The 72,089-nt window shown below is 38.2% G+C and overlaps 5 protein-coding genes across 7 annotated transcripts in view; all 5 read left to right on the forward strand.

The window, feature by feature from the left end:
• Positions 1–1,029: 1,029 nt before the first annotated feature.
• On the forward strand, positions 1,030–24,134 carry tnfrsf21 (tumor necrosis factor receptor superfamily, member 21). 2 transcript variants are annotated; one of them, XM_083563054.1, is made up of 8 exons: positions 1,030–1,061; positions 1,345–1,912; positions 6,316–6,955; positions 9,926–10,387; positions 11,100–11,120; positions 14,569–14,834; positions 19,246–19,459; positions 21,280–24,134. In XM_083563054.1, the coding sequence occupies exons 2-8, from the start codon at positions 1,844–1,846 to the stop codon at positions 21,507–21,509; spliced, it is 1,902 nt and encodes a 633-aa protein (XP_083419180.1). In that variant the 5' UTR covers positions 1,030–1,061; positions 1,345–1,843; the 3' UTR covers positions 21,510–24,134. The 2 variants fall into 2 exon arrangements, with proteins under 2 accessions (XP_083419180.1, XP_083419181.1); XM_083563055.1 differs by lacking the exons at positions 1,030–1,061; positions 11,100–11,120 and having other exon boundaries at positions 1,147–1,912.
• A 9,382-nt stretch (positions 24,135–33,516) lies between these two features.
• On the forward strand, positions 33,517–45,237 carry LOC310738137 (uncharacterized protein). The gene is made up of 13 exons (XM_083563129.1): positions 33,517–33,575; positions 33,931–33,979; positions 36,023–36,160; positions 36,322–36,495; positions 37,610–37,645; positions 40,028–40,134; positions 40,359–40,423; positions 40,590–40,726; positions 40,866–41,066; positions 41,656–41,859; positions 42,006–42,160; positions 44,755–44,933; positions 45,037–45,237. The coding sequence occupies exons 6-11, from the start codon at positions 40,042–40,044 to the stop codon at positions 42,143–42,145; spliced, it is 840 nt and encodes a 279-aa protein (XP_083419255.1). The 5' UTR covers positions 33,517–33,575; positions 33,931–33,979; positions 36,023–36,160; positions 36,322–36,495; positions 37,610–37,645; positions 40,028–40,041; the 3' UTR covers positions 42,146–42,160; positions 44,755–44,933; positions 45,037–45,237.
• Positions 45,238–45,812: 575 nt separating this feature from the next.
• On the forward strand, positions 45,813–47,056 carry adgrf7 (adhesion G protein-coupled receptor F7). The gene has a single exon (XM_083563117.1). The coding sequence runs from the start codon at positions 45,901–45,903 to the stop codon at positions 46,909–46,911; it is 1,011 nt and encodes a 336-aa protein (XP_083419243.1). The 5' UTR covers positions 45,813–45,900; the 3' UTR covers positions 46,912–47,056.
• Positions 47,057–56,349: 9,293 nt separating this feature from the next.
• On the forward strand, positions 56,350–65,538 carry adgrf3b (adhesion G protein-coupled receptor F3b). Of its 2 annotated transcripts, XM_083562990.1 has the most exons (18): positions 56,350–56,504; positions 59,608–59,668; positions 59,777–59,789; positions 59,978–60,109; positions 60,284–60,439; positions 60,542–60,594; positions 60,738–60,799; positions 60,915–61,033; positions 61,118–61,333; positions 61,587–61,805; positions 61,901–62,041; positions 62,131–62,318; positions 62,408–62,581; positions 63,380–64,693; positions 64,775–64,816; positions 64,914–64,949; positions 65,044–65,093; positions 65,169–65,538. In XM_083562990.1, exons 1-17 carry the CDS (start codon positions 56,491–56,493, stop codon positions 65,089–65,091), a joined length of 2,988 nt encoding a protein of 995 aa, XP_083419116.1. In that variant the 5' UTR covers positions 56,350–56,490; the 3' UTR covers positions 65,092–65,093; positions 65,169–65,538. The 2 variants fall into 2 exon arrangements, with proteins under 2 accessions (XP_083419116.1, XP_083419115.1); XM_083562989.1 differs by lacking the exon at positions 59,777–59,789 and having other exon boundaries at positions 59,608–59,684.
• A 3,864-nt stretch (positions 65,539–69,402) lies between these two features.
• The window catches only part of pla2g7 (phospholipase A2, group VII (platelet-activating factor acetylhydrolase, plasma)), a 23,262-nt gene continuing 20,575 nt past the window's right edge, over positions 69,403–72,089 (forward strand). The window contains exon 1 of the mRNA XM_083563082.1: positions 69,403–69,915. Coding sequence (XP_083419208.1) covers positions 69,759–69,915 — 157 coding nt within the window. The 5' untranslated portion in view covers positions 69,403–69,758. The remainder of the gene's footprint in view (positions 69,916–72,089) is intronic.

Consider the following 72,089-nt stretch of genomic DNA (forward strand, 5'->3'; position numbering starts at 1 on the left):
TGTGACTCGACTTAAACTTGAGGCTGGTATTATAAATCCACTCGAATCATGCGGCTGGTATTAAAAATCTACTTGAATTGTGAGACTAGTATTATAAATCCACTCGAATCGTGAAACTGGTATTAAAATCTCCACTCTGATCGTGAAACTGGTATTATAACTCCACTCTGATCATGAAACTGGTATTATAAATCCACTCGAATCATGAGGCAGGTATTATAAACCGACTTGAATTTTGAAACTAGTACTAAAAATTTTACTCTAATCGTGAGGCTAATATTATGAATTAACTCAAATCGAGAGCCAGGTATTATAAATTGACTTGAATTGTGAACCAGGTATTATAAATCGATTTGAATCATGACCTGATATTATAAATCCACTCGAATCGCGAGACCAGTATTATAAATCCACTCGAATCGTGAAGCCGCTATTATAAATCCACTCGAATCGTGAAACTGGTATTATAAATCCACTCGAATCGTGAGACCGGTATTATAAATCCACTCAAATCGTGATGCTGGTATTATAAATCCACTCGAATTGTGAAACTGGTATTATAACTCCACTCTGATCGTGAAACTGGTATTATAACTCCACTCTAGACGTGAAACTGGTATTATAAATCCACTCGAATCATGAGGCAGGTATTATAACCCGACTTGAATTGTGAAACTAGTACTATAAATTTGACTCTAATCGTGAGGCTAATATTATGAATTTACTCATGCCAGGTATTATAAATCGATTTGAATCATGACCTGATATTATAAATCCACTCGAATCGTGAGACCAGTATTATAAATCCACTCGAACCGACTTGAATTGTGAGCCAGGTATTATAAGTCGATTTAAAACACGAGGCTGATATTATAAATCAACTCGGATCTGAGGCAGTTTTTAAAAATAGACTCAAATTATGAGAGAGGTATTTTAAATCGACTCGAATCGTGAGCCAGGTATTATAAATAAACTCGAATCACGATGCAGGTGATCGAGGTATTATATATCGATTTGAATGGCGAGGCAGGTATTATAAATCGACTCGAATCATGAAGTTGGTTTTATTAATTGACTCGAATCGTGAGGCAGGTATTCGTGGTATTAAACAGGGTTATTCAAAAAGAATAAGCCGATATCATGACGCATTTCTTCACTTCATAAGCATCGTCATGCAATGACTCAGTGACCATTTGAAAGAGGAGTTATCTAAGTTTTGAATGGCTGCCACAGGGGCGATGTAGTCGCGTCGTTCTTCCGGAAACGTTCAGTTGTTATATTGCGTAATAAAATCGGTTCATTCTGTTTGAATAACCCTGTATATCGATTTGAATAGTGATGCAGGTATTATAAATATGCTTGAATCGTAAGTCTGATATCGTGACTCGATTTGACTCCTGTAAGGGATCAGGGCTTCTCTGGTGTGTGCGTGTGTGTATCAGAGTATCAGTGAAGCGCTCGCGCTGCTGAGGTTCGCCGGTGACGTGAGTCTCGAGCGCCCACCCGCTTTGCGACACAACGCTGCACAGCAACAACAACAAGCAGCAGCAGCAGCAGAAGAAGAAGAAAAAGAAGAGGAAGAAGGAGAAGGAGAAGGCGCAGCCGGGGAGCGGCCAAACCCGGGACACAAATCCATCATCGCAATGGGAATTACAGCACTAACGCAGAGCAGAAGGCTTTCCCCATCTAACCAAAAGCTCGGCAGGAGCATGATAGGAGTTGAAGGCACCTGCCACGACGGCTCCGGGCATGAACGTGTGTATAATGCAAAGCTCGCCTTGATCCCGAGCTCTTCCACCTTCTGGAGATAAAATTCACCTCTCTGTGGACCTGCCATTTCTCTATGAGAATTTTTTTGGATTCATCGAAGCTCAATACAATAACAACAATGTCCATCGCTTGGACACTAACGGTAAGGAACGAATTTACATGAACATCCTTCTGCACTACACATGGATAGCATGATGATGAAGAGTAAGATGATGATTATTATTATAAATACTGTTTATAGACTGAAGCAGGAGCATTGCTGATTTGTAGTGACATTGCAGTAGTGTTTGCCTGGACCACAAGCCTCTGTGATGCCTGTGCTCGAGCTTCATCATCATCATCATCATCATCATCATCATCATCATCATCATCACCACCAACTTCTTTTGTTTAAATTCTACTGATCCACTACACTACATTTCTACATGTAACACTAGGCCTAAAGGTGGACTACAGGGTATGATCATATGTGAATGTAAACACTGATCTCTCCTAAACTTAATGTTTAGACATGTCAATCTCCAATACACCAATTTGTTTTATTATAAATGTCCACGTGTCCGTCATCTCAAACCTCACACGTGTCCTGGAAAGATCATTAATTCGTATTACGTGCCTCAAAGTTATGGCACAGGGTACGAATCGTTAAACTGGGATTATAAATTTTGAAATTGTAATTATAATCCATATCAATCTCTGTCTTGAAGTGATGGCCTTTGTGAAATTCCTCTAACGTTTCGTATTGAAAAGGTCGAATGTGGATGGTTAAAAACGCAGAATGTTTTTTTTTTTTAGATAATAAACTAATTAAAATCCTATAAAGAAGTGCCGTGTTTGTTGTTGAAGAGACATGAAATTGGAGACAAATGGCTGCGGGCAGAGATTGCGGTTTGCTTGCACTGGTGCTCCGACCTGCTTATGACACGCCGTAACAGGTGTATTGCTCCTGATTTCCTGCTTCCATTGTGCCTGATTGAAATTCTGCAGTAACGATGACGAGATTCTGAGGACATTCATTATCTCCAGATGAAACTTTTGTCAATGTATGTAATGTATCTTAAGACCTTATGAAAATTATATCTGGCATATGTATCAAAGTCTTGGTTCTCAATACGAATGCAGTGTGAGAAGATATTATTGGGTAATAATGTGAAGCTGAGTGACTCTGATGGTGCCAAGGGATGTAGATACATGACTAGCTACTAGGGATGTGCATCTTCATCACTGAGGCCAGTGCGATTCGCATCTCGATGCAAAGCCAATGATATGATACGTTAAAAAAGATAAACATGAAGCAGCTCCCGATGCGATATGATACGATTTACCCCTGTTAGGATGCAGTGTGATCTGATTTCGATTTGATTCAACACAATGCAATATGATAAGATGGAAAGAATATGATGCTATTTAGTTTAATAAGGCATATATAACGCATTGCTATTTCAGAAACACGCCTTTGTAGGGCAACAAAAAAAAGAAACAAAATGAAATAAAAGCAGACGTTCTTTTCCTGTTGTGTCTCCAGGAAGACGCAGCTCTACCTCTGCCATGTTAATGCCACCCCTCGGTCTTCGTAGTGTTGTGATGTGTCATATTCACGTAGCAGGATCAGTGCTGAGGGAACGCACTCGAGAAACGATTTAGTGAGGAGAAATTTATCTACATATCAAATATTGGTCACTTTCTAATTAAAAATATAGTGTAGTATAGTGCATTCTAATGCCAACTTGTATCGGATGCACACTTTTTTTAATCGATGCATCATATTGTTAACTTTAATGCCAACGCACTGATACAAATCAGTGAATCTTACCATCCCTAATATATATCCTCCTGGCCTTGTGTTTCCTTGTGTTTGATTCCTGGCAAGACTTTGTCATTCGTATAGTATGATATGGAGTTTAGAAGAAGTTAAACTTTAATTTCTAAAGTGACACAGCAAATTATACACCGCTGCCAGGTCTGTATTGTGAAGATCAACAAGTCGAAGATTGAGGCATGGCGGAGACTATAACAGGGGAAAAATATCAGTAAGATGGCAGGAGATGCTGTGCGCCTTTGGCAACTTGACGTTCAGCACTGCAGCAGCACAATATAATAATATAATGCATCAATCTCTGGGCCAGCCTCACCTGCAGGTCAGCCTGAGAATGTGATGAGTCATTTAGTTCAGCACATATGCCATACTTTGAAGCATATGTAGTAAGAGAGATTCATCACCTCATCGTCATCAGTTTATATGCTTCTGATGTCTAGGTTTCGATTTCGGTGATCTCAGCACTACACTGTGCATTTTGGTGAAAGATGAACATACATGTACTGTATGTGATTGGACATTGTAGTATTTTCTCTTTTTTAATTCATACGTCTTATGGAATAGGTGACAGTGCGATTGATTAATGATTAATGACGGCCAATCACGTGTCAGCAGTGCAGTGCAATGCTTCCCACAGGCCATAAAGTTCAATATCTTCAGTTAATGTTCACATCAAAGTGTGATCTCTGTGAATTTGTGACTCTGTGGCATTGTTGTTTATACCAAATTAGTTATTTTCAGTTTTTTTCAGAAACTGCTCGGATTTTCACACAGAACAGAGAATGACCAGACTGGTCTGATGAAATCTATAATAACTTGTATAATCACTTTTACACCCGTGATGAGCAGAAGAGCATCTTAAAAACCCACAACACAAACTTTTTGTAGTAGAACCATAAAGTCGGGGATCTACAACTGCAGAAAACCACACCAGGTTCCTCTTCAGTCAGCCAGCTGTTCAGAGATACATGTTTTGTGCCTGCTGAGATACTTTTCTGATCACCGCAGATGTAAAGACTGATTTTTAATTTTACTGAGAGACTGTAAGACTGATTTACTACAAATCCTCAGCCCTTGGTTCTATCTCTATTAGAAGCTTTTTTGCTTTGAGTTTTTTGAGATATGTAATACATCGCAATACATCCAAATTAGACCCATATTTGACCAAAAGTTTATACATGGACTTACAGTCGATTTATAAGTCGATGGGAAGGTCATCTGCAACAATCCATTCTTTCTTTCTTTCTTTCTTTCTTTCTTTCTTTCTTTCTTTCTTTCTTTCTTTCTTTCTTTCTTTCTTTCTTTCTTTCTTTCTTTCTTTCTTTCTTAGCATCTTTTAGCATTCTCTTATTGTGTGTTCTGTTGCTTTGGTTGGTACTGAGGTGTTTAAAGTAGGAATGTAGATTACACACTTCACTTGTGCATAACAATGCAATAAATAACTAATCCACACTGTATGAACAAATGTTAGTGGACACCTGAGCATAAAATGTATGTGCTTTTTGAACATTTCATTCCTTATTCAGCAGCAATGGGCAACAATTTTCCCAAATTTGTTGCAAATATTCTTTTCGAGTCAGGATTGTTCCACAATCAGGTCCCACAGTAATAATCTATAAAGCTTTTTCTTTAATATTATTTAACCAGACACTGATTGGACAGTGAAGATATCAGGGCTGGAACCACGCCCCTGAGTATAGTGTATGATTTAATGGACAGTGGTTGCATTAAGCTTCTTGGAGGAGATCCAGCCTATTGAAGTTTTTTTCATCAGTAAGGAACATTGTTGTTGGTTTTTTTTTGCCGTAATGTAAATGTAGGCATGGACAATATAAAGATCACACAGATTTATACATAAACAGCAGAAAATGAAACAACATTGCTGCCTTTGCATCGTTGCCAAAGCACTGTGTCGATGAAGGGAAAAAAGTGTAGGCAACAAGAGAAAGACATGGAAGCAAGAATAAGCAGAACACTGTTATGAATGGTTTTGGCAGCTCTTGAGCCTAATTAATCTTTAATCATTTCAGAATGGTGCTGCATTCAACAGTGGTTAGAAGTTCGATGGGATGGTTGTCTGTCGCAGTGTAATCTTTTTTCTTCCTTTTGTCTCCCCCCCCTTTTTCCCCCGCCTGTGATTTTCATAATTTGAGTGCTAGCAGCTTCTTTAAGTCTTTTATCGTGTCTCTTGGTTAGTAGGGAAGCCCATTTGCTGTCATCATAACCTCATACAATTTTTCCAGGAAGATGTTCCACTAGGTTTTTGTGATGATTTGTGCAGTCAGCATTCACATTTATTCCAGAGGTTTTCAGCAGGTTTGGAGCTTTATAGCAGGAGATCTTAAACTGCAATACATGGAAAGCATATCCTCACAGAGCTGGCTTTGTGTAGAGAGGCATTGTCATGCTGAAACAGTTTTGGTTCTCCTAGTTCAAGTGAAGGGAGAATGTAATTCTACCACCTCCAGTTTTGTGTTAATAAGAACCACATTCTGTATAGCCAGAAAAAGCAGGTGTCCTGATACTTTTGCCCATATTGTGTCAAAAAAGTAATTCTGTTCTTTTGGATTTGTAATTTCTCTGGATTGTTTTTTTTTTATCATCAAAGGCATTAAACCGGTTCTTCTTCTGATCGATGATGACAATATCATCATATGTCTGGTTTTGATCATGTATCAGTATGTCTGTTTTTGATAATGAAAATACTTATAAATGTTTTCTTTCTGTAGATACTCTATACCCTGGTTTGCGGTTTGCTGGTCCAGGCTTTGACCCCCAGCCCGGGCAGAGAGGGGTCTCTTTTGCCCCGTCAATACCGCCACATGGACCCGGACACAGGCGTCCAATATTTGTGTGACAAATGTCCAGCAGGCACGTTCGTGTCATCCCACTGTTCCAACAGTAGCGTGCGAGAATGCACAGAGTGCCCGGCAGGAACGTTCACGCGGGGCGAGAACGGTGTTCCGCAGTGCCACCGCTGCCGAAATCCCTGCCAACCTCCTTTTGTTGAAAAGTCTTCTTGCACAGCTACGACGGATCGCACGTGTGTCTGCCCACCTAGTACTTATGCCAAAGACAGTAATTGCCTCCCCCAGCCCGTGTGCCTGCCAGGTTGGGGAGTGCGCAAGTCGGGGGGCAAGTTAGAGGCTGTCCGCTGCCGCAGATGTCCACGGGGAACCTTCTCGAATGTACAGTCACGTGCGATGAAGTGCCAAACGCACACAGACTGCCAAGTGCTAGGAATGCTGCTGCTGCTCAGGGGCACTGACAAGACAGACAATGTGTGTGGAATCTCCTCTTCCTCATCATCATCATCTTCACTGGGCCCTGCCTCATCCTCCTCACACAGCACTGACCCTGCAGTCACAGGTAGGAATGTAAAAGACACTGACAGGAGCATCTACACTGGGTGCAGAAAATTAAGAATTCTTAAGAATCTTGAAATTGTTTTTTCCCCACACACAGATTATTTAACACAACGAATTACCCTAATTCCAAAGAAAGTTGGGACGCTGTACCATTCACAGTACAACCATATCCAACGTTTAACCTGAGAATCTCTACCATTTTCAGAAAACAATAAAATCATTTTGAATTTAATGGCTGCAACAGGTCTTGAATAAAGTTGGGACGGGGCAATTTTCCCCCTGAGTAACTGTCTTCTGTCGGTATACATCTGGGAACTGAGACCAGTTGTTGAAGTTTTGCAAAAGGAAGGTTGTCATGTATGTTTCTGATACAGGATTCTAAGCTGCTAAACAATTCTCTGTGTCCTTTATTGTGTTTTATGTTTCACAGTGCGGCAAACGTTTTTTAATTAGTGAAAGGTCTCCTTTTTTTTTTAGATGTGTTGCAGCCATCAAATACAAAAATTACCTTAATTATTCCTTAAAATGGTATAGATTTTCAGTTTAAACATTTGAAATGGTTTTATCACGAATATGGATTTATGAGATTTGCACATCATTGCGTTCTGTTTTTAATTTACAATTTACCAGTGGCGGGCCGTGCATTTGGTACCTGGGCCTTCAGTGGAGACTCGAATTAATCCACCTCTTAATACCATCATGTTGCAGTTATAGAAACCATCAATACTATACAAAAACGCAATATAACAACAGGTGGCATTACATTCACTGGTCTGGAAGTGGTGAACAAACCCTTTCCTGGGCTGAGACAAGCTAGCTAGCTTCGGGGTTGGCCGACTTCCTCACGATGTCTAGCTTTTCTTCAAAATGGAATTTTAAGAATGTCTGAGTCCAAATCAATTTCTCTCCCTTCGCAGGCGTAAAAAAAGTCAGATGTATTAATGTGTGCAGAGCTACACACGTGTTTTACCAGTCGAACTTGGCTGTAACAGTTTCCCTCTGACCAACCAATCAAAGGACGGAAAAATGCTGACGCTATTCTGGGCCAGCTAGCTGCCCTGTGGGGCGAATATGAAATCTGATTGGTTAAAGAAACAGAGCTTTTTATTAAAGAGACTATAGTAAAAAGGCCAGCAGTACTGACATTGAAGGCCCTGGGCAGATTAGAGTGACATGGCAGCACATAAAGGCTGAAATCTGATTGGACAACAAATCGAACATCCACATACACGTACTGGAAGCGGTGCAGCCGAGAGAAACGCTACAAAATGAAGAGAATAAACTGTTAGGAATAAATTAATACAATTTCATGGAACAAATATCAGAATTTTACACAGTGTCCCAACTTTATTCAGAATTGGGATTGTACATGTAATACAGTAGAAGTGGCATTTGTGTCCTGGAAGATGGGGAGAGGTTTGTGTCAGTGTAACACATTTAAATCACATTTAAACCTCATTTTCTGTTTCTACACCCAGTTTTCAGTATTAATATGATTTTTTTTTTTTTTTTTACATCCATCCCAAAACTAGGCAGAAACAATCAAGCTAGTGGGGAAAAAAGTGTTAGAAATAAAATAGGATATAGCTATAGAAATAGCTACAAATGTTTTATAGTGTACAACCTAAATAAGGGAATAATCTGCAGGGGGCTCTGACATGCGTGCCATTGGCAATGGTGAAAGTATGTGGGAAAAACAGGAGTTTTTGTTATTCTAACCCTAGACAGACACCATCCTACAGATCCGAAAATGTGTTAGAAAATCCCCTCAGGCAGACAAGGATAGTTCACAGGAGATTTTCTTTTTTTTGCAGGTTTTATAGTTAATCCTCCTCAGCTCCTAAACAGAAGATGACAAAGAGAACGTCTTCCAATTGCAATGTCAGATTTCGTACATGAATAGAGCGCTCGCAGACAATAACTGTTTGCTTTAGAAGAAGTAAATAGCTAAGCAAAGGCACCATGAGTTGACTAATTATGTGTGTGCTCCAGCAAATATGGACTGAATGTCGAATGGGAGGTTCATCTATGTTTATTTGTTTAAAAGCGCTTATTAGCTTCCCTGCCCTAAAATCTTGTTCAACACTCATTCAGCCGCCCACTTTCCGCTCCCTTCCAAAGTCAAACACATTTAAATATCTGATTGGTTGTAATGAGATTTTTCCATGTAAGGATCAATCAATTTTATAGGACACACATTTGCAAGCTGGTCCACATGAATGAGTTGATGGTGGTGATGGAGAGCTGGGTGACTTCCTCAGCACAACTAGCTAACAACTAGATACACTCTCTCCAGTCATGCTAACAAGGCTAAACAGAAAAGAAGGACAATGTGACTGGATTTTTGTGTGGTTTTTGCAACGAACAGTTGTGCGAAAAAGACAGTTTTGTTGTTTTTTACGTATCAGGACGCAATAAAAATCATCTGGTCATCAGGTCAGGAATACAACAAAAAGTGAAAATCTAAGTACACCCTTACAGCTTTTGAAGCATCTTCAAATCTTTGAAAAAGCTTAGTAGCAGCCAGGTGCTGCTAATTAAACGCTGTCTTCAGCATTTTTCACATGACTGTAGTTGGGGTGGAGATTTTAGTGAGACCTGGCAGCCCAGCACACCAGTTTTCATTCTGTTCCATTCTAATACATGGCTTTTGCTTTCTTTATTCACTTCTAAACTGTCTGCTTGGATCACAGACAAGGTCATTAAGTTCCACTAATTGTACTTAAATCAAATTTAAAAAGGAATTTGAAGCCACGCATTCAATTTCGAGACACTGATGTATCGCATTGTAGATAAATCTTTACTAAGAGAACTTTAGAACTGTAAATGCTACAAAAACCATCAAACAGCTTGCTGATAGAAGTTTCTTTTGTATATTAAGGCCATTTGTATGTGTGCATTTGATTTAGCTTTTTATCTTTCTCTCCTCTGATACTACAATTCTCTCTTTCTTTCTGTCTTGCTTTTTCAGTCCGGTCATCATCAGTTGTTCTAAAACTAACCAATTCACAAACGACCCTCGGCATGTCGAACTTCCAGACCACTGCAAATCCCTCAGACGAGGCCAGAGTTCTGAACTCCCCAACACCTGACCCCTTGCCATCGTGGAATCCCCTGCCGGCGAATCAGCAGTCTGCTCTGTCAGAAAAGAAGAGCCAGGGTTTGTCCCTCAGGCCCGTCAGGAGAGGCTCGCCTCGGCCAAGCATGCACAAGCACTTTGACATCAACGAACACCTGCCCTGGATGATTGTCCTGCTTCTGCTGCTAGTCCTTGTGGTGATTGTAGTGTGCAGTGTTAAACGCAGCTCGCATGTGCTGAAGAAAGGGCCCCGGCAGGACCCCAGCAGCATCGTGGAGAAAGCCATTCACAAGAAGCCTAGCTCTCCTGCAGGACACAACAAGGAGAGGTGGATCTACTACTCCAACGGCCAGGGTGAGAGTCCAATGCTTTTTCCCAGTCAGTTCTATTAGAGAATCAAAAAGGGTTGAAAAAGAAATCATATGCTTAGGTGTCCACATCCAAAGACATAATATACAATTGTACTAAATCTGTGCTAACAATTTGGGAAAGGACAACATAAGTTTTGAAAAGTCAAGTGTCCCAGTACTTGTTCCATGTGGTGTGTGTTTTATTAAGAAGACATTTGCCAGGTAAGATTTATATCCAGGGTTCAAAACAAGGGCTCGTGACCTAATTCTGAGTCACATTTGCGTATTTTCCTGTTGATTCCCCTCCGCTAAGTGAATCAGCAATGTGTCACACATGCTTTTACTGTTATTGAGTTCTAAGCCTAACCAGTTCCTCATATCACCTTCCAATTCACTCACTTTGCTCTCGGCTTCACATTTGGCTGTTTGACATACCGTTAGTGAAGATTATTTTCTTGCCTGACTGTGTACAAGTGTAAGGACTATTACTGTGGTTTTCAGTCACTCTTATGAATGAGAGGGATATGATAAAGCATGTAATATAAATACTATAGTATCTGGAATGTACAGGAAATTGAGCTGAAGTGGGAATGTTTGGAAAATTCATAAGTTCATAAATTCATAGACAACTCTTTTTGGTTCCATTCCACACTTGCAAGCATACACTTATTTTATGTAGATTTTTTCTATTACACACACATCTCTCTTTTTTTCAGCTTCTCTTCTTGTGCATGCAGGTAAGGCGATACCCGGATCATCTCTTCTGTCTTACCACTCTCCGGTTTCCTCACATACACAGAAACGTTGACTGGGTTTTTTTTGTTGGTTCCGTGGAAGCTTTTATAGAACAAATTCCCACACGTTTCCTCTCTCTCTCTCTCTCTCTCTCTCTCTCTCTCTCTCTCTCTCTCTCTCTCTCTCTCTCTCTCTCTTTTTTTTTTTTTCTCTCCCTCTTTTATTCTGTCCTGTATTTGCTATTTACTCAATGAAAATGAATGCACGTTGTACTGTTTGTCACATACTTGCCCCCCCACCCCCTTTCCGCTCACAGAGCGTCTCTTTTCTGTTCATTTTTTCTTTCTATTCTTTAGTCTTTCACTTAAGTTTCTGTGTGTTTTATTTCTTTACTGTAAACTGTGAGTGTGCAGGGGAATGACAGCATCGCGGGCTGCCAGGTTGCACTAGTGACACTTCACCACTGCAGCTTGTGTGTGTTTGTGGTCGTGTGAATGCACCCCAGATCCAACCACAAGCAGTTGAAACCAGATTATTCCAGTTCCCTGTTTGGTGAGTTGGTTTATAAGTGCAGTGCTGAAGCGTGGTGCGAGGAGACAAGGGGGGGTGTATTACAGGAGGTGCCCGGATTCAGGGTTCCCACCACATCCTCTGTTGAGAAACCTCTTGTACACATGCATACTGTACCTGAAAAGCAATCAGGCATTTCAGACAGTATGTTATTTCATGTTGATGTTCCACACCTTGTAGTGTATCAGAGAGAAAATAGTTTGCACAGCTTCTATAACAACTACAGATTTATTTTTTTTACTTTAGGAAACAAAATACCTAAAACTTGTCAGGTGATGTAGCACGATTATGAAAAAACTAGTTGCAAAAGTGTTTTTGGAACAGCAATTCTAATACTATTGTTTTGGTTATACCATACAAGTCAAAAGGTTTGGACACACCTTCTCCTTCAGTGTTTTTTCTTGACTTTTAATCTTGTACATTAATACTAAAAAAAAGACATCAAAACTATGAAAGAACATGTATGGAATGATGTAGTAAACAAAAACATGTTCAACAACCAAGAATGTTTTTGTATTTTTGATTCTTTAAAGTAGCCACCTCTTACTTTTTTACTACAATTTTGCTCACTCTTGGTATTCTCTCAGTCAGCCTCATGAGGTAGTCACCTGGAATGGTTTTCCAGCAATCTTGGGGAGTTCACAGAGGTGTCAAGTGCTTGTTGGCTGCTTTTCCTTCACTCTCTGTTCCAACTCGTCCTGAACCATCTCAACTGCTTCATAGGCCAGTTCATCTGATGCAGCACTCCAGGTGTGGAGGCATGCTTTCTGCATGATGAAGTTTCTCTAAATGTATATGGACGCATTTCTGTGAAAACTGTAACAGAATGTTTCAGTAGATTTCAAAATTTATTCTTCTACTACCATCATGAGCTCCACCATTAATATAGATTAGTGAGTTTGTTACAGAAGCATCATGCAAGCCCAAGCCATGACACTTCCTCCACCGTGCTTCACTCATTCGCTTCACATGAGCTTGTATGCTTTGGATCGAGTGCAGCTCCTTTCTTTCTCCACGTTAGCCTAACCATTACTTTGGTAGAGGATAATTTCCAGAAGTTCCAGAAGTTTTTTTTTATTGTTACTGATCTTGTGGTATGGCCTCTATATTTCTGCTCTCAGGTTTTTTTTTTTTCTACGAACGATCGATTTTAGTTTAAACTTCACCCATGCTCTGTGGAGGTTATTGGTGATGTCACTGTTTTTGTGATTTTGGGGACTTTCCTTCACAGCTTTCACAATGCCTCTGTTATCTGCTACTGTTTTTTTTTCCTTGGCTGATCTGTTCCATGTCTGGTTGTTAGTATACCAGTAGTTTCTTTTTAAGCTCATTGTTTTGTTTTTTTAAAAAGCCTCACAGATATCTCTTTGGTCTCTGCTGTTTTTTTTGTTTTTTTTAGCAAGTTTTCACAGGTGAAGTCCAGAGATTGACCCATAATGTTTTGTGCTTCTCTCCTGATAAGTACCTTTCACCTGTGAAATCTTGTACATGCTTTGTAAGCTCTTTGAGGACCATGACTTTAGCAGTCAGGTGAAACCCTGATGGACTGAGATGGACTGAAGATATATTGGTTATATATTGGTTTAAAAATGTGAACTATTAACAAGGGTTTTAAAAGACTTCCTACAACAAGAGAACTGTATAAGGTGCAAGACCAGTTACTTTGAACCCAGGCAATAGTTTGATACGCTGAGTGCGTCCCATGAGCTAGTGACTTAATTCATTCAGCATGTTTTTTTCACTAGTCCTGCAGGCGTTGTTTGTCTGTTTACTAGAGTAGTTAAACGTTGCCAATAAAGGGCTTCATAGGAAACTATGAATACTATAAACTATAAATTCAAAAGAGTGATCATAGAAATAATGAATAGTTTCATTGGAGACCAGGCAGTGCCTTAAACTGCATACCAAAGCCCACTTTAGCTCATATCAAAGGGGAGTAAAGCATCTCTGTGTGCCCTACATTATGACGTCCTCGATAAATGCTGTGACTAAAAGCTCATTGCTCAGGAGCATGATTGGCTGCACACTTTTTATACGAGGCTGATCATAAAGTTTATGGGGGAGCTGAAGTCAGGCAGCATGTGCGGTAGAGTCTAGGAAGTCCAAACAGTAGATTCTCCTTCTTCAGGGTAAAATCATTCCCTGTGCTGGTTCCAGAAGTGGTCTTTTGTCACTCTGCGGCTTGAAGTAAATACAGTCGAACTCTTAAAAACTAGTGCTGCATGTTGAAAATCTCTGTGGGACGGCAGGGTCATACTGATGATGCTGCAGTTCTTGTCACGCTGGCACAAGATAAGGTGACTAAGTCTTTTAAATCCATCACAGAGACACAAAAGCATGCAGGGGGAAGTCCCAGCTCATGTTCAGAGTCTCTTTGTTTCAAAGCCAAGTTAGACCTGTTACAGCTGGTTTACCGCCTCGTTTGAATTTGTTAACAATAAACGTATGGCCTCACTTACACTGGCTTGTGGTGCTTTATTCAACAACATACCCCCCTCCCCCAACACACACACAAAACCCCTTTTATTTATTGCTTGTCTATGGATGGTCTGTAATATACTTAATTATACATTATATTATACATTAATATACATACTGTCTACATTAAGCATCATAATTGTCAGTGTCTGAGATTAGCTCTTCCTGAAAAAGAAACCAGTGACAGTAATCCCAACATCTCCTTTCTTTAAAGTATTCTCCAGGATTTTTCCTTGTCAATGGTAGCAATCTTTGTACAGTCCTATAAATTTAGAAAAGAAGTCATGAAACATTTGGTCATTGCAATTTTTTTTTTACATAACTGATTGTACAATTCAAGTTATCAAGACGCAGTAATGAAATGAATAAAACACTATAAAACAGCGTTTTTTTTAATCACAGGTGTTGATATCCTTAAACTGGTGGCAGCTCAGATTGGCAGCCAGTGGATCGAGATTTACCAGACCCTGGCGAATGCTAACGAGCGGGAAGTGGCTGCCTTCTCCAGAGGCTACTCAGCTGACCATGAGCGCACCTACGCTGCCTTACAGCACTGGACCATCTGTGACAGTGACGCCAACCTGGCCAAGTTAATAAACGGCCTGCATCATCACCGCCGTATCGATGTGGTCGAGAAGATCCGTTGCGTCATGGAGGACAACCCTCAGGTAACTCACAACACTGTTGATGTAGCTCTTCCTCTGATTTAGTGGTGAAGGTGAATAAATTGTGTATTCATTGTACATGTAAGAACAGAAGCCTGACCAGAAGCCTGACCTTCAATATGGTGCGCAGCCTGATTCCTAGTGAAGCATGTACCTGAGGACAAACACATTATGACCAAAAGTATTCAGACTTCTCCAGCCATATGTGGTTGTTCCCCAAAATGTTAGCACAAAGTTAGAGGCACACAGATGCGTAGGATCACCTTTGTTATAAATGTGAGTGCTGACTGCACCCCAGGCCTCCTCAACTCACCTACATCAGTCCCTGACTTTACACCCTGGTAGCTGAAAGAATCTCAACAAACACACTCAAACATGATGTGGAACATCTTCCCAGAAAGGTGGTGGAAACTTCTGGTCAGGTGTCCACAAACTTTTGTCTGTATAGAGAATAACATTTTGTTCAGAATGATTTTAAAGGTTATGGGTAACTCTATATGACTCGCTCTGAGCGTAGAAGAAGCAGGAGACTGGTAAAATGTCAGCACTTATTAGCCTGTGATTCTGTTCTCATGCTGTATGTTTGCTAGAATTAGTTTAGTTTGAATGCAGTCACTCTGCCAAAGTACTAGAAAATTGAAAGCTTGAATTCAGTAGAAATCTCTCAAAACAGGTTTTATAATCTCATAATAAAAAACTCTAGTAAAAAAACAGAGCAACATCCTGCGCTTGTTCTGGCTCTATTCCACACCACTACAGCACTTTTTATCCAGTCCTGGTCATGGGATAAAGAATCAATCATCAACTTTCGTTTTAAAGCTTCAGCTAAAGTACCTGGCTCATCATCCTGTTCCTGGTTACGGGGAACACACTTTAAGCTTTGCCCTTGTCTCAAGGTCAGCTGGCAGGGATAAGAATTTCTGAGTCATATCTGATTCCCCATTGTACAGGGATTCGTTTGATTCGTTCATCTCTCAGCACAAGTTAATAACACCTGGATGGTGTTCTATCTATCTATCTATCTATCTATCTATCTATCTATCTATCTATCTATCTATCTATCTATCTATCTATCTATCTATCTATCCATCCATCCATCCATCCATCCATCCATCCATCCATCCATCCATCCATCCATCCATCCATCCATCCATCCATCCATCCATCCATCCATCCATCCATCCATCCATCCATCTATCTATCTATCTATCTATCTATCTATCTATCTATCTATCTATCTATCTATCTATCTATCTATCTATCTATCTATCTAATCTATCTATCTAATCTATCTATCTACTCTATCTATCTACTCTATCTTCCTCAAACTGTTCACTTTAACTAGGAGACCTAAAAACTTCCAGCATGATAATGCCCCTGTGCACAAAGCCAGACTTCAACCCTTTGTGATGAATTCTCACCTTACATCAGTTCACTTTAGTATACTTTAGTTTACTTTTGTTGAAAGACCACAAATCTTTATAAGCACACTTTAAAATCTAGTGGTACATTTTCCCAGAAGAGTGAAGGTTATTACAACAGCAAATAGGCCCATAAACAGCCTCTGAAGGTATTAAGGTATTGAACTGAAAATATTATTCAATATTCATTTAAAATCTACTGTAAATGGAGCCAATAATCTGAATACCATGCGACTTGATAACTCTGATCATCCAGAGACACCGTGATGCCTTTATACCACCTGATAAAAAGAAGCATGTTGGCTGTGTGTGTCTATATGTTCGGCAGTAAGAGTCAATGTCTTTGGGGGAAGACTCTTTTTGAGTGTTTTTCTCACGTCACAAGTGTAAAAATACATTCATGCAGCCAGTTCTTTGCAATGAAATGTTTATGAAACATTCACCAAAGTGCATCAAATGATTTTCCATGACAATGTCATATGAGACAGACTTGATGTTCCCAGTACTGTGGAAACAAATCTTACGTTTCTATGAATGGATGAGGTCATGTGACCCGTGGGCAGTGAAATTCCGAGGCGGTGAGTGCGGACATGAATTTCTTTCATTTGCTTGTTGTGCATCAGGACTGAGACTGGAACACGACCACGCTGCTCGAGTCACGTGTGTTAATTAGCCAAGAGGGCAGATGAAGGGGCAAATGAAGGGGAAGATGAAAGGGCAGGCCCAATGCAATCCTGGCCAGAATACGATGAAGATTAGAAGGAGGATGCAGATGATGCAAACAATGACATTTCTAGCAAGTAAAAAATCAAGTAGTGCATGCACTGTATATGTATAAAGAGCCAAAAAAAGGACTTTTTTTCTCTCTGGTGGTGAACACATTTAGGTTTTCAGGATGTCTGCGCATCAATGATAAATTCTCCTTATATACTTTGTGGGCTAAAGTATTAAGACACCTGACTTTTCCTTCCATATGCGGCCCTTTTCCAGACTCTTACCACAAAGTTAGTGGTACACAAATTGATGTTATGTCTTAGCATGAAATTTTCCCCTTCAATTCACCTATGTGTCCCAAATCTATTCCTCTACATTGGTTGGTGTGGAATATCTTGAGTGGCCTGCTATTGAGCTCTGACCCCAACCTCACCCCAGAGAGAGGTGGTAGCTCAGTGGTTAAGTCATTGGTCTTTGGAATCGAAGGTCGAAGGTTCAAATCCCACCAACACCAAGCTCCCAGTGTTGGGCCCTTAACACTCACCTGCTCAGTTGTAAGTCACTCTGGATAAGGGGGTCTGCCAAATGACATAAATGTAAATAAATGGATTGAACATGAATATAATGGAACGTTGCCTGCACCCCAGGCCTCCTCACCTGCATCAATACCTGAATTTACTAATGAATGAGAACAAATCTAGTGGAACGGTTTCCCTAAAGAGGAGGTTATTATAACAGCAAATAGGGACTAAACGTGGAAAGGGATGTTAGAAAAGCACATCAGTCTTACGGCTAGGTGTCCACAAACGTTTGTCCATATATCAAAAGTATCTCAAATACGAGTGGTTGTGGGACATTTGTAAGATTTATGTGGATTTATCACTGTAACTGATCAAGTCAAGAAGCTTTTATTGCCATTTCAACCACATATTGCTGATGCAGTATACAGTGAAATGAGACAATATTCCTCCGGAACCCTGGTGCTCCATAAAACAACATAAAAAATCATAGAGCGACTTCACACAACATCAAGCTACATACAGAACACTGAGTTAAGGACTAAAGTAAGTGTCCTCACCACATAAAGTGCATCGTGTGCAACCGTGTGCAAACAGACAACACAAGACAGTGTGGGACAAATACACAAAATAGTGCTGACCAGTAAACCTACTGTATAATATAATTTACAGTACAATGTGGAAAAGAGAGAACTATATACAAGAGTGTATTTGTATACATAAACACAAAGTTGTGCAAAAACAGCAGTAGCAGCAGTCAAGAGGTGCAAAACAGTATGTAAACAGTATAATATGATTAAATATAAATATAATATGGGTAGTGAAATGATTGAGATGAGTAATGACTGTGTGTTGAGTTCAGGTGTGCACTTCATTAATACACAGTTGAATGTGTGTGTGTGTGTGTGTGCGCATTTGTACAGTTCTGTGTGTTGAGGAACCTGATGGCTTGAGTGAAAAAAATGTTGCATAGTCTGGATGTGAGGCCCGAATACTTCAGAACCTCTTTCCTGACAGGGTCACAGCAGGACATGCATATTATTAGAGGTCAAACCTGATGAATTCAGCCCCTAATATTCAGCCCCCTAATATTACTACATATTACTACTACATAGTAATATGTAGTAATAGAGTGCTGGAACTATCGTCAAAAATTCAAATAGATTCAATAGATACATTTTCTATGTTGCGTCTCTCCTGGAGCGGCTGAGTACGAGAGTGGCCTCTAGAGGTGAATCACTGACACCACATGATGTTTGTTTTAACACGAGACGGCCCGTTGCACCTCGTCTATGTTAGTTTCTAGTGCATTGACTAAATGTAACCGAGAAAATAAACATTAATTACAATTAAAAATTTATTAGTAAATGTTGAGATTAGAAAATAAACAATACTTGTAAACCATTGGTAACATTAGTTAATGTTGCAAATGGAATATTACTTTAAAGGGTTTCAAAACAGTCATGCTAAAAAATGGTCACCGCTAAATGTCTTTAGAAAGCCAGAGCTTTGAAGTATTTTTTATTTTTATAATAACGATCAGTAATCTTTTACATAGAGTGTTTTTTTTTTGTTTGTTTGTTGTTGTTTTTATCCAGTATTCATTTTTATCCATTGGTAGATTAACAGGCTTTCGGGAATATGGCAGACAAAATGTGTTTAATTCTCATCTGCTGGTCTGCTGTTTGTGAGATTCAGCTTCATTATACACAATCAGCACGTTGCTAAATTTTTACATTTATCATCTTTGTGTCCCTGCAGTTTGATCTGAACCAGCTGATTATGTATGTGAACGCAAGCCAAGGTGCCAGCCCCAGCCATAAACCCCTGGATGCTCAGGGACTGGTGGTGGAACACTCACCACTTGATCGCGCCAAAGGCTTCTTCCCAGATGAGTCTGAGCCCCTGCTGCGCTGTGACTCCACCTCCAGCAAAGACTCCGCCCTGAGCCGCACAGGTTCTTTCATTACCAAAGGTATGTGTACTAGAAGAGTGGATGAAGTCTACTAATAAGCTTTCAGTGGTCACTCTGAAAACAAGGTGTGTCTCAGGACCTTGAACATACTTTTTCTGTCTAAATCGGTGTAAATCAAAGAAATACAGGAGGTTACATTTTGACTCTATAGGAGGTTCCTGAAAGCCTGGACGTTTGCACATAAAGTTAGATGATTAATGTATTAATGACACGGTGGAACAAATTTTTTGTTCCTACTTATTATTTTTTTCTAATTGCTTACACAGTATAGTCGCTCGCTATTAATCCGACTTTTAGTCTATTTAGGCTATTAGTCTGACTTTTGTTTTTGTAATCAGGACATTCATATTATAAAATGATTCATAAAGAAAATGGGCAAATATAAATCTTTTGCTTTATGAGTCACAAATAGAGTGACACTACTACATTCATTTATACTTAAGTTACACAAAAATGACCACAAAAAATGTAGAAGTGAGTTTATAATATTGTCTTTGGGAGTGGCGTTTTGAGTCCTGCTGAAAGCACTGCCTGAGTATGCTCCCATACTTGTAAATGTTTCTAGGACTTTTTTAGCGTTTTAGAGATTTTTTATTCAGCCACAGTAGAGCTTCATTCAGACACAAGGGTGTAAGTAAAGTAGGTACTGATGGTACTGATGTAGGCAAAGAGGTGGAGACATTCCTTCAAATAAGGTTGAGTTCATAGCTCTATAGCTATAGAGCTATAGGAGATCTTCCACTCCAGCCCATGGAACACATATCATGATGGAGCTGACTTGGTGCACAGGAGCATTTTAATTCTGGAACGCGATTGGTCTCCTAATTCAAGTGAAGAGAAAAGTTCATGCTTCCACATTCAGTGAAAGTGATAACAGTTTGAGAAAAAATGGGTGTCCCAATACTAGATAGATAGATAGATAGATAGATAGATAGATAGATAGATAGATAGATAGATAGATAGATAGATAGATAGATAGATAGATAGATAGATAGATAGATAGATAGATAGATAGATAGATAGATAATACACTCTGCTCGTAGAATAAGAAAATATTAAGCCTGAAATGAGTAAAATGATCTAATCTAACATCTAATCTATAATGATTAATAATGATCTGTGGGGGTCTGTTTTGCAGTGTGGATTGTTTAAAGACATGCATTTCTGACTCATTTATAGGGAACAAGCACATACAGTATTGGATTCAGATAAATGTGAACTGGCTCCTTCTTGTGGATGCTTGGTGCTCTCACATGTGTTTTCTGTTTTTTATACTAGTGATGTGCATCCTCATAACTGAGGCAGATTCGATTCCCATCAAGATGCATAGCCAAGAAAATATGTTACATTAAAAATACATATGAAGCAGCTGATGATACGATACGATTCACCCCTATTACTATGCAGTATGATCCGATTTTGATTAGATTCGACACAATGTGATTCAAAGCAGTATGATGGAATGGATAAAATATGATGCTCCGCAATTCAGTGTGGTGCATATATTTAACTTTTATTTATTTTGTTCAGGCAGACAACAAATCATAAATTTACTTCATTGCCTTCTGACTTCTAACGCATGGCCCTTTAACAAACACGCCTTTGTAGAGCAAAAAAAAAAGAAAAAAAGATTAAATATAAACCAGACTTTCTTTCCTTGTTTTGTCTCCAGGAAGATGCAGCTCTACCTCTGCCATGTTAATCTATATTCTATGTAACTAATAGTAATAATAATAATAATAATAATAATAATAATAATCACAAGTCCACGGTTCACTATCTTCCCAGTCACCTCGGTTTTTTCTTATATTTTTCAACAGAGAAGAAGGACACGGTTCTTCGGCAGGTGCGCCTCGACCCCTGTGACCTGCAGCCCATTTTTGACGACATGCTGCACATCCTTAACCCCGAGGAGCTGCATGTGATTGAGGAGATACCTATGGCCGAGGATAAGCTGGACCGTCTGTTCGAGATCGCCGGGGTCAAGAGCCAGGAGGCCAGCCAGACTCTTCTCGACTCGGTGTACAGCCACCTGCCTGATCTCCTATAGATGGGATTTGTTCATGGCTACTCACATGAAAAGAGTGAATGAGAGCGAGAGCAACACAAGCAAACATTCACTATCCAGAATATCCTTCTAAAAATCACACACGGATCTCTGAGCAGATTAAAAGCCATCGCTTAGCCTAATGTAGCTTCCATAAATTTTTCTCCTTTACACCTCGGAGCTCCTGGTTTGTTTGTTCGTTCCTTCTTTCTGTTTATTCGATTATAATCATACGTTCATCAAAACGATCCTGTTCGCTTCTCAACAAAACTAATGCTCATTAATGTCACTCACACATTAGTCAGGTGATTTGCAAACTCAGTCCTCAGCGTTCTGCCAAAATGTTTTAAAATAAATGCGGTTTTAACCAGCGAGGTCTTTTCGTTCCTGCTCCGTGTTTATTACGAACTATTTGTATAACCAGGATTTCCGATGTGAATCTATGGGCATTGAACAGCAACACTACTGGCTGCCATGTCGCAATCATCACTGAACATATGCATTAATATTTTACTTGAATGTGGATGCGCCTCTTCAAGAAGTGAAGAACAACCATGCTTGATGTTATATACAGTATCAGTCCCAGCTGGGAACTGAAGAAGCAACGCTTTCTTGGTTTATTTGGTTTATTTAGAGGCCAGACTCTAGACTGTTTAATATCTACTCATTTATAATAGACAAATACGTATACGCAGTCCCTGAAAAAAACTGCCATGTCGTTTAATGTCCTGTACACATTAGCTGGAAATGTCACACGGGGTTCCAACAAATTAAAAGCCCCTGCTAGTCCACTGTAGCATTTCATAACTGTTCCTCTTGACACCTTGTCTTTTACGCTGTATTATAAGTTAACCTACAGCATATTCTTGCACACGATGACTACCGTGCATTGGTACTGATACACACGGACAAAATCAAGGTACAGGAATATACTTGAAAGAGTACAAATACCTTGTCAGCAATGTACCTCTGAACATTGGTACCTTCTTGTTTGTACCTGTAAAAGAACATTTATGCGACCCCAGTGATTTAACTGTACCTTTGTGTCCAGGACAAATCAGTTCAGCAAAACATCAGTGAAATGCTATAGAAAAAATATCAGCATGTAATTTTAAACCATACCAGGACACAAAGCTGCAATTCTATCACTAGGGTCACATAAATGTTCTAATACAGGAACGAACAAGAAGGTACATTCCTGTATCTTAATTTTTTTTGTGTGTGTAATAGTTTGTTTAACCTGAATCGTGATCCTGTACCGTTTTTGCCAAAATGTGTTCATTGAGCACTGCTTTGTATAACAGTTTTTAATGGGCAACATAAAACTATTGGCTAAGGATGCGGATTTGAATGTCCTACTTGAGTTGGTTAGACGATGCGTCGATGTGCTTCTCCAAGGCGTACAGCAATCAGCCATAACATTAAAACTACGAGAGGTGATGTGAATAGAGTTGATCATCTCGTTACAACGGCACTTGTAATCGGAGTGGGATATATTAGGGAGCACATGAACAGTCAGGTCTCGAAGTTGATGTGCTGAAAGCAGAGCCAGGGTTATGGGCATTCGAGGCTCACTGATGCCTGTGAAGAGCAAAGAATAGTCCGTCAGTTACCACAGAAGTGCTATTGGTGGCGCTCTGATAGGAAGAGTCAGAACACACAGTGAATTACAACCTGCTGCGTGTAGAGCTGCGTAACAGTCAGAGAGACCATGTTAACTCCTGTACACCACCCACAGCTCCTACAGTGGACCCATGTGCATGGAAAGTGGCCTCCTCTGATGATCATATGGATCAGCGGGTGTTTGGGCGTGGCTTACCTGGGCAAGAGATGGAAGAATGTGAGCTGGTGGAGGCTGGGTGATGTTCATGTACCTATGACCAAGGACACTTTTTTATGCTAACGGTTTCTCTAATGTCAGCGGACGGGATCTTTCGCCTGAATAATGTTTCCTGATAAAGGGCCCAAGTTGTTGACTCAGCCCCCAAAAACAAGGCAAACTAGTCTGATCTATAAAACTGCTGCTAGGTTCTTGGTGCTAGATACCACAGCACACCTTCAGAGGTCTTCAGGAGTCCAGGCCTCAATGTTTCCGAGCTGATTTAACAGCACAAGGGGAACCTATACAATACTAGGCAGGTGGTTTTATGGTTTTATTATATGTTATGGCTGATTGATGTATGATGCATGAGGTTCAAAATGGCTGAACTAACAGCCATAGAAGGTCATTATGTTTCATGGTCTATATTTCAGATGATGAGATGTAGAATGCAGTATGTATCTAATGAGGTAACTCTAGCTAGTGTTCTATTGAGACTCTACTGTCAGACATCCCATTCCAGGATTCATCCCTCCTCCCTTTTGACCACATGGTGCACAGGGTTTATTTGGCCTTTGTTTGACAGTCAGGGTAAGAAGAAAAGCGTTGGGGAAGCATACTGGCAGCTTTCATGACTTCTGCTGGATTGTAATCACCAATCAAATCCAGCGGTGTCAAACGGATGAAGCTGAAGTATATGAATTCCACCTGCAGATTGAAGCCGTAAACCACGTAAACAGTATATTTAATGTGATGTAAGACAAGAGATTGATGACTGACCAATAAAAATAAAAACATTGTTACATTGATGTGTTTTTGTCTTGCTTTCCCTTTAAGCTAAAAGCAAAACTGCGTCTGTATATTAACCCACGTGCACCCACATCAACAGATTGCCCTTTGCCTACTGACCTTACAGAAAAACACCGGGCTTCTTAATTTCTGTCTTCTGTGTAGCTCAGCTATGCTTTGGCTGTCAATATTAGCATATAATCATTCTGTCTCCTTGTGCATCATCAGACTAACAGATCCACTTCTTTGGGTGAATGCGCCTGAACTCTCTCTCTACCAAAGTGAAAAACTGAATTAAATGATTTAAGATGTTTTAGGTGGTGTAAGAATTTGTCTTCTGTAAGGTACAATGAGACCGTTCTGGACATTCTATCTCTGTGACACGGCCACAGCAGTGCTCAACATCTACATATCTTGTTCACATTACACTGTTGATTGAAACCTGCATTCAAATGGACAAAAATATCGGGACACCTGGCATTTACAGCCATATTTGGTTATTTACAAAACTGTTTGCACAATTTTGATACAAATTTGTATTTACAAAATTGATACAAATACAAACAAGGCACAGGCTGCTTGTATAGGATGTATTAGGGTGTGGTAGCATTGAATTTTCCCTTCACTTGAACCAAAACCTGTTCCAGCATGATAACACCTCTGTGCACAGAGCAAGCTACATTAACATATACTTTACCTGGGTTCGAGTGGAAGATCTCCTGCTATAGAGCTCCGAACTCAACCCTATGGGGATGGTTTGAAATGCTGACTGCACCACAGGCCTTTTCATCCACTCATTTTACTAATATGGCTGAATGATCACGAATCTTTTCAGAAGAGTAGTTTTTATACTACAGCAAAAGAGTAAATGTGGAATGGGATGTTAAAAAAACACCGCTCTTATGCTCAGGTGTCCCCAAACTGTTGTCTATAAAATGCAGCTTGATCATTGTCCTATGTGTGTTATGAATGCTGCATTAAACATTTGATGGCGAGAAACTCAGTGGGCCGTGTCATTAGTGAGGTGTATGTTCCAGGAAGGCTTTTGTATTTGTTGTGTATGCAGGTCAGAGGAGTGAGAAGTGAGAGTCTAGTCTTCTGGAGTCGAGTGATTAGTGGACGCTCGCCAGAGCCGGTTGTTCGAGTCAAGGTAAAAGCATTGGATATTTTTCTCTTTTAAATTAAAATTGTAGGGGCACAAATTTGCCTGTTCATATGTCTTCCTATGTCTCAAACCTGTACTTCTGATATTAATGCAACATTTTTATATATCTCTATGCATGTGGTGAGTTTGTCAGAGTTTTCCTTTATTTTAGTGACATTTTACAAACGCAAATTATTGCTCCTTTGCATTATGGTGACAGAATATGAAGAAAATAATAATAAATTAATAAAATATATTATACATTATATAATCCAGTCAAACTCTATCAATATATAATAATGAGAGAATGAAATTATTACGTATGAAAGTATTATTAGAAACAATGTGATGCTGCTGTCTAAACTGAAACCTTGAGCATTATTCAGTACCTAAACAGTACTATCATTTGTACTGTTTTGTTTTAACACTTTTAAACAAAAATGGCTTTTAACAAAAATGGCTATATATATATATATATGTGCTTTTTGAACATTCCGTTTTACACTTAGTCCCCATTTGCTGTTATAATAACTTCCACACTTATGTTCCACTAGATTTTGTGGAGATTTGTACTTATTTAGCTACAGTGGTGTTAGGTACTGATGTAGGTCAGGTGAGGAGGCCTGGGGTACAGTGTTCAATATGGTGGAGGTCAGAGCTCTATCACAGGAGATCTTCCACTCCAACTCATGTGAAGCATGCTGACATTTCCATGCTGGGACAGGTTTGGGTCACATCTTATGCAACTCTATGCCTCCACCATTGTGCTAACAGTTTTGGAAAAAAAACACATATATCACATATATCCCTGAAAACATCAGGTGTCCGAAACTTTTGGCCACAGAATATAATTTGGTATATATTTTTTAGAGGTTTTACAGAAGGTACAAGAAATTTGAGAGAAGAAAGTTGGTAAAAATGTGGTATAAACAGTTGAGTTGTGACTTTTTGTGTGACTCAGTATAAACAGACTACAGTATAAAGGGTGGACATGCTGTAGATACAAATTCTGGAAAATGTTGACCTAAAATGCCTTACTCTGGAATTTCATGGAACCACCCAAGGTATTGATGAGAAACCGTCCCAAACTGCACAGAATGGCCTCCAGTTGAAGAGAACACCATCCAGAGGCAGGCCTGGACGAAGTGGGAAGATCCACGGAGGGGAGAGGGGCAGGAACAGTGGTCACTGAAACCTCAGGAGCATTTTTAACTCAACTGAGAGAGAGAGAGAGAGAGAGAGAGAGAGAGAGAGAGAGAGAGAGAGAGAGAGAGAGAGAGAGAGAGCGGTGACAGGAGGAGAAGGATATGGATTATTATGTGTCTTTATTGTTGTATGCAAATTAATATCACTGTGCAGTTTGGACTCCGGCAAGACTCCAGCCATGTGTTGTTCTTACCCGAATTGTACCATTTACAGAATATACTAATTTTATGGTCTGGTGTCCACAAACATTGTCCAAATAGTGTAGGTGTCATTATCGCATATCTGTTAGTTTACTTTTTTTATTATAACCTTTACAAACCACACTTGCAGCCAAACACATTGTATATTTAAATGTATTTACAATTTTTCTCAGTTGCTTTGGAGCGTTTCTCAGCTCAAAATGAAATATTTAAAACTACTTGTTCAAACTCCACATCATGGAGTCACTTGTGCTCATCATAAGAACATTTCTTGTTGCTTTGATCAAATTGCGTATGTTTTCGTACATTTATTTAATCGATTGTGTACAAGAGTCTGCTGTTTCCTACATTATCAGTTGTATATGTCGTATTGATCAAAATATATTATAATTATTTTAACCTGAATAGTTTTAACCCCTAAAACATCTCAGTATCAGTTCATTGCATAAATCATTAAATGTAAACCAGTTAAACCAGTTGTTGTTGTTTTTTCAATCTGACTTGAATTGATAAAATGTGCAGATGAATCTTGAATGTCACTAATAAAGGCGAGTGAACTGCATCAGATCAACCAATAATCAACTAGTTCTTTAAAAGATGTTAAAGGTGAATCTAATGAACCTTCAATTGGCGACAGAGCGCAAAACACAGAATTACACATTTCTAAAAATGTGTTAATACATTTTTAAATGGATTAACAACCAGGAAACAAACACTATTACAGTACAGTAAAAGTGTAAATCCTGTTCAGTCTTCTATAATCAATATAAATCAAATATGCAATCAAATAAATACATTTGTGCTGCTGAAACTCATAGATGGCAAACAGAAGAAATTCAACTTTGTGCATTTTCAGTCATTGTAATCCAAACAGTTGTTTATATCAGCCAACACTGAAACTGTGCAGCATCATACTGACAAAAGGCCTAAACATTTTAAATATCTTGTTTGTGAACAATGTCAAAATGACTTATTCTTATTCTGATTGCAACGAGATGTGCATTGACAAAAATATTTACTTTTTACAAATTGTTTTGAGAAATGCACTTCTTTGCAAATATTAATGATGATTCGAGAAATGCTCAAAAGTAACTGAAATTTTTTTTATCCTGTATTTATTTTATTATTATTATTTTTTTTATATATGTAAGGCACAATATATGTAGATAAATATGGAATATATATTTACCAAATGGGATATGTACATTGTATATACCACTGTACAGATCTTATACACAGTGTGTTGCACAGTGTACTTACTGAATCAGTATCCTAACAGTGTAGTGCGGTGGAGTGTGGTGCAGTGTAGCGGTGAGATGTATAGCGGCACAGTGCAGTGTAGCGATGAGATGTGTTGCGGCGCAGTGCAGTGAAACTGTGGTGCAGTGTAGTGGTTAGATGCGTTGTGTTGCAGTGCTGTGTAGCGGTGAGGTGTGTTGTGTTGCAGTGCATTGCAGTGGTACGATGCAGTGTAGCGGTGAGGTGAGGTGCAGTGCCGTGCGGTGCAGTGTAGCAGTGCAGTGATGAGATGCAGTATAACGGTTAGTTGTAGTGCAGTGCAGTGCTGTGCGGTGCAGTGTGGTGCAGTGAAGTGTAGCGGTGAGATTTGGCGCGGCGCGGCACAGTGGTCAGTGTAGCGGTGGGGTGTGGTGTGGCGCGGCGCAGTGCAGTATAGCGGTGTGGCGCAGTGTAGTATAGTGTAAATACTACCAAGAATACAAGCAGTCCACTGCTTCGAACTAGAGTGTTCGCGACCTGCCCTATTTTTATTATGTATATACAGTATATACAGCACAGTTTAATTTTGTCTTCTCATATCCCAGTTTGCTCAGAAGCTGGGGTCAGAGCACAGGGTCAGCCATGAGCCCCTGGAGCATAGACGGTTAAGGGCCTGGCTCAAGGGCCCAAGAGTGGCAGCTTGGCGATAATGGGGCTTGAACCCCCAACCTTCAGATCAGTAACCCAGCACCTTAACCACTGAGCTACCACTCCCCCAATATACATATATACATATATATATACATATATATACAGTATACAGTGAGGAAAATAAGTATTTGAACACCCTGCTATTTTGCAAGTTCTCACACTTAAAAATCATCAAGGGGTCTGAAATTGTCATCGTAGGTGCATGTCCACTGTGAGAGACATAATCTAAAAAAAATAATCCAGAAATCACAATATATGATTTTTAAACTATTTATTTGTATGATACAGCTGCAAATAAGTATTTGAACACCTGTCTATCAGCTAGAATTCTGACCCTCAAAGACCTGTTAGTCTGCCTTTAAAATGTCCACCTCCACTACATTTATTATCCTAAATTAGATGCACCTGTTTGAGGTCGTTAGCTGCATAAAGACACCTGTCCACCCCATACAATCAGTAAGAATCCAACTACTAACATGGCCAAGACCAAAGAGCTGTCCAAAGACACTGGAGACAAAATTGTACACCTCCACAAGGCTGGAAAGGGCTACGGGGAAATTGCCAATCAGCTTGGTGAAAAAAGGTCCACTGTTGGAGCAATCATTAGAAAATGGAAGAAGCTAAACATGACTGTCAATCTCCCTCGGACTGGGGCTCCATGCAAGATCTCACCTCATGGGGTCTCAATGATCCTAAGGAAGGTGAGAAATCAGCCCAGAACTACACGGAAGGATCTGGTCAATGACCTGAAAAGAGCTGGGACCACCGTTTCCAAGGTTACTGTTGGTAATACACTAAGACGTCATGGTTTGAAATCATGCATGGCACGGAAGGTTCCCCTGCTTAAACCAGCACATGTCCAGGCACGTCTTAAGTTTGCCAATGACCATTTGGATGATCCAGAGGAGTCATGGGAGAAAGTCATGTGGTCAGATGAGACCAAAATAGAACTTTTGGTTTATAATTCCACTAAACGTGTTTGGAGGAAGAAGAATGATGAGTACCATCCCAAGAACACCATCCCTACTGTGAAGCATGGGGGTGGTAGCATCATGCTTTGGGGGTGTTTTTCTGCCCATGGGACAGGGCGACTGCACTGTATTAAGGAGAGGATGACCGGGGCCATGTATTGCGGAATTTTGGGGAACGACCTCCTTCCCTCAGTTAGAGCATTGAAGATGGGTCGAGGCTGGGTCTTCCAACATGACAATGACCTGAAGCACACAGCCAGGATAACCAAGAAGTGGTTCTGTAAGAAGCATATCAAGGTTCTGGTGTGGCCTAGCCAGTCTCCAGATCTAAACCCAATAGAGAATCTTTGGAGGGAGCTCAAACTCCGTATTTCTCAGTGACAGGCCAGAAACCTGAATGATCTAGAGAAGATCTGTGTGGAGGAGTGGGCCAAAATCCCTCCTGCATTGTGTGCAAACCTGGTGAAAAACTACAGGAAACATTTGACCTCTGTAATTGTAAACAAAGGCTACTGTACCAAATATTAACATTGACTTTCTCAGGTGTTCAAATACTTATTTGCAGCTGTATCATACATATAAATAGTTAAAAAATCATACATTGTGATTTCTGGATTTTTTTTTTTAGATTATGTCTCTCACAGTGGACATGCACCTACGAGGACAATTTCAGACCCCTCCATGATTTCTAAGTGGGAGAACTTGCAAAATAGCAGGGTGTTCAAATACTTATATTCCTCACTGTATGTGTCTATATATATATATATATATATATATATATATATATATATATATATATATATATATATATATATATATATATATACACACAGTATATGTGTCTATATATATATATATATATATATATATATATATATATATATATATATATATATATATATATATATATATATATATATATATATATATATATATATAGTAATTTGGTCTCATTAGATGACCTGAGCTTTTTTATTTTCAACAGGCAACATAGAAGATAAGGGTCTATATATATAGGGTCTATATATATAGGGTCTATATATATATATATATATACAGTGGGTACGGAAAGTATTCAGACCCCCTTAAATGTTTCACTCTTTGTTATATTGCAGCCATTTGCTAAAATCATTAAGGTTCATTCTTCTTCCTCAAGAATGTACACATAGCACCCCATACTGACAGAAAAACACAGAATTGTTGACATTATTGCAGATTTATTAAAAAAGAAAAACTGAAATATCACATGGTCCTAAGAATTCAGACCCTTTGCTCAGTATTTAGTAGAAGCCCCTCTTTTGATCTAATACAGCCAGGAGTCTTTTTGGGAAAGATGCAACAAGTCTTTCACACCTGGATTTGGGGATCCTCTGCCATTCCTCCTTGCAGATCCTCTCCAGTTCTGTCAGGTTGGATGGTAAACGTTGGTGGAAAGCCATTTTTAGGTCTCTCCAGAGATGCTCAATTGGGTTTAAGTCAGGGTTCTGGCTGGGCCATTCAAGAACAGTCACGGAGTTGTTGTGAAGCCACTCCTTCGTTATTTTAGCTGTGTGCTTAGGGTCATTGTCTTGTTGGAAGGTAAACCTTCGGCCCAGTCTGAGGTCCAGAGTACTCTGGAGAAGGTTTTTGTCCAGGATATCCCTGTACTTGGCCGCATTCATCTTTCCCTCGATTGCAACCAGTCGTCCTGTCCCTGCAGCTGAAAAACACCCCCACAGCATGATGCTGCCACCACCATGCTTTACTGTTGGGACTGTATTGGACAGGTGATGAGCAGTGCCTGGTTTTCTCCACACATACCGCTTAGAATTAAGGCCAAAAAGTTCTATTTTGGTCTCATCAGACCAGAGATTCTTATTTCTCACCATCTTGGAGTCCTTCAGGTGTTTTTTAGCAAACTCCATGCGGGCTTTCATGTGTCTTACACTGAGGAGAGGCTTCCGTCGGGCCACTCTGCCATACAGCCCCGACTGGTGGAGGGCTGCAGTGATGGTTGACTTTCTACAACTTTCTCCCATCTCCTGACTGCATCTCTGGAGCTCAGCCACAGTGATCTTTGGGTTCTTCTTTACCTCTCTCACCAAGGCTCTTCTCCCCCGATAGCTCAGTTTGGCTGGACGGCCAGCTCTAGGAAGGGTTCTGGTCGTCCCAAACGTCTTTCATTTGAGAATTATGGAGGCCACTGTGCTCTTAGGAACCTTAAGTGCAGCAGAAATCTTTTTGTAACCTTGGCCAGATCTGTGCCTTGCCACAATTCTGTCTCTGAGCTCTTCAGGCAGTTCCTTTGACATCATGATTCTCATTTGCTCTGACATGCATTGTGATCTGGAAGGTCTTATATAGACAGGTGTGTGGCTTTCCTAATCAAGTCCAATCAGTATAATCAAACACAGCTGGACTCAAATGAAGGTGTAGAACCATCTCAAGGATGATCAGAAGAAATGGAAAGCACCTGAGTTAAATATATGAGTGTCACAGCAAAGGGTCTGAATACTTAGGACCATGTGATATTTTAGTTTTTCTTTTTTATTAAATCTGCAACAATGTCAACAATTCTGTGTTTTTCTGTCAATATGGGGAGCTGTGTGTACATTCATGAGGAAGAAGAATTTTAGCAAATGGCTGCAATATAACAAAGAGGGAAAAAATTTAAGGGGGTCTGAATACTTTCCGTACCCACTGTATATATATATATATATATATATATATATATATATATATATATATATATATATATATATATATATATATAGACCCTTATCTTCTATGTTGCCTGTTGAAAATCAAAAAGCTCAGACATCTAATGAGACCAAATTACAACTACAGGTGAATTTTATATTTTATAGATGAATTTTTAAAGGGTTATAAATAAAAAACAAAAAAAAAATGTAATCCAAAAATGGAAATCCGCATGAAATCCAGTTCAGCCTAAATGTTTAGCAAATATGACACTTAAGATTGTTTTCCTTTAACACACCGGTCATGTGGGAAGGTAATCATTCTGGGCGCAGTGTTGACAGATTCTGACCAGATCATGGCTGTGAACTTCCAGACCTTGTGTTTAATTAAGCTCATTAAAAGAGCCAGGCAGAACTAAAGCGCATTTGACGGTTTCAGAGAGATGTGGGCTCTGACAATCTGAGCAGACGTCTACACCACTAGATCGTTTTTACACTCTGACCATAAAACTGATGTGCTTTTTTTCACATTCCGTTCCACATTTATTCCCTATTACCTGTTATAATATCCTACACTCTTCTGGGAAGATGTTGCACTGGATTTGTGGAGAGTCATTCAACCACAAGAGTGTTAGTAAAGTGAGGTAGTGCTGTAGGTAAGGTGAGAAGGCCTGGGGTTCAGTCAACATTTACATTTATCCCAAAAGTTTGGAGGTAATAGATTTGAGGTCAGAGCTCTATCACGGGAGATCTTCTACCCTAACCCATGTAAAACATATCTTCATGGAGCTGGCTTGGTGCAGGTTTGGAACTCCTAATCTGTTACAATTGTGTGCCTCCAACTTTGTAGTAACAGTTTGGAGAAGAACCAAATCCAAAATATGACTGGAAAAGTCAGGCGTCCCAATACTTTTGTTCATATAGTGTAGCTCAGATCAGAATGTAGATGGGCAAGATGACAGCTGTGTGACACACAATAAGGAGATAAAATCCTGTATAATGTACGTTCTATAGAGTATAAGATGGTGGACCATATCCGATTTTTGACAACAATAAGCAGACAGGTGTAACAAAAAACAACTAGAGGATTTCAAAAGAATGACATTAAGAACAAGCAGCAGGTCATCAGCAGCAGCAGACCCAGCAGGTCATAGCATAATGCTCCCATGATTTCAGGCATATGTTTCAGCCCTGATTTGGTCTTTTCCACTGCGTGTCTCTTTTAAACTGTGTCTCTTTTCACTGCATAGAGAAGATGACATCAAACCGCCTTGTGACAACGTGTGTTGTGGAAACACAAGGATTCCTTGAAACATCGATCTACACCTCTGAGGTAGCTTTACAGTATACAGGAAATGAAAAGTACATGGGGGTATTGAGGGTACTGATATATGGATAATCGCATTGTTACAAAAGAAATACTTGAGACCTCTGAGTTTTTATGTGACATCTGTTGTGGGAATTTGGTGAAAAACATCAAAACAAAGTACTGATGCTTTAGTTAATAAGAATTTGCTACTTGTTAGGATTCAACAGCTCTGCATTGTACATGCTACTGAAAGAAAAAATATTCTCTTCATCATTATCTGATACATCAGATTTGCAGTTAAATCATTAATAATTCACAATGCAATATAATGTACACCACAATTATTATCATTTATATATATATATATTTCCATTCTCAGCTTGAATCCATAGACGGCCACCCCAACCAATCGAGACAAAAACGACAATGTAAGCACAACATTTTAAATTTTTTTTGATGATTTTAATGTTTTATGTGAGATAATGTGTTATGATATTATCTATAAAAAGAAGTGCTAATAGTGAAGGTTCGTAGGACTTGAACATAACACACACACACACACACACACACACACACTGTGTGTGTGTGTATATGTATATATATATATATATATATATATATATATATATATATATATATATATATATATATATATATATATATATGTATGTGTGTATGTGTGTTTGTGTGTGTGTGTGTGTGTGTGTGTCCAGGAGAAATTTACTTCCCTGAGATTTATTTATTTATTTATTTATTTATTTATTTATTTATTTATTTATTTATTTATTTATTCTGGTTAGTGCCTGTTACATACTCTATACAATGCACAAAAACTAAAGGGAGGCAAAATGTATCCACTAGGGGGCAGCAGAGTAAAGGAAACAGAAGAGTGAATGAAACAGAAGAGTGAATGAGGCAGCAAAGTAAAGGTGGCAGCAGAGTAAAGGAGGCAGCAGAGTAAAGGAGGCAGCAGGGTAAAGGAAGCAGAAGATTATAAGAGGCAGAAAAGCAAAGAAGGCAGCAGAGTAAAGAAGGCAGCAAAGTAAAGAAGGCAGCAGAGTAAAGAAGGCAGCAAAATAAAGATGGCAGCAGAGTAAAGAAGGCAGCAGAGTAAAGATGACAGCAAAGAGTGCAGCGGAGTAAAAAAGGCAGCAGATAAAGGAGACAGTAGGGTACAGGAAGCAGCAGGGTAAAGGAGGCAGAAGAATAAATAGAGCCACAGATTAAATCAGGCAGAAGAATAAATGAGGCAAAAGAATAAAGGAAGGAGTGGTCTAAAGAAGTTGGAAAAATAAAGAGATAAAGATATGTTCTATTTAAATAAAATTGTGCAAAAATATTATTATTATGAGATTTTAAATTATTGCAATTTGTTTTTATTTACATTTTACAGTGTCCCAAAATGTTTTTAAACTTCGGTTGTATTTTTAGAAATATATATTTGATTTTGAGGTGCTTTGCCATGTGTTACAATGTGTTATGTACAGAATGTGTAGGCCGAGAATGCCTCTTGTGTCTATATCTACGGTATATCAGGGTAATCACAACCTTCTTGTCAGAAATCAAACACCATAACAATTGGCTTGAATAATGTCAGCAGCATCACTAATGCTAAAAGTGTAGAAACAACAGAAGTGTGACAGTAAAGAATAAAAATGTAATAACATAAAAAAAAAAAGCCTAAATTCTGTATTATTTGAAGGTGTCCTGGGGTGCAGTCACTTCAATTTCAATTCAATTTAATTAGATAGATAGACAAAGACCCAAAGTAGCTTTACAGAATTAAATAGATTATAAATATACATTTTAGCACCAAAATTAGTCCCTATTAGTGAGCCAGTGGAAATAGAGGCAAGCAAAAACGTAGTGAGATGGTATGAGGAAGAGGTCTTGAGAAGAACCGGACTCAGAAGGAAATCCATTCTCATCTGGGGGACACCAAATGTTCATTCATTATAGTCTCAACATGGTTGAGGTAATCAGCTGTTCGTTGAGGGATTATGTTCATGGCAATTGCAGACTGAGCCACTGTAGCAGTTTATATTAGTTGATACTGTTTCATGGTTCTGGGATTAACCTTTCACAGTAACCTCATGGATCTTTAGGTTGTTCATGTGGAACCATCCTCAGCAGCACAGAGTGGTCTCCAATCAAAGAGAACACTATACAGTGGTAGGATGAAACAGAAATGGACAGTATCACAGTCAGTGTTCCAATTCATCCCAAAGTTGTTCATTAGTGTTGAGAGCAAAGGGGCATTGCCATGCTGGAACAGGTTTGGGTCTTCTAGCTCAAGTATAGGAAAAAGTTAATGCTACCAAAAGACATTCTGTATAATTGTGTTCCTTCAACTTTGTGGTGAAAAAAACCACACGGTAAAAAACACATAACTGGAAAAGTCCAGTGTCCCAATAGTGTATATCGAAATACTTAAGATGAAGGCAGGTAATGACCGTTTTGTTGTCTTCCAGCCAGTACATATGCACTGGAATACATTGTGGTGGTAGAGATAAATGTTTCAGAAGTGATTTTGATACAGCAGCTCAAGTCATCAGTCGCTGTTCAGTTAAACAACTCAACTCAAATCTCTACTGTGGAAATAACGACTGGTAAGTTTGGAACTTACAGTCCTTTTTTTTTTTATTGCTTTTTTTAAATAATACATGAAATTATTGTACTTCTTTTGATTCTTTAAGAAAAAATCCATTTCAACGTAAAAAATTAAATAAATAAAAAGTTGTTTTTTTGTTTATTTTTTTTCTTCTTTCAGTGTGCCAATTAAATAATTCTGGATACCAGTGCATGTGTGAGGATCAGTATTTCTGGCCATGTGACAAGTGCATGCAATATGGGCAATGCAACAACAACACCGCATCCTCATGTAATTGCATCAATGGTGTTCCAAATGATGGACAGTTCTGCCAGCCACTGAATAACATAGCAAGTAGGTACTATGATAAATGGTGCACTTAATGATATTAAAATGTTTAAAATGAAACTAATTAACACTACAGACTTTCTGTACAATCTTTGCAAATGTAACTAACTCGTTTTTTTTTTTTTTTTTTAAGAAGAACAAGAAGCAGAGTATTTGCTGCGAGAATAATTAAATATACTATAGGTGTTGATAATGTATTTGTTTTAATCCATTAGCTTTATAAAGAGACACTAAGACTATACAGTATAATTCGACAATCCTTTACATTTGCTGTGCTTGTGCACAAAAATAAATCCCTTAGTTCTGAAAACAGACTGTCAATTCAATTCAATTCAATTTTTATTTGTATAGCGCTTTTAACAATGAACATTGTCTCAAAGAAGCTTTACACAGATAATGTGATAATAAAAAATGAATAAGATGTTCTTTATAAGTGTAAGTTTGTCTCTGATGAGCAAACCGTCAAGTTTCATATAATTGCCAGTAATGAAGTATAGTTGGCAGTAAAGTAACATCCGGTATTGAAACATATACACAGAAATTGGGTTGATGTTACTGAAGTGAAGTGTGTATATATGAATTGAAGTGAAATAAAACATATATAATGTATATATGTATGTATACATGTAAATACAGACAAAGAGAAAGAGACAATATAAAAATTCTTTTTCTATCATTGAAACCTAACCAGAGGTTTACACACACAAAGGCATAGTTCATATCAGTTTTTCCATTTTCTAGGGTAAATGTTACGCAGTTTTAAACAGTTTTGTAATTACAACCAGATTCTTTCAGGTAAAATGGGTTTAATAATAATGTTCGGGGATTTTTCAAAGATTTTTTTGATAATCTGGATTATTTTCTAAACTCTTTGGGAAAGAAATTAATCATGAACAGTACTTATAGACCAACATCTTAACATGTAGTCACTTGACATAGTCTGATGTGTCCATACATTATTAAAATATAATGAGGACGTGATGATTGGAACATATTTTATTAATCCTTTACACAGAGATATTACTGACTGATTTAATCATTTAATCAATTCATTAAAAATAATTTCCATACAGTTAAATTCAATAATTCCAAAAAGTGTTTTTCTTGTTTTGCCTCACAGATGGCAGCACATGCACAACTCCACCTGCACCGATAGGTAAAGTAGTGAACTGTTTCATCCCATGTGGTATTATTCAGATTTTATTTTTAAATGTATGGATAGAAGAATGATAATGATATGACCATTCACCAGTCAGATCATTTACCAATCAGACCATACCCTAATCAGACCATTCACCAATCAGACCATTCACTAATTAGACCATTCACCAATCAGATTATTCACCAAGCAGATCATCCACCAATCAGATCGTTCACCAATCAGACCATTCACCAATCAGACCATACCCTAATCAGATCATTCACCAATCAGACCATTCACCAATCAGACCATTCACTAATCAGACCATTCACTATTCAGACCATTTACCAATCAGACCACTTACTAATCAGAGCATACACTAATCAGACCATACACTAATCAGACCATTCACCAATCAGACCATTCACCAATCAGACCATTAACTAATCAGACCATTCACCAATCAGACTATTCACTAATCAGACCATTCACCAATCAGACCATTCACTATTTAGACCATTCACCAATCAAACCACTCACCAATCAGACCATTCACCAATCAGACCATTCACTAATCAGACCATTCACCAATCAGACTATTTACTAATCAGACCATTCACCAATCAGACTATTTACTAATCAGACCATTCACCAATCAGACCATTCACTATTTAGACCACTCACCAATCAAACCACTCACCAATCAGACCATTCACCAATCAGACCATTCACTAATCAGACCATACACCAAACAGATCATTCACTAATCGGACTATCTACCAATCAGACCATTCACTAATCAGATCATTTACTAATCAGACCATTCACTAATCAGATAATTAACTAATCAGATGGTTCTGAATCCCATTTAATTCGTTTGGACAGGTCATGGTGGTAAGTATTGTGTAACCATCCTCTTAATCCAGTAAAAGGCATCAGGTGTGATCTGATGTTATTAGACACACAAAAGCACAGGTTTTTAAAATATGTGCTGAAAAAGAAGAAGAACAAAAGGCAGAGTATTTGCTGCGAGAATAGTAAAATATCCTGTAGTTGTTGATAATGTATTGCCAGTAATGACCTGTATTTGGCAGTAAAGTAACATACTGTGTTGTAACATATGTTACTGATGTGAAGTGTGTATATATGAATGAAATAAAACATATATAACGTATATGTATACAAATAAATAAAGACAGAGAGAAAGAAGGAAAGGGAGAGAGAGAGAGAGAGAGAGAGAGAGAGAGAGAGAGAGAGAGAGAGAGAGAATTTTATTAGATAAATAAAGATAAATGTGTTTGGCTTAGAAGGGGTCCTGTTCTCAATCCCAACTTGTCAAATATGGACGTGAATGTCAGGGTCCCTTTGGTGTCATTTTTCAACACGCACGGATTCCCATAGACTTCTATAGAACCGGAGCTTGCGGCATTAAAATGTGACGTGTTAGTTAAGCAGATTGCTCCAATGTCATTTTTCATTTAGCTCTCTAACTTCTTCTTCTTCTTCTTTCGGCTGCTCCCATTAGGGGTCACCATAGCGGATCATCCGTCTCCATACTACTCTGTCCTCTACACCTGTCTCTTTCAAACCAACTACCTGCATGTCTTCTTTCTCCTCTCCTTCTCCTCCTTCGGCCAACAGTAGCCCAATTTCCACCGGTACCCTGTTGGCTAACGATACCTGTGGCGGTAGTTGTTAACCCGGGCCTCGACTGATCCAGTATGAATTTCTCATTTGTGATCCGCATATTTGATTTGGCACATGTTTTGCGCTGGATGCCCTTCCTAACACAACCCTCCCCATTTTTCTGGGTTTTGGACCGGCGCTAAGTGCAACCCTTTTGATTTTACAATACACTCGCTGTCTGATATCAAAGTGCCGTCTGTGAAACAGCGTTCAGAAACACGTTCTCACTAACCCTACCCTAACCATGCACATTAAAACATGTCACCAAAGGGCTCCACAGGGCGTCAGAAAATGACGCCAAGGATCATGATGAATGCGTCCATATGTGACGAGTTGGGAGTGAGAATGTGTAGGTTTGGCGTCTGCATAGTCCTGACAGAGGAGCATGGTGGTGGGAGTGTGATAATATGATACTGGCTTCAAGAAACTTGGTAGGAAAGAAATATTCCAAGTACGTCACCTGACAAGAAAGACCAGCAAAACCCCTCCAGAAAAGTGCAGACACAAAACAAAGCTCCTACTCTAGAGGCTGTATTTTTAATAATCGATCTAAACTGGAGTCTGAGAAAGGAGTCTGCATACTTTTCCTTTGCTTCAAAGGATTTCCAGTTTTCTTCCACCAGTACAAATAAATGCCTTCTCAGATGATTTGCATTACCAGATTTGTTGTGCAGTTGTGCCCTAATTCCCTCTTTGTTTCTTTTCTGTTAGAGTTTTAGCAAAGTATGTCGCTGACTTTAGATGAAAAGTTTGATGTTGCACTCACCAACCCAAACAGTGCGACATACAGTACATATAATACCACACTCGTGAAGGCAGTGAGTAACTTATTGAATAAAAATTATAAATAAGGGAATATATTACTGGGTGGTATAAAATATTACGCTCTTATTTCTTTTACGAAATTTTATAGATTCAAAGTGACCATTATTGAACCAGTGAATAAATACTGATTATTTTAATATATAACCAGTAAAAAAAATGTGTTTAAAGGAATATTTAAATACAATGGGTAGAACTTTGATATTTAATTGCTTTTCAGATTGATTTTAGTTATAGAAACGTGACCGGCTACAAACCTGGCTCAGTAAGAATTCTCAGGTTCAGGTAAAGAGTTTGATTCTCTAATCTCCAGCAATGAATTGAAATCATGTTTATTTCCTGCTTTACATTGAATTGGTAAATTTTGTGTGTGTGTGTGTGTGTGTGTGTGTGTGTGTGTGTGTGTGTGTGTGTGTGTGTGTGTGTGTGTGTGTGTGTGTGTGTGTGTTAGGCCTGGTAGTGTAATTGTAGACTTTACAATCAACACCACTGTGAAGGAGCCTGACTTCAAAGCCGCAAACTCTGAGCTCTCTCAGATACTTACTTTGAATGGATTTAAAGTTGCTGAAAACGCTTTTGCGTACAGTGGTAAGTGTTTTATTCCTTTTTAAAATTTTTGTGTTCACTGATTCTATCACATTTCAACGTTTCCTGTATTTAGTGTTTACCTTGTGCTAACGTTCTTGACTACTAAACCGAATAAGTAATTTACGTTCTTATATTTCAGAGGAGTATGACCTGCTGAATAGCTCAGGACAAATATACCCTCTGCAAGACTTGCAGTTAATTTGTGCTCTCCCGATTGATGTAATGGGAAACATTCAATGGCAGGTGAACGGAGTTGATCCTTTTCTAAATCCTGTGAAATACAGGCTCCTCAACAACAACCGCACTCTTATAGTCAACAGTGTGAGTGCAGAAGACACTGGTAGGTCACTGATTGTTCACACTTTGAGGTGGATATTCTACCATTTTCCTGAAATAACACTACATGAGCAAAAGTTTGTGGACACCTGACCATAAAATTGGTATGTGCTATTTTGAACATCCCATTCAACTTTTAGTCCCCAGTTATAGTTCTGTTATAATAACCTCCACTCTTGTGGGATGATGTTTCACTAGATTTTTTTGGGAGATTTGTGTCCATTTAGGCACAAGGCTGTTAGTAAATTCAAGTACTGATGTAGATGAGATGAGGAGGCCTGGGTTGCAGTCAGTACTTACATTCAATCATGTTCAGTATGGTTGCGCTCAGAGCTCTATAGCAGGAGATCCTCCACTCCAAAGTATGTAGAGCATATTTTCATGGAATTGGCTTGGGAATATTTCATGCTACTACATCCAAAGACATCCTCTACAAATGTGTTCCTCCAAGAGTGTGGGGAAGAACTGAAATGTCAAGTGTCCAAATACTTTTGTTCCTACAGTGTATTTATGAAAAAGTTAGGTCCAATCTTTTCTTCCTTTCTGTTATTTGATGTTCCTCACTGCTTGTGTATCTACACACCTCACCACAGGGACATATGAATGCATAAGAACAGGCAATTCACTCAGCCATATCCAGTGGCAAAGACTTGTGATCCCGCCCTATCCCAATATCCAAGTAGATCCTAATAAGGTGTTTAAATGTGCCAATTTGTCCATACCGCTACAATGCTGTGCCCAAAACAGCTACACAATTGAGTGGACCAAGTACTCCATGACTCCACTGACACCTCCAGGTAATACACCAAAACAGATTTATTTCACATATTAAAATCGAGTGCTTTTTTGTTACAGACTGTATTAACAAATACATTTCTTTATTAGAAGACACTAAAAGTGCATATAATGCAGAGATAATAGAATTTAGTATTATGTATCACAGGTCCAGGGTCAGGCTGTATCATGTACAGCTATACTGTCTGGAAACAGGATTGTGAAGCCGCTGACATTGCAGTCAGTTTCACATGTCGACTTTCTGACACCAGCCTGTATTCAATTACAGCTCGAAAAGCATATCAATAGGATTTACCCAAAAAGGTGAGTGATCGCACGTCTTCTCATTAATATCATCTAAAAGAACTGGATTTATTTGCAGTATTTTAATGTCAGTTTACTGACAAAGCTCCTCTGAGCAAAATCTTTTTATTATTATTTTTAGAATCCAGAATTATATCCCATGTGGGGCAGAATTGTAAAGACTACCTGAAAATCATACTTGAGTAAAAGTATGGATACCTTACTGCAAAACATATTCCTTTATAGGTTAAAAGTCCCCAATTGCAATATGACGAATAAAAGTCTTAAAGTATCTGATTTGAACAGTACTTAACAGTAATGTGGGTTTAAAGATGTACTAGTCCTTGACACCAAGACACACGACACCTTAACTCTGCATTAACCAAGAACAACACAACAGCCTCTTCAACATAAAACAAAGATCAAACAAGTTGGTTAAAAAAAAAAAAGGAAAACAAAGACAAAGTTGTAAAGCAATCTTTCAAAAAGGTAACAATTAACAAACACATTTACAGTATCATGTCACCAGTGTTGTGCTAGCTACTAAGAAATAGTAACTAGTTACAGTTACTAGTTACTACATTCAAAAAGTAACTCAATTTCTTTGTTGATTACTTTTACCAAAAAGTAATGCGTTACTGTTAAAAGTAACTTTTTAGTTACTTTTTCAAAGAACCTTCTTTAATGTTCCCATTAATGCCCTTTTATGTGTTATGGTTTATACAAACACAAAACGGCCTTAAACACAAAGTCATTTTTAAACACTATTTTATTAAAGTCAGAGCAGCACAAACTGAATATATCACAAGGATTTCTGAAATAAATACAAACAAGCTGAATAATATATTCACAATCAAAAACTAAAGTGTCTTCTGCATCAAAAAAGCTGTTGTGTTGAGCTCTTAAAAATTTTCCTTTTACAGCTGAAGTATGAAAACTATCAACAATGTAGAACAGAACACCGGGTTAGCTTCTAGCTTCGTCCAGGCATGGAGTTTCTGGAGGTGCTTCGACAGATTGGAGTTGCTGTTTATCGCAGTAGATATGAGCTTCGAACCAGAAAGACACAGCTTACATTTGACTTAAAAGTTTTTGTCTTTTTGCTTAACTAAAGTGAAATAATGAGCATATTTCCACTTTAAGAAACTCAAAGTGTGCTCTCGCCTCGACTCGCCATTACTGCCTTACAGACCTGAATAATTGGAAACACGCCCACAGTGCGTCTTCTTCGTGTTTACAGTGTTTATCTTGAAGCCGGAATTAATTCATTTTATATAACGGACAACGCACCATACGGTAACGGTAACGGAGTTACTTTATTTAAACAGTAATGCGTTACAGTATTAGTTACTGTTCAAAGTAACTGTGTTACAGTAATGCATTACTAGTAACGCGTTACTGCCCCAAACTGCATGTCACAGAGTAGAAGAACCATTAGTGTTCAATGAACAAATAAAATGAACCTCAGTCTTGGAGAAGGCCAATATTGTTATTCAACTTTAACAAAAGCTGGTTCTCAAGGTTTTTGGAATTTTTCCGAGCACTTCTTGGCCTGAAAACTTCAATCAATTTTTAATTCATTTTTATTTGTATAGCGCTTTTAACAATGAACACTGTCTCAAACAGCTTACCACAAATAATGTGGGAATAAAGAATTAATAAGATGTTCTTTAGTGTAAGAACATCTATAAGTGTAAATAAGTAAGAAGTGTAAATAAGTGTTTACAGTATAATATTGTCTCAAGGAAACAAGCAAAATCTCCCCGAGATGGCATAAGGAAGAAACCTTGAGAGGAACCAAACTCAAGAGGGAACCTCATCCTCACCTGGGTGGTACCGAATGTCTATTTATTACATATAAATGATGTTCAGATGTTCAATGATGGTGATCAAATGCACACTGTAGTCCTGAGCCAGTGTAGCAGACTGTTGACATTAAGTACAGCCCAAATCCATCCTCAAAGCTTCTGTGTTACTTTGTAATTTTATGGATCCCCAGCTGCACAGAGTGACCTCCACGAGGGCAGCAGTGCCAAATACCAGTCACAGCACTCCAAAGACAGTGCTGTAGATTGATTGGCATTTTAAAAGGTCTGTAATGAGTGGGCAATTGGGTTGGTTCAGGTTGCCCCCCCCTGCGTTCCCTGGGCTCCAGGCTCACCTTTTGACCCTGTGGAAGATAAGAAGTGTAGGAAATGCAATGTCCTGCCAAACCTTCAAACCTACAGACAGCTCTGTTTTTTTCTGTACCAGACTACTGGACAATATGCAGATTAAATTTAAATGTAAGATCAGAGCTTTTCATTTGAGATTCACACCTTGAAAACAGTCCGGAAGACAGAACTCATCTGTGTATAAAATAATTTCATTTGTAAATGTGAGAGATTCAAGAGCAGACGGGAATATTTTGGCTCTGGTGTGCTATCTAGTGGACACTGCTTTTAAATTTTCAGATGTACAAATGTACAGCAAATGTGTGAACAATGCGAGCAATTACCTGTGCATGGAATATTTCTTTGGTTGTTATATAATACAAATGAATACAAATGTAGAGTGGTCCAGGTTTATGGGCTGACTGAAACCTAAAAACCCGCACTCATGTTGTTCCCCATCAGCGTTCGACTGCGAAGACAGCAGCTTCGGTGTGGGCTCTGTTAACCAGACAACATTCAGACAATGTAATGGAAATGAGACTGGCATTCAGTGGGCAGTGTGTAATAATGCAGGAAAGTGGAGCATAATATCAGACAACTGCACCCTTCGTGTCATCCAGAACCTGGCAGATCAAGCTAAAGTAATATTATGACTTTCTTTTGGAGATAAAGCATATTTATAATTGGCTGATTTGTAACTTGAATTTGCTCAAATATTTTATCTTTTTTTTTTCTCAACTTCAGTATTTACTCCCGGATGAAGTCCCAACGTTCATTGCTAACCTCAGTAACGCTGCTACAATCAATTCTGAGGACATCGCCACAGTTCCTGTCAATCTCCTGAAAGTCGTAGATGTACTCAGCACACTTGCGACTATTTCAAATACACAATCGTTTACAGTTGACAAAACCATGATGGTGGTACGTACTGTATATATCGACACCTTATATTATTATGATCCTTTTGACTGATGATGATTACATTTATTTCATATGACATACACTATGTGGACAAAAGTTTGTGGACACCTCGTAGTATTTTTTTGAACACCCAATTTCACATTTACTCCCCATTTTTTGTTATAACAACCCCCAATCTTCGGGGAAGATGTTACACTAGATTTTTTGGAGTGTGTTAGTAAATTCATGAACTGATGTACAGTAGGTGATGTACAGTAGGTGAGGTGAGGAGGCCTGGGGTGCAGTCAGTGTTCACATTCATCCCAAAAGTGTTCATTAGGATTGAGGTCAGAGCTTTATAGCAGGAGATCTTCCACTCCAACAAATAGAAAGTATGTATTCAGGGAGCTTGTGCTCAGTTTTCACTAGAAACATGTACGGGTGTCCCAATACTTTTTTCCATATAGCGTACATAGTGTAAGCTGTTGTTTAAGTAATGAAATCTTCTATGGTTAATGTGGATCCAAAGCCAGTTACAGAAAAGCTGAATCCCGAATGTCTTGCTTGTCTCAATTTTTACTTTTGTGTAATTAAATGCATCTTCCAGGATTTCCTCTTCAGTCGATCGAAATTATCGGAAGCAGTTTCTCTGACAATAACTTTTCAATAACAACATCAAATATCCAGCTTGTGAGGAACTTGAACAACATGATCCAGGAAATCCTTGGCACAAATGCTTCTACTCAGATAGTCATTCCAGAGACTAGCACACCCTTCCCAGTCACAGTCATCATCTTCTCAGCGTTTGACAGCGTGCTACCTGTTCGCAATGCGACCTTCAGTGACAGCAATGAAACCAGCACCAAAATCAATGGAGATGTGGTTATGATTAAAGGAGATTCCTTAATAAGCAACATCTCTCTTGGCTACAGTGTTATAAATCAGTCATTAGGAAACCCACAGTGTGTCTTCTGGAACTTCAGTCTTTTGGATGGACTTGGTGCCTGGGACTCTACTGGATGTGAACTGAAGCCAGGAGGTGATCAAACCAAGAGATTAACATGCCAGTGCAACCACACGACCTCATTTTCGATCCTGATGTCACCGTTCTCTCTGGAAAATGATGCCCTGGCCTATATAACCTACATCGGCGTAGGCGTTTCGATTGGCAGCTTGCTTTTGTGCCTCCTTTTCGAAAGCCTTATTTGGAAATTTGTGTCGAAAACGGATACATCTTACATGCGTCATGTCTCCATAGTCAACGTGGCTCTGTCCCTTCTTGTCGCCGATATATGCTTCATTATTGGAGCTGCGATAGGAAAACCAGGTCAGAAGACACCAGTGGGTCCATGCAGTACCGTCACCTTCTTTATCCACTTCTTTTACCTCGCTCTCTTCTTCTGGATGCTGCTGTCTGCACTCTTGCTTCTCTACCGCACTGTCGTGATTTTCTCCAGGATGTCCAGGGCTGTGATGATGACCATAGCCTTTACTGTCGGATACGGAGCTCCGTTAATAATTGCCATCATCACGGTGGCAGTAACAGCTGGAAATAGTGGATACATTCAAGAAGAAAATACATGCTGGCTCAACTGGTATAAAACCAAGGGTATACTGGCGTTCGTGATTCCAGCTCTGCTCATCGTGCTTATAAATCTCCTGGTGCTTATTGTGATCATATATAAGATCCTGAGGAGTGGATTTTTGGCCAGCATTTAGCGAGATGACAAACATGCCTTAGTAATGATTGCCAGGTGTGTGGGCATTTTAACCCCACTTTTTGGTCTAACATGGGGATTCGGGATCGGAACCATGGTGTCGTCAGCCTACGGGATTCATGTGGTGTTTGCGGTGCTTAATTCATTACAGGTACCAATATTCAAAATCACCTTCATACACCTCTAATGTAGAAGCTGCAAAGAAATGACAATGAAGTAAAAATTTATGAAATTATAAAAGTTGATATGAGATGTCATTTTACCTGTTTAAAATTTTACTTAATAATATACACACTATATGGACACAAAGTTTTATGACACCTGATTTTTCCAGCCTCTTCCTACAAAGTTACTTTGGATTGGGGTGGAGTGGACGATCTTAAGTGGCCAACTATAGATCTCAACCTGTTTGGATGAATTGGAACGCTGACTGCACCCCAGGCCTCCTCACTTCCACTTACATCAGTACCTGACTTTACTAACATCCTTGTGGCTGAATGATCTCCACAAGGACACGTTAAAATCTTGTGTTTATCTTGAATAAATAAGATTGTTCTTTATAAGTGTAAGTTTGTCCTTAATGAACAATCTATTTATTATAGTCAAACAATGTTGAGTCCTGAGTGTGGCAGACTGTTGACATTAACTACAGTCCAAATCCATCCTCAAAGCTCCTGTTCTTACTCCGTAATTTCATGGATCTCCTGGCCACTTGATGTGAAACCATCCCCAGCTGCACAGAGTGGCCTCCAATCAAAGAGAACACCATCCAGAGGCAGGCCGGGACAATGCAGGCAGATCCGAGGAGAGGAGCAGAAACAGTGGTCACTGGTGCTTCAGGAGCATGTTTAACTCGAGAGAGAGAGGGGTGACAGTAAGAGAAGCATATGGATTATTAAGTGTCTTTATTGTTAAGGACACTGTGCAGCTGAGGACTCCAGCTAGACTCACTATGGCAGCATAACTAAAAGGGAGAACCAGAAGGTAACACCAACATGAGGGATCTCTGGGATAAGAGACAACCCACCACACCACAGTCAACAAACCTGAGTGAATGTGTGAGAGTGAGGGGACGACAGCATACAAGTCTCCCAGTTCACCAAACACTCTTTATCCATGATCCCTCCAGATCTGCTCCTTTACCTAAGAAAAATCTACTGATAAAAGACTTGTCTGAGTCCCGAACACTGATTGGAAGTCTGTTCCATAATTGGAACTTTATAGAGAAAGATCTGCCCCTGCTGTAGTCTTTATTGTTTGAGGTACCAACAAATAGCCTGCAACTTTTGATCTAAGTAGGCAAAGGGAATCATAATGGTACAGAAGTTCACTCAGATACTGCAGACCCGTTAAGTGCTTTATACGGCAGTAGTAGTATTTTATGATCAATGTTTGATGGGGAGCCATTGTAGGCTGATTATAACAGGGGTGATGTGGCCATATTTTATAGATCTGGTATGGACTCAGGTATTAGGACTAAGGAATTCCTGCTGAATTCTGAATTACTCTTATTTATGCACTTATTTTAACACCAAGGCAGTAAAGCATTACAGTAGTCTAATCTAGATGTAATAAAAGCATGAACTAGTTTTTCTGCATACTCTAATGACATCATATTGCTAATTGTAGCAATGACATCCACAAACCAGGCAGGTAGCTTTACTTTCTATGCTAAAAACACAACAAAGCACACCCAGAACTGTTGAGAAGCTAGAATCCTGTATCAGATACATATGGGACAACATTCCTCTACCAAAATTTAGCAACTGGTCTCAGTTCCTTCTGAACTCAGACCTCATGTCCGAGCAGACAAGTGGCTCAATGTTCAAATGAAGAGATCTTCCAGTCCAGCTTTATTGCAGTCAATTCAGTCCTGTCCCATTGAGCTTTCGGAAGAAAACTTCTTGACAGCAATGGCACCTGTCAGGGATTGCATGCAAGTGCAAAGTCAAGTGAAAAGATCCTCACTTTTTATAACTCAGACCTAGTGAAATTTACATATTTTCTCTAATATCTCCTCCTTAACAATTTACATACAACACTAATTTCATGAGGACTTGCATCTGCCTATTTGCTTACACACATTCCGGTAAATTCATATATTTTCTTGGTAAATTCATGAAATTTCAAGGAAGCCCCGTTTACCTCCATACAATTCTAATTTACACGTACAAAAAATCTCTTGATTGTGACCTTTTCTTGAAAAAATCCCCTGATTGTGCACTTTTGATAATAGCAATGCAACAGATCAATTTTCACTTTTTTTCTTGCCAATATCTGATTTTGCTCTGTCTGCAAATCATCCTTTGTTTTGTTTATACCTTGTCCAGAAACGTCTTAGTTCTTCTAACTTTACCAAACCAGGGCTTTAGTTTAACACACCAGTTCTTTTCTACAAATGTTTCATATTTTCGTACCTTTTGTCTCTTTCTTAGTTTTTCGTAGAATCTCCTCTGTTCTTAGAATAATTCTTGCATACCATAATCCCTATTTATATGAAATTTTCTATCCTGCCAGCACCTCAAGCTTATGCTCTCATAGAAACATCTTACTTCCCGTGTGCTTATTAGGGACAAACTTACACATAAAGAACATATTATTTATTCTTTATCACCACAGTATCTGTGTAAAGCTGCTTTGAGACAATGTTCATTGCTAATGGCGCTATACAAATAATAAGTGTGTCTTAGGCATTTGGTTTTTAATACAATTCTTGCATCTATTCTCTATCTATTTTCCACCTTGAATAAATCCTCCGGTTCCTTTGGGTCATACCTGTGACACCTCTACTTAAACTGATCTTGAGCTACTGATCGAGCCTTTTTCCCCGGGTTCTGCCTCTACTGATTATTCCCTAACTTCTTTAATGGCAACCTGAGACGATCATGATCCATCCTATTCTTCAGGACCTGACATTATTGTTCTTTCACCGTGAACTTTCTCCCTTATTTTTTACAACTGCCATTTTTTTTTTCCTTATTCTAATCCCTAACCTAATCCATCAGCCTTATCTGCTCACTGGCCCTTTTAACATGTATTACATTTACAAGCATTGTGATAATATAATATATGCATAACTGTATATATACTAAATTTGCCTCTAAAGCATGATTATTAATTCTTTGTGAACTCACTTAATGCATCAACAATATCTTTGTCTGATATTTTCTTAAATTTTCTAATATGTTCCATACATCCTGTACCATCATTTTGCACAGTGCACAATGCCCTTGCACTTGTCTATTCACTTGCCTTTTTCTTTTTGCACACTGTACACAATGCACCTGCCACTCACCAATAACCTTACTATTACTATTAAACCGACTTTCTATTATTATTGCTATTATTATTATTTAATATTACATATTATATTTATTATTATTATATTATAAACAGAGCAAGCTAAATTTCTCAACAGGATTCTACTATTCAGCAGTAATGACAATACACAATATAATAATGGTACAGAAATCCATCGCAAGTTCTGTCAAGTACACAAACACACCGAAGGTGAAGAGAGATAACTGAACATGTTTGGGAGCCAATTGAAGCCATTGTGAGAGTTTTTTTTTTTCATCTGAAGCAACTGGGGCCGTGATGTCCAGCAAGTCCAGTTTACCTCAGCATTGCAAAACAAATGTACTCAGTGTTAAATGAGCAGAGACAGACAGAGACAACAGAGTCACAGAAGCAGCACACTCAGCAGAGGGTTGCACATGGAAAATACGTCCTGTATAACCTAAAAAGCTGCATTAATTGCTATTATGCTTTTAATTTGATAACAGTGGATACAGTACACAGAATTCACCCTTTCAAGTTTGCTTATCATCTGAGAGAGTTTTTCTGATTCTCTTTTGCTCAAATTTACATTCAATCTTTTTTTATTTATTTTTTTATTCTTTCTGTTAAGTTGTTTAATTCAACTGAATTCATCTGCTACCTGTCTTTGTCCCAGAAACCAAGAGTCAAGATTATTAGTTTAACCTGTTAATAGATTAAAAATAAGATTTTTCTTAAGATGTCTTCTTAGGGATATTTTTATTCAGTGCTTTGTATATTAGTAACTAAAAACCCAGTAGCCACCTTCATTATTTATATCATAAGAGTCTATTAGCAGTATTACTACCTTTATTTGATTTCACTAACGGTGTAACCAGCGGTCAACGAAGTACATAAAGCATGTACAGGTGCATCTCAATAAATTAGAATATCATTAAAAAGTTGATTTATTTTAGTAATTCAATACAAAAAAGTGAAACTCGTATATTTTATAGATTTATCACACACAGACTGATATATTTCAAGTGTTTATTTCTTTTCATTTTGATGATTTTCGCTTACAGCTAATGAAAATCTAAAAATCACTTCCGAAAATGAGAATATTGTGAAAAAGTTCAATATTGGAGACTCATGGTGTCACATTCTAATCAGCTCATTAAATCCAAACACCTGCAAAGGTTTCATGAGCATTTAAATGGTGTCTCAATCTGGTTTAGGCTACACAATCATGGGGGAAGACTACTGACTTGACAGTCCTGAAGGTTCACAAGTCCAAGGTCAGCACAGCCACCTACGAGGAAGTTTTAGAGCACTTCATGCTTCCCTCTGCTGACCAGCTTTATGGAGATGCTGATTTCATTTTCCAGCAGGATTTGGCACCTGCCCACACTGCCAAAAGCACCAAAAGTTGGTTAAATGACCATTATGTTGGTGTGGTGACTGGCCAGAAAACTCCCCAAACCTGAACCCCATTGAGAATCTACGGCTTATTGTCAAGAGGAAATGAGAAACAAGAGACCAAAAAATGCAAATGAGCTGAAGGTCACTGTCAAAGAAACCTGGGAATGAATTAAAGAAAAAGGAGCCTCTACCAAGTATTGAGTACATATACAGTAAATTAACATACTTTCCAGAAGGCCAACAATTCAAATAGATTTTTTTTATTGGTCTTATGAAGTATTCTAATGTTTTGGTGGGTTTTTGTTAAATGTGAACAAAAATCATCAAAATGAAAAGAAATAAACACCTAAAATATATCAGTCTGTGTGATAAATCTATATAATATACAAGGTTCACTTTCACTTGAATTACTAAAATAAATAAACTTTTTAATGATATTCTAATTTATTAAGATGCACTTGTAGATCCACTCTGTAAAGGTAAAAATGCTCCCCTCAAACTTTCACTTGAGTAAAAGTACTACTTAAGTATTCATTAGATTAGTTAGTATTAGATTAGATTAGATTAGATTAGATTAGATTAGATTAGATTAGATTAGATTCAACTTTATTGTCAAGGTACATGTACAAAGCCAATGAAATGCAGTTAGCATCTAACCAGAAGTGCATAAGTGGCCTATTTACAATAAATAAATATCAGTGTGATAAATAAGGGTATGGGGTCCATATGTACAAGGTTAAGGAAGGATAATTTACAGAAGGGGCAGTAGGTAATAATATATGTATATATAGTAATATACAATATACTGTGCAAAAATTGTGCATAGATGTCGGGAGCTAACATGCTTAAATGACATGATACAGTTATGTACAAGTATAAATGTTGTATGATACAGTATTTACAGAATAAATATAGGTGGAATATACAGTAGTGAGATGATAAGTTATGGGTGGTGCAAAAATGCAAAGTGGATAAGCAGTGCAAAAAAAAATGAAAAAACAGAAAGTGACACCGCAGTAGTGTAATTTTTGTCACAGGACTCTTTGCTTAATCAACTTAGTCTATGTGAAAAGACTGATGTGACTCTCAGCAAACCAATCTATTAATAGAATGATATTAATGAGTCAAACACTGATTGATATCTAATAAATTATCATGAGCCCAAAACCTTCTTTTCAACTGCTTGAAAAATCAAGCAAATAAGGCCACGGGTGTTGTCAGGAGTTTTTTCCATCATTTCATGCTTTCCATATGTTCTGCTTGCTGTTGAACTGATGCTGAACTGTATGTTTGTGCTAAATAGATACCACCAAGCGGCAATCAAAACAATTTTAAAACAGATGGCTACAGTTTGCATTTGACCACCATCACTGCAAACCTCAACATCGTTTATCTATAATAAATGGACATTCGGTGCAACCCAGATGATGATGGGTTTCCTTTTGGGTATGGTTCCCCTCAAGGTTTCTTCCTTATACCATTTCGGAGAGTTTTTCCTTCACTACAGTCGCCACTGGCTCGCACATCAGGGACAAACTTACACATAAAAAAAACATATTCATTCTTTATCACCACATTATCTGTGTAAAGCTGCTTTGAGACAATGTTCATTGTTAAAAGTGTTATAAAATAAAAAGTCTGGTACTCCAAGTGCTTGGGAACTAGTCATATTACTCATGGACAGTAGTTTTGAGAGCAGACCAACACCCCCAATCCTTATCTATTGTTTGGATCAATGGAATGGCAAGGGCTTAAACACTGATTCACTTATATGAGCCCCCCCCTAATGGAGCCTCAGTGGCCAAACCCTTTTCAGAGTTTTTCTGCAGTCATTTAGGTTAAGCTTTCATTCTGTCAAATCTGGACAGAAAATAAATATTGTATAGTAATCCACAATGTCTGTCAACATCAACCGTAACACTAGTTTTAATATTTTATCTGTTTTCTATACTGTTATTGCAACATATACATCATATCACATGCTCACATACACACATCATATGGACTACTGTCATCCTTTGAGGTCAAATTGTTTTTCACAGTTTTACACGAGTGCATATTTCGGTAGTGTTTCCACAACCCTGTTATTGTTACACAACCATGCGGTTCTTGCGCAATCACACAATTCCTGCACTGTCCCATAATGCACAAACCCTAAATTCATACACTCTTTACAACGAAATGCAGAAATTTCTTTTGAAAGGTTTCCCCACAAAAATACACCATTATATAATAGCACCATGTTTATTCTTTGTTATTGTGAGAAGGATTCAGGGGGACCCTTTATTTGCGGTGTCTCCTTTATACGCAGCAATGTCAAAATGACAGGCAGGAATCCGAGGCAGAATGAGGTCAATGTCAGGCAAAATTCGAGCAACATACAAGGTCGAAACAACAATTACTATTAAACGCAAAGAATGCTGCGGGAAACACCATGAAAACCTTTCCCACCTCCAACACTATTTATTTTATACTTGTAATCTTTTTTTTAAAGAGCACATATCTGTCCTTTTCTCATAAACCTGAGATTTCAGATCAATGTAAAATTATGTACATAAACCTAAAAAATAAAGAAAGTCTATAAAGTTAAACCCTTGATATTAATAAATGAGACGCATCGTAGAATTCGGAGCTGCACATTTTTGTTGATAGAGTTTGCACACAGGACAAGCTGAAGAGCAATAGGCTGTTTTTCACTTAAGTCATACAGTCTTATTTTGACTAAGCACACAAAACAGGGAGGTTGCCATGGATTTCAATTTGACTAAGAAATGAATTTGAGGAACACAAAGGTCACTCATTTACAAATGACGCTCGGGCATGAATCTTTTTTTTTTCTTTTTTTTTTACTTCGAGCTCACTTGACAGCTGCATTATGTACTGAAATGCATATTTCTGTAAATCAGAAAAATCTGACCTGTTGTTATATATTAGTTGTTGTTTTTTTGTACAAGTAGGACTCACACACATTTCTATTTTGGAGGGATATTTGTGTGTTTCAGTTTTTACAACAAAATTTCTAGGAGCATTTAGAAAATCCAAAGAGACATGAATATAATCATGGCTTGGCTCTTATGACACAATAAAAATAAGATTGTTGCCTTTTGTGAAAGGAAATACATAATCATGATCTTTCTAGTTTTCTAGTTCCTGGTCAATTCATACCTCCTTCCAGTATTTGCAGGGTCTCCTGCTCTGCCACATTAGGATCAACAGCATGCGATCGTGCTTCTCAATTTTCATAATCATAGGAGCTGTATGTTTAAGCAAATGTTTGAGGAATACAGCGTGGTGTGAGGGGTAACCGGTACCATGAATACACACCACCACATGGCACCGGATGTGGTGAGAGCAACTGACTAACGGGGACCTGACCACAAAATAAAGCAGCAGCTTGTTTTTCATGCTTGGTTGCAGAGGAACAATTATTCAAAGAAAATCCGACCATTGTGAAACATATAGCAGCTTTCTCACAGACTGAATACGTTTTTTTGAGTAATAATTTTTTTTACATATAAGAGAAAAGAAAGTATTCAAAACAGGGAAAAATTTACAAGCTTGCTAGCCTAGCTGCTGTTTTAATGCTTCATCTGATTTCAGAATGAGATTTAAACATCAGATCGAAACAAGATTTTTTCATTACTGCATTATTATATAAGTTGGAAAGTTAATATTACTTTAAATTTGTTGAATGTAATGTAGCATTCCATAAAACGCTGTACAGTGACAATGAGGCGAATGTGTTGGACATGTGCGCACATGCACAAACACATATACATACACACACAAAAACAAATCCAATTAACTCCTTCATGTGCACTGGCTCATTTGCTACACTTGAGTTACTGCTGATGTGGAAGACTTTTTTTGTGAACATAAGGTTTAGAATGTAAACTTTTCCTTAACCTCTTCTTGGTGATCTTGACGTGACACGGGCCTCAAACTTTCGAAAACTCATTTGAGTCACTCAGGAGTTATGCAAATTGCATACAGATTATGCAAAAAGAGAGTTTCTTTTTTGGGGGGGAAATCTTAATCGTGGAAAAGATTAATATTTTGTTGTAAATGTACCATGGGTGAGCATATGGGTGGGTCTGCAATCTGCTTATTATTTAATAACTACAGCAAAAGACTACAGGGAAAAATATTATAACCCGATATTTACTATTGTTTCTGACAGAGTGCCTTTTAAACAAGAACCACATTTTTCTCAATAATTCTCAGGATCAGTCTCTCCACACTGTACAGCAGCAAATAGCTGCCCTTTTTCTTAATTAATGCTGTTATAACATCCAAAAATACTTTCTGTTTGTAATTGACAAGCATTTTTATCTACATGGGTCCAACTACCCTCAGTTATTGTAGTTGCTGTTTTGTAAACCAAAGAAATGGCCATCTAACAGCGGGCCATCTAATATCTTATGTTCAACACATCCTATTCAAGGACCAAAAATTATTTATAGTAAGTAAGTACTAAAGATGAAATTTAATGTGAATTTGAGCAATGGGTGTGGGGTAAGTTATTGGGAAATGGTGGGGTTGAGTTAAGTGAGGAGGTGAGGACTTAATTAAAAGTAAGTTTGTAAATGTAGAGCATTCATTTAAAGTCAGAACAAATAGTTTTAACCTGGTGGCAAAGCCCTTCAAGTTCCAACAAGAAGGCACCAGGGTTTGTTAACCAAATGACAATGGAAAGTTTGAACCAATAACTATTGACCAGATGGCATAGGAAGCTCCAGTATGCGAAAATGCAAATGTAGGTGAGATATTTGTAAATTTTTGGTCCATTCTTTACTCTTACCTTCCCAAGTTGACCAGGTTTCTTCATTACAATTCCCTTTCAGCCAGGAAACAAGCGCAGTGAGGTTATGACATAGCAACATTTTACATTCACTTTGAAATGCAGAGCACAAGGTCAGTATTCTTTCTTTTATATTATTTGATTTATTTTAAGCTGGATATCTTTTATTTTTTAAGAAAATTATTGTTTTACTGAACGATCGCCTTTGAGACATGGGAAAAGTAGCTTGATGGACTTGAAGTCCTGGTTATTCAGTGGAATAACTTTCCAAATTTACAGGAAGATGGAAATTTAGAAATAATATGTTGTTGAAGGACAGATTTTCTCTTTGTCAGGAAATGATTTTATGTTGAATAGTATGTGTTAATTATTGTCAGGATAGCACTGTACTCAACAATCCAAGAACAAATTCTGACTCCTGACAATTGTAATATGGCCACTTTCATATGGGTTTCATTTCAGTTTTCCTGAACAACCTGTGTTTATAAGTGTACTCTAAGTATATTACATTGGAAAAGCTAAAGTATATAGATGATTCTTTACCAAGGTCTGTGTTTTGATAAAGTATGCTGTTGTTTTTTATATTATTTTTTCATATTAAATGTTTGATTAAAAACAAGTGAACATTGCTTGGATTAGAAAAGATTCTCTTTTATGGAAAGATGAAGAACTGATCAGTGCAAATGACCATAAAAGGGCATTCAATATACTCTGACAATTCTCTCAGACATTACAAAGAAACTCAGACATCATAAAAAAAAAAGAAAAAGAAAGAAAAGATCAAAGAAGAAAGAAAGAAAGAAAGAAAGAAAGAAAGAAAGAAAGAAAGAAAGAAAGAAAGAAAGAAAGAAAGAAAGAAAGAAAGAAAACAGCTGTAGCTTTAAAACACTAAAGCCACTAAACTTATAATTTAATGAATAGTGAAAAAAACTATAATGAATACCAGTGAGCAATTTAATATATAATAATATCAAGTAATAATAATAATAATAATAATAATAATAATAATAATAATAATAATAATAATAATAACAATAATAATAATAATAATGAGAAACGATCGTTTAGTAGTAAGATGCTGAATCAGAGATTCAAGTCCAAGTTTCTTTTCTATAGCACTTTTCAAAATGGACATTGTCTCAAATCAACTTTACAGAACATAAGAAAAAAATTGATATAAGTGAATTACAGTATGTGTATTAATCCCCAAGTAGCAGACTGTGGCAAGGAAACACTCTCTTAGATGTTATGAGGAAGAAACCTTGAGTGGAAACAGACTCAAAAGGGGAACCCATCTTCATTTGGGTGATATCAAGAGTGAGAATATAAATCTTGAAAACAATACAAAACACCAGAAAGTGAGTGTTGTATATTAGTTGTCGCCTGGAAGGACTCTTCTTTAGACACAGTATTTCGTGTAAATAATTATTTTTATTCAGCACAGAAATATAGCATCTTTACAGGCCTTCTGGTCAAGCCTGGAGTCAGCACGCTCTGATTCAAAGTCTGACTCCAGATCCATGCTTACACACACATTAAATGCTTGCCCGTTTCCCGGGTCCGCCTCTTGATGTAAATGAGATGCATATGAGCTTACTGTGCAATAATGTTGAACGTAAAGAGAAGTCTGCCTTTGCCCTGACTGAAGTGTCCACATGTTTCCAGGGCTCACATTCCCAGATCATAAAACATAAAGCGCATCCCGTTTTCCTGTACCTCGAAGTATATGGTGAACAGGTCAGAGGTGGCCTGGACCACATTCCATATTTGTTTTAAGAACATTATCTCAACACTGGTGAGAGCCTGTATCTCCCACCAGTCTTGAGATAACATTAAAGTCTACTCCTACACTTTTGTTTAAAGAGAACCATCTGTCCAGGCGGTTCAGTAATTAACTTTGGCCTCTCCAGGAATGTCACCATTGCAGAATAACATGAATTTAGGCCTTTTGATATTACACATTTAAGATACTATACATTTAAGATACTACATGAGAAATATCATGAGTGTGTGATTATGAGAAATGTTCTATCTACAGTTTTACACAGTCAGAAGTCTGTAGTCTGTGAGTTCAAATCTCAGCACCACTAAACTCAAAAGCCCAAACTGTTGGGCCCTTGAACAAGGCCTTTAACCCTCAACTGCTTGGTTGTATGAATAATTGTATATTTCTCTGGTAGAATGAAAGCTTAACCTAAATGACTGCAGAAAAACTCTGAAAAGGGTTTGGCCACTGAGGCTCCATTAGGGGGGGGGCTCATATAAGTGAATCAGTGTTTAAGCCCTTGCCATTCCATTGATCCAAACAATAGATAAGGATTGGGGGTGTTGGTCTGCTCTCAAAACTACTGTCCATGAGTAATATGACTAGTTCCCAAGCACTTGGAGTACCAGACTTTTTATTTTATAACACTTTTAACAATGAACATTGTCTCAAAGCAGCTTTACACAGATAATGTGGTGATAAAGAATGAATATGTTTACCAAAAGCCATACATGTACATGTAGTTTACAGTAAAATCCAATGGAATTCCAACCAGAAATTTTGCACTTGAGTCACATTTTGCTTCACACTGAAACACTAAATTAGCAGAACCTACAGTGTTTTATTACCTCAGTCTAAGGAGGAACTGAGAACAAACGTTTCGACAAGACGAAAACATTTGATCTTTCTAACAGTTCATACTCTAAATAACCATGTTTTAATATTGAAAACAATGTTTAAAATTAAACACCATTACTGTATTACACAATTACTTGACAAAAACATTTGGTCTTTTATTTTTAGCTTGAAAAATAATACAGACTGTAACCTAACTACTATTATTTAACTATTATTATTATTATTATTATTATTATTATTATTATTATTATTATTATTATTATTATTATTATTATTCTTTAAGTCTAAACTTTAAAATTTGAGCAGCACTTTTACATCAATTTATTAAATACAGATAACTCTCAAAATACTTTAGTGTACTGTAACCTAGCAAAAAATAAAAAAAATAAAGATGTCTAGAAATAGTATTAATCATTTTATATCTGATTTATTGCTGATATTATAATAGAAAAAAGTAAGTAGATTTGAGTAGTAAGTAGTAAGTAGACTTATTTTGTCTTCTTATATTGGTTTAGTTTGTCTCAATAAAGAAAATGTCCCAGTTTTTCTAAAAAGACAAACAAACACTAAAAGATCCTTTATATAATTCTCAGGGACAAGACAATAACATGCACAAGCATGCTTCTCTGTGGCTTCCTGCTGATCTACTGTCAGGTAATGTTCACCATTTGTTCAATCCTGTACAATGTTCTTAGGGCCTGGGGTCTGGGGCCTGTACTAAACAGTTTTTTTATTTTTTTATTTTCTTTCTTTATAAAACAGATCGCACATGTGGGTAAGTAAATTGTATCAGTTCGTGCCTTCCTACACATGTCAATAAAATTATTATAATATTATAATTTTATAATATAAGAATATTAATGAGTGAGTGGTCTGTGAAAACTTATAGCTTTCAAACCTACACAGTTTGTTTAACTATACAGCCAGATGGAAATTCTCTATTTTATGCTGTTTGTTTTCAAGGGGCTCAAGATATCTATGTGGCAGAAGTGATGATCGAAGGTAATGCCACAATGGACGTGTCTGGTTTTGTGTCTGAAATGATCATGCCCATCACAAGCACCGCAAGCATTGTGGACGCTGAAATAATAGGCGGTAAGCATGACAGATATGTATAGGTTTCAGTGTAGTCATATTCTGGCATCTGATTTTTTTTAAAGAACACATAAATTCCATCAACATCAATTGATTAAATTACTTCAATATTTATTTTTATTTTTTTTATTAAGAGCAGAAAGTATAATAAAAAGATTATGTGTGTTAATGCAGAATGTGAGCTTGTGGGTGATGAAACAACATGCTGGTGTCAACCCAATTACATCTGGAGTGATCTAGTGTGCGATACCGTCACTGCCTGCTGCAACACTCTACAGTGTGTAGCCAACATTTCTGATTTCACACCAATGTGTGTGCCCCAGGTGAACGGTAAGCTGACATGTTTCACGTCTTTTCTAGCAGAAACGATGTAACAAGACACTTTTTTTTCACCTTACACACATTCAATCTGCCATTTCTCTGTCTCTGCAGCTACCGTTATAGTAACCATCATCATGTCATCAATCAACAACCTTCTGACACCTGTAACTATCAATCTCAAAAAAAGGCGAAATGACTATCAATTATTTCCTTTTCTGATTGAATCCTGCTGAATATACACATTGATTTCATCCTTTAAAAGCCTTAAAACATGAACAAATTCTTTTGCTGTTTATCTTTTTTTCAGGTGCAAACTGCGTTTTCAGCATTGAACGGGTTCAACTCAATCACCTCACAAACCACTTCAACGTACTTAAAATATCCCTTCATTTGTACACCCTTTCTGATTTTTTCCTGATTAAATGTCAAATCATTACATTGTTCTTTGCACTAAAATGCACACCCTGTTTTTTGCACACAACAGAGGCCAAATCTTCACGGTGAGCCTCAATGCCACATTTAGGTCTTCAAAAGTTCAGGACATACTTACAAATCTAAAGACGACCTACACGTACATTACAGATATTAACGCTACGTCAATCGGTAACTAAAATACGTGTGTAAACTTTTTTTATTAAACACTGTATTTTTGGTAACTAAACTGAATATGTGTTTCAACAACCACAGGGCTGGTGGATATGGAAATGCCTTTGCAGAAGGTGTGTTATAATTCCCAGTACATGCTAAACTGCAGCACAGACGAAACGATGTCGACATGCACTTGGCAGATTACTTACCCCGGCCAGTGGCCTCAGACTATTGGAATTGGAACAGAAGTTATACAACTGCCATGTTCCAACCAAACATCAATTGACCTTCTTAACATCAAAGGGAACTGGGCAGGTGAATTTTTAAATAATTTTATGTCATTTAACCCATTAAAAATTACTTCATTCACCTATCATGAGGACAAAAGCTTAAAGCAGCATTTGATTAGATTAAAGGTCTAAGGCAGATTAAATTTATATCTTTTTTAATTCACACTTTCTTCTGATCAGAAATTTGTGAATCCAAGCACCACCAACTGTTCTATGCTTTCTATTGATTAATCGTTTACATTATTTCAAACCTCATCTCTTTTTTTGCTCTATTTTAGGAACCTACACTTGCCTACTTACCAATGGGACAGTATCACATACAGCCTCAGGGCTCCTGGCGGTGGCCCTCTTACCAGATAATGTTAATGTCACCAGCATACCACCGACTGCAGACTGTTCTGTGGGTTCATCCACCACAGTTACTATCACATGTACCATCTTAAAAAGTTTAGAGAATTACACCGTCACAATCAACGATTTACCAACCCAGCTGACAAGTATTTACGCCTTAATAGTGTCTCCAAATGTTATCAGAAATGATTTATTCATCATCCCTGTGCAAAGTATTCATATTATTCTCATTCTTTTCCAGCAACTACCACAATCCAAAACTACACTTTATCAATTCCAGTGGACTGCACGACTCAGGTACCCTCCACTGTTGCTTTCTGCCAGATCCAGAACAGTCTAAACCAGATACAAGTCACCAATACGACCATCCCCATATTATACCGTGAGTACTGGAGTTATAACAGAAAACATACCATTTGTGATTTCCTGATTATGCTGACATTGTGTACATTCACTCACATGTTCCTTCAGCCGGAGATCCATTTTGCCCAGATGACAATAGCTGGCCAAAAACCAAGGGTGGAGAAACAGCAACTACCCTCTGTACTGCTGTAGGCCGAGTAGGAAACATGGAGCGGACGTGCAATGGCACAGTATGGGCTGACCCCATTGATCTTTGCATTAAAGAATCGCTAAATCAATTGCTCTCTATATCATCGGTAAGAAAAAAATAAACATCAATATGAAAAAGTGGCATCTAGAAATAGAAGCAAATTAGGTTTTTTTTTTGTTTTTTTTTGTATTCCAGGACTTTCAAAAAGGAATTGGGGCCACAACACAGGGTGCAATAGCCATATTTGACGGTATGAAGAACAGCACTTCTGGTGGAAACTCTATGGGTGACATACTGGCCACCGTTAGTGTTCTTACAATAATGAGCAGTGCGTCAGACAAAGTCGTGCTCACCGATTCTCTACTGCCAGTAAGCATTTTCTTACATGACAGCCCTCAGACCTAAGTCCTGATACCCACTGTCCCACATCGTTCACTAACCCAACATGTGATCCACATCTGAGAATCTGATTAACTCGGGGCATTGGGAGTAGAAAACGTTGCGTGCCAGTCAAGAGGCCCAAAGCCATAGTTCAGTCAGCAATAATCCATGCTCTATTGAAAACATGCAGCTTTACTGCAGCACCAGGGCTCAAACATTTGTATTAAATATTTTGTATTATTAACTATTTTCTAATTGCTAAAGAAAATTATTTGTTATAGTTGTAACCAGATAGAAATACAGTAAGAGAAACCTACGTCAAGCACCAGGAGATTTTTAATTCAGTCAGATATCAAACTCACAAGGCACAAAATGCAACAAGGTTTGGTTACATTTAGAAAATTTCACAGGCTGAACACGTATGAATAAATAGCTAGGTGGAACCAAGATTTGAACAGCACAGTTTTCCACCTTCCACCACCACCTTCCCCCACCTTCAATAGATTTAACTGCTGCAACCAATGCGCCCATGTAAGATTTCATTTTAAAAACACAATCAAATAGATATAATGGACCACCCTCTCTTGGTTGACTATTTACTTTGTAGTTAACATTAAATGATATCGTGCATTTTAATCGTCAATTTAGCATAAGGTAGCCTTTAGCAGAATAGCTATGAGGTGTTTGGTGAGTTCAAAACCGTTGACCACGCTGCAAATCATAACAAGGAAATGAGTGAATGACACTTATGCTCAGAACTTAACATGAGCCAATATTGTCTTTCAGAATTTTATTGACTCTGCAAGCAGTCTGCTGAACACGACCTGGAACTCAGGAAATACAAAGCGTGACTATACGATTGCAACAACATACCTATCATCCGTTGAGAACTTGGTGAAAAACATTCAGTTTAATAACAGTGAGGGGCATAATGCTTCGAACATCCAGCTGCAGGTCTGCCGCAACAACTCCGTCTGCAATAAAACTGTGTTTAATGTCGAAATGGAATTGAACTCGACCTCTCCCATGGTAAAAACCATGGGAATACAGGGCATGGCAGAGCGTCTACCGAAAAGCTCTTATCAAAACGCAATCTTTCCCTCCATTGTTGTCACTGCCGTAGTGGAAAACAACGACCCTATAAACATCCGGATGGCTTATCCAATTCCTCAAAATGATTCTGCCGGCAACTCGCCGTCCTGCATTTTTTGGAACACTACCGAAAATCGTTGGTCGCAGCTTGGCTGTAGATTGTCACAAAGTACTGATAACATGAGTATCTGTGATTGCAATCATCTGACCTCCTTCTCCATGCTGCTCTCCAAGACTCCTGTTAACCTGCCTTTCTTAGACCAGATTACGTACATCGGGTTGGGAATCTCCATTTGCTCCCTGATTGTCTTCCTTGCCATAGAATTTCTGGTATGGAACGCTGTGGTCAAGTCCAACCTCTCTCACTTCCGCCACATGTCACTGGTCAACATTTCTCTGTGTCTCCTCATTGCTGACTGCAGCTTTGTCGCCTCATCCTTTCCCAACATCCTGAACAACACCTTGTGCCTTATATTAACGCTCGCAAAACATTTCTTCTACCTGGGCATGTTTTTCTGGATGCTTTGTTTGAGCATGATGCTCCTCCATCAGCTAATTTTTGTCTTCAATCCACTGAGAAAAAGAGTGTACATGCCGTTAGCCATTATTGTTGGGTATATTTTCCCATTGATGATAGTGGGTGTGACCTACATATACTACAACAACAGAACAGATGTAACCTACTACAGCCGAACAACCTGCTGGCTGACATACGTCTCATCAATGCAAGGTTCCCTCTATGCCTTCCTTCTGCCAATCGGCTTTGTCATCTTTGCCAACTTGTGCTCAATGGTGGTGGTCATCTCGACTCTTCTAAAGCCCGCTGCAGGCGAGAACACAAAGAAGGATGACAAGGAGGCCGTCAAGAGTGTCATCAAAGTGATTGTGTTTCTAACGCCTGTTTTTGGCGGCACCTGGATTTTAGGGCTCTTCGTGTTTCTGATGAATGACAACCAAATCACCAAGGTTATAATCAATTATGCCTTCACCATTGTGAACTCCTTACAGGTAAGTGCTGTCGATGAGAAGCATTATGTTTCACTCAAAGTTGATAAGAGGCGTTCAAATTTTCTCCCCTTTCTATTTTAGGGCCTGTTCATTTTGCTGACAGGGTGTTTTGGCGAAAAAAGAGTATGTTTGGTCTTTCTTCATATTAATACTGACTTGTGTGCAGCCGGTGGTAGATTACTAAACAGGACACACTTTTTTTATCTGCTGTTTTCTTTAGGTTCGAGATGAAATTGTAAAACTTGTCAATTCATCGGTATGTATATGAATTTTAACATGAACTTACTTACATTTATAATCACATTTAACGAAGCTTGGCCATTTTCAACCAATCTATTTATGTCTTTCAGTTTGGATCCAAGAGTGAAAGCAAGAAGCCCACTTCCGGTGGAAAGTGAAGGTGCGTTTGTGAAAATAAATTATGTTTGCTGCATATTTAATGCACAAGTCATTGTATGCCGATCTTCAATTGCAGGGATTAAACTAGAGCAGACCAAGGGCTGAAGATTTTCAGCTTCACTGGCAGCAGTACGAAGAGCAAACCAAGACTCAATGCACAGCAGGATGTACAGCTGTACAGTAGCAACAGTCATTGCAGAAGATACCACAGACTCATTTAGCAGAAAATTTTAATAAAATAAAAAATCAGACCGCTAGCATACATGCTGCACCGTGAACCACTTTGCATTAGCTGATGTGCAGGTCAAGTCATTTGTTGCCATTCCCTTAAAGACAGCAGATTTGATTTAGATTATATCTATTTGTCAAAAAGCTGATGCTGTATGCTTTATATATATATATATATATATATATATATATATATATATATATATATATATATATATATATATATATATATATATACATACATACACACACACACACACACACACACACACACATTTTCACCATAATATGATTTTAACCTGTAGTTTTGCTTCATGCTTTTTTTGTGCTATTCTGTAAACAGTAATATAATTGTTCATATATTGTACAAAGTATGTTTTTTTCTAAACAGACAGTGGACACTTATACAGTTAATAAAATTGTCAATAATGCATAGCAAAATATTCCCCAGTTGCACTTTCTGTGTTGGAGTCTCGTAGAATGTGTCAGCAAAAGCCTGTTTATGGGTAATGTATGGGAAATGTTTTTAATTTATGAGCATAGAATAAAACTTGCACTGATAGGCACTGCTCCATAGTCTTCATTTCCTTGGGGCCCAGGCTACTGTTAATACTTATGGTGGGTAGATTTGATGAAAAAGGTATGAATAATCAGGTGAAAACATGTTTATTATTGTGCCATTGTAAGTTCCATAAGGAGGACAATTCATCACCATCCAATGGTGTTTGTAATGTATTTTAAATAGTGCACATTTAATTCATATTTTTTTTTATAGAGCAAGTTACAATTAGCTTAACCCGAAGTGTTAATTAATACATTTCTTAACAAATATTTACTAACATGTAATTAAGTAATTTAATTTACAGTAAAAAATGGTTGCCAGAAAGCTGTGGTTGCCAGAAATCTACCGTAAAAAATATAGTTACATTGTACAATACACTTTACATTGTGAAAAAAGTGTCCTGTAAATTAACGGTCTAATACCGTCAGCTCGAGTTAACTCATTATGTTTGCAGAAACTGACTGCACTTAAATTGGCTAATGAACATTTGCTTATAAACTAATATTTTTAATATTTGAACAATGTGAGCATATTTGTATTTAGAATGTATTTTATTTAAATCCATGTAAAAAAAACTTTTGAATTATCTCTTGTAGATAATAGCAGCACACATTCATGTGCAATTGAAATTAGTAAAGAGATTTTTACTCACTTTATATAAATGATGTTATGCAACATACAGCATGACATTAATCTTCCTCTGTTTGTCCTTGACTTAAACACAGGCTCTACTCTCCTACACAGTGGTAACCCACAAAACACACAACAGAAATTTTACTGTTAGATTTTACAGTATTTTGCTGTTTCTTTCTTGATTTTACAGTAAACTACTGCCAGCAGGGTTTCAGACAGTAATCTAATGTTTTTTTTTGTTTGTTTGTTTTTTTACAGTTTGCGTCTGTAAATTAAACTTACAAAATATTACTGTTTAAAATACATTTCATAGTGTTTTTTCATTTCACATATTTTAATCCCCTTTAATCCGTCAACAAAATCCTCAGTTTTAAAGGAGCATTTATGTGTCCTACCCACAGAGTGTTGATGTAACACTGAATCAGTGATGAAGTTAGTTAGATAATGAAGTGATTAATTAAATGAGGATAAAATTTTGATGAAGACCTGTGAAAAAGCAGGATCACTGATGGGAAGAGAATCAAGAGCAGAGAAACGCAATTTACAGCCAAAGCCAAAGATGAAATCAACTAAAAATAAAACACATTTAATCTCTCAAGATTTCAGCAGAGGATGATAAACAGCCTCCAAAACATCATTACCAGCTTCACTTATCAAAAGCTCTAATTGAGATTTTAAGTTTTTAGGTGTACTTTCATTTGAAGTCACCATAATGGAGATCAGTGTTTGCTTATGTTTTGCTCTTGAACCTTGATCTTTTAAAATTAATTTAAAAAAACTGATCTCATCAGGGCATCATAAAACAGGCCAGTAAAAAGTCATAAATCAAATTTCAAAATAAAACAAATGAAAATAGTAAGAACATTCAGCTGGGTAATCTATTCATGCTGCAATGAAAGTTTGCTAATAATCACCATTCTTGAGTTTAATGGGGTGATTCTTGATGTCTGTATGTCTAAATGGTGCTACAGTTTAAAGGTTTTGTGCAGAAAATGCTTTAAAATACTTAATAGTTTGTCAGTTTACCTTGAAATCATATTACTACATTAAAGAATAAGAAATGAATTATAAATTAGAAAATATAGGTTTATTAGGTGATGAGTATATCACTATAAAAATAAAGCATTGGTTTAAAGGTTGCAGAAGCAGAAGATCCGCTTGTCAGTGCTTAACCTATACGCCGCACACTGCAACAACTCGGTTTGGTTTAGATGGTTTCCAACATGTGTGTTGATGCCCTGTTGAGAAAAACCAAGAAAAGTGTGTCTTGTTAAGCATGGTGGTGGTAGCATCATGGTCTGGGGCTGCATGAGTGCTGCTGGTTCTGGGGAGCTGCGGTTCACTGAGGGAAACATGGATTCCAACATGTACTGTGACATTCTGAAGCAAAACATGATGGCCTCCTTTCAAAAACTGGGCAGAACAACAGTTTCTCAACATGGAAATGACCCCAAACTACCTTGTGCACAGAAATTATGCTGAATTAGTTTAGGTTATCCTAGTTCAAGTGAAGGCAAAATTGCCTCCCACTTTGTGGTAGAACCACATATGGCTGGAAAAGTCAGGTGACTTAATACTTTTTTTTCCATGTAGTTTATGCCAATATAAATATTAACATCTATTTGTAAAGATCATTTGCTGATTTATGATGTTATCTAATCATCCAATCAGCAGCTCATCAGGTGTTTATTTGAGTTAGTGTAGACTTTCTGTCAGCTCAAACAGGTCAGTCCATTCTCCAGTTATGTCTTATATCAACATCCACAGGACAGGACAGGACAGGACAGGACAATGCAGCTCACTGCATATTTTCTTATGGTTATTTCTGTTTATCTGCACAAACCCTAGAGACAATTGTGTGTAAAATACCAGGAGAAAACTCAAACCAGCCCATGGAAAAACTCAAACCAGCCCATGTTTTGGTTAAAACTAATTTCTCTTTATTCTTATATTTGGTGTTAACGGTAACTAAAGATCTCAACCTGTATCTGTATGATTATATACATTGTGCTGCCTACATATGACTATGATGATTTGATAAGTGCATAAATGAGCAGGTGTTCTGTATATCCAGATTCTCCTATTAATTTAAAAGGTACTGACACTATTTTTAGAAAGCATAGAAAGGTAACTACGAGATGGTCAGATGGATATACTTGAAGAAATGTGCCTTGAGAAGCCCATGCTAACGTTCATCAAGTGTCACCTCAAGGGTTTATGAACCAGGAAAAATGTCTTATTTTAAGGTATATGCAATTTGTACTTCTAAGTCTGGACGTTTACATTATGGACGTTCTTTGATTAGGTATGGTTTAATCTCTCCCGAGAATTAGACAATTGTAGTGTGTATGAAGGTATTAGATAGCATTAGTGGCCGCGGTGACATTTCTTATCTTCTCTGCTCCTGTGCTACTTGCTACAGGTTTTAATACCCTGGCTATTATAAATCCCTGTGTGTTTTAACACATTATCACATGATGTTCCTGCTGAATCACATGTTGACAAGTCTAGCAAAAAAAATATATCATGTGCCACACAGTCATGTGACCATTATCTATCAACTCTGCACAGACCACAATACTCCTGCTGCTCTGTCAGGGTGAAAATATATAATCAATAGTATAAACCGAGACTTCTGTAGATAACGCTGCCTTATTGAATGTGAACACAGATCTACACTGTGCATGGAAGTACTCCCTTTATTTTATTATGGGGTAGGTGGAACTCAGTACTAAAGAAAGCAGTTTTTTTTTCTCTCTTTCTCCTTTATTTGTGGATGGATTTGAATGATCAATGCTCTACAACTTAAGTCATTGTCACCTCCTTTCATTCTTAACCTGTAAGAAAACCCCTCTTTTTTTTTTTTATCTATACACTTTGAAATTGTCGAGACACAATAAAAACAACCAGAAACAGAAACTATAGGGGGCTCAACTTGTTCAGGAAGTGACGTCAAACCAATATGGCAGCGCACAGCAAACGCAGACAGATTTTTAAAACCATTTAAAGATTGTACACGTCTTTGTATCCGAACACTAAACACATGGGCATTTTGGGGTATTAAAACAGAGAGCACTGTTTACGGAGGAAAGCTGCGTGACGGCATTATCGCCTTCACGGAGGTCGATAATGGCGTCATTCCCGAGTTGTCCGCATTCCGTCCTACTTCCGAGTTACGCCGAATAGTGTGACGTAATGAAAAGGTAACATATAGATTTTGAAAGGTGTTCGTGCTCATTCTTCATGCTGATCAGATACCGGAAGTGTGTGTATGTGTGTCTGTATGGAGGGGAAACACTGTGTAGAACTGGTTGGATGAAACTGGGTTTCTCCCACTGTATGTCCGACTACAACAGTCATTTATCAAGGAGATCCGAGACTCGCTTCATTTCTGCTCCAGGTAATACTTTTTTCTATCTCTTCCACCATGAAAGTCTGGAGAAGGACTAAAAGTAAACCTGATTAGACTTCACACAGTTATATTTCCTTTTTTCTATCTTATGTAACTTACATTTAAACAGAATCTGGGAAGAACTAACACGTTTTTTGTGACTATTCCCGGGTCACTTATTGATATATTTTTTCAATGAACAGATTCACTGATCTGCACTATTGTGAAATTACACTCCAAGTTCTACGCGTCACTCTCCGGGTTGCCATGTGTTTAGGAAACCCGCGTCACGAACCCTTTTTCAACAAATAAAAGAGTTCAACGAACACAAGCCTTAAAATCCATGGATATAGAACAAAACAATACACTATAAAATGTTAAATACAGGCTAAACTAACAGTATAGTACAATGTAAATGTTGTAAAAAGATCTTTTTGGTTTACTTCCATGCCATAAATCATTACATTAGTCGGTAATGATGAGAAGAGATCGTCTTGTGATACACCTGGTAGAAGTTACAACTATTTTCACGTGTTCATTCTTTCTTGTTCAGAAATATCTATACATGGATCAGGGTTAGGAGACTGCAGACTATAGACTATAGGTCATGTGAAACTGCACAGACAGTAACCTGAGCTCAGGATTGAACCTGTTGTGTCAAAGCACCCCTAATCCCATGTATTCACAATTCCAACATGCTACAGCAAGAACTGTGGTCCTGGTAACACCGGTGCTTTACGAGACACCAAGCTTACAGCTTATGCCTAGCAGCCTTCCAATCAGCCAATCAACCAATCAAATCATGATCGGTAATGTTGTTTAGGTCAGCGTTGATGAATTAGCTGTCATAAGTAATGATTCATGATAACCCAGCCATTAGGGGGGCACAAGCCAGTGCACTCTTAGTGCCGGTCCCAAGCCCGGGTAAATGGGGAGGGTTGCGTTAGGAAGGGCATCCAGCGTAAAACATGTGCCAAATCAAATATGCGGATCACAAACAACGACCGCCACAGGTATCGTTAGCCGACAGGGTACCGGTGGAAATTGGGCTACTGTTGGCCGAAGGAGGAGAAGGAGAGGAGGAAGACGTCTACAGAGATGGCAGGAAAAGGAGCAGTGTAGGAGAGTAGAGGTTCGGGTTGGTACTTTAAATGTTGGTACTATGACGGGTAAAGGGAGAGAGGTAGCTGATATGATGGAGAGGAGAAAGGTAGATATGCTGTGTGTTCAGGAGACCAAGTGGAAAGGGAGTAAAGCCAGGAACATTGGAGGTGGGTTTAAACTGTTTTATCATGGTGTGGATGGAAAGAGAAATGGTGTAGGGGTGATTCTGAAGGAAGAGTACAGTAAGAGTGTAGTGGAGGTGAAGAGAGTTTCTGATAGGGTGATGATCGTGAAGGTGGAAGTTGAAGGGATGATGATAAATGTCATCAGTGCCTATGCTCCACAAGTTGGCTGTGAGATGGAGGAGAAGGAAAGATTCTGGAGTGAATTAGATGAAGTGGTAGATGGTGTACCTAGGAAAGAACGATTGGTGATTGGGGCAGACTTTAATGGGCATGTAGGTGAAGGGAACAGAGGTGATGAGGAGGTGATGGGTAGGTATGGTTTTAAGGAGAGGAATGTGGAAGGGCAGATGGTGGTAGATTTTGCTAAAAGGATGGAAATGGCAGTGGTGAACACGTATTTTAAGAAGAAGGAGGATCATAGGGTGACGTATAAGAGTGGAGGAAGGTGCACACAGGTGGATTATGTTCTGTGTAGGAGATGCAACCTGAAGGAGATTGGAGACTGTAAGGTGTTGGCGGGGGACAGTGTAGCTAGACAGCATCGGATGGTGATCTGTAGGATGGTTTTGGAGGCGAAGAAGAAGAGGAGGAAAGTAAGGATTGAAAGAAGAATAAGATGGTGGAAACTGAAGGAGGAAGAGTGTAGTGTGAGGTTCAGAGAAGAGGTCAGACAGGGGCTTGGTGGTGGTAAAGAGGTGCCGGATGATTGGGCAACTACTGCAGGAGTGATGAGGGAGGCAGCTAGAAAAGTACTTGGTGTGACATCTGGAAATAGAAAGCAAGACAAGGAGACGTGGTGGTGGAATGAGGAAGTGCAGGAGAGCATTAGGGGAAAGAGGTTGGCAAAACAGAAGTGGGATAGACAGAGTGATAAGAGAAGTAGGCAGGAGTACA

The sequence above is a fragment of the Silurus aristotelis genome (assembly GCF_946808225.1).
Source record: "Silurus aristotelis genome assembly, chromosome: 15".
Lineage (NCBI taxonomy): Eukaryota > Metazoa > Chordata > Actinopteri > Siluriformes > Siluridae > Silurus > Silurus aristotelis.

Bases quoted from the DNA above. Each gene is read 5' to 3' on its own strand.
- tnfrsf21 (XM_083563054.1), top strand. From the start codon at position 1,844: ATGAGAATTTTTTTGGATTCATCGAAGCTCAATACAATAACAACAATG. The intron at 14,835-19,245 runs GTAACTCACAAC...GTGTCCCTGCAG, and splicing joins TCATGGAGGACAACCCTCAG to TTTGATCTGAACCAGCTGAT. The intron at 19,460-21,279 runs GTATGTGTACTA...ATTTTTCAACAG, and splicing joins AGGTTCTTTCATTACCAAAG to AGAAGAAGGACACGGTTCTT.
- LOC310738137 (XM_083563129.1), top strand. From the start codon at position 40,042: ATGTCGCTGACTTTAGATGAAAAGTTTGATGTTGCACTCACCAACCCA. The intron at 40,135-40,358 runs GTGAGTAACTTA...ATTGCTTTTCAG, and splicing joins ATACCACACTCGTGAAGGCA to ATTGATTTTAGTTATAGAAA. The intron at 40,424-40,589 runs GTAAAGAGTTTG...TGTGTGTGTTAG, and splicing joins GTAAGAATTCTCAGGTTCAG to GCCTGGTAGTGTAATTGTAG.
- adgrf7 (XM_083563117.1), top strand. From the start codon at position 45,901: ATGATCCAGGAAATCCTTGGCACAAATGCTTCTACTCAGATAGTCATT.
- adgrf3b (XM_083562989.1), top strand. The intron at 59,685-59,977 runs GTTCAATCCTGT...TTTGTTTTCAAG, and splicing joins TCAGGTAATGTTCACCATTT to GGGCTCAAGATATCTATGTG. The intron at 62,042-62,130 runs GTGAGTACTGGA...ATGTTCCTTCAG, and splicing joins GACCATCCCCATATTATACC to CCGGAGATCCATTTTGCCCA.